Genomic DNA, 72,089 nt, shown 5'->3' with positions numbered 1-72,089 from the left:
AGGGAAGTGGCAGGCACTGAAGGCCCTCTTAGGGTCCATGTCCCTTTCTCGATGGTAGACCTGAGTCAGATTGAGTCTAAGCTAGGCATCTCCCAGTCAGCCCCTGATATTCGCAGGAAGCTTCAGAAACTAGAGAAGGGTCCTCACACCCCCAAACAGATCTTTTAGAATTGGCCTTTAAGGTCTTCAATAATCATGGCAAGAAGAGTAGACAGGCCCATACCCAGTCCTTAAAGATGGTTGCAGCAGTTTCTCGGGCCTTTATGCCGGGCTGGCCCCAAATGAAAGAACCGGAATCCCAATCTCTGTGCTGCCTAGTCAACAAGGCGCCTGCTTTAAATGTGACCTCCTGGGACACTGGAGCTGCCCTAATCCAAGCCCTCCTACTAAGTTTCCCCCCCATGAGGCCATGGTGGCCACTGGAAGTCGGATTGCCCTCAAGCCCCTCAAAGCTCAGGAACATCCACTTCCTGGCCCCGGCCAAACACCACACCTGCCCCGGCAACAGCAGATGGAACTAATCTTTCCCTCCTGGGGATCCTCGGCACTGATGAAGAATGAAGGGGCCGGGTCTCCTCACAGGCTTCCATACCCACGACGGAACCGCAGGTAACTCTCCTAGTTGCCGGTAAGATCATTTTTTTCCTTCTAGACACGGGGGCCACTTACTCGCCATTCCCTGAATTTTCAGGCAAACTCTCTCCCTCTCTCATCTCAATGGATACTTTCCCATCCCATGGCTACCCCACCCCTTTTATGTTCCCTAGAGGGACACCCTTTTAGGATTCTCTTCCCCACTTCTTCCACTTCCATTATATACTGCAGGGGCCACCAAAGGGGCTCTGGCCTTGTGGCCATTGGTAACAACAAGGCTGATAAGGAGGCACGCCAGGCCGCCTTCCTCGGCTCTCGAGAGCCTGTTACCAGTTCGGGAGCCATTTGGGAGGGCCCTTGGCTTACCTCCTCCAGAAAACTACCCCTAGTACTATCCACTTCCCTCCTCCCTATTGCCCTTTCCTGCCTCTGCACTCCCCCCCACCCCCCCAGCCACGTTCCAACTTTCCTCAGCCCATTTTGCTACCCTTACTTAGGTAAGTCTTCCCTCTTTTACCTTCCGACTGGGTCAGATTTGCCATCAGATACAAGACCTAGCTCTAGGCCTGACCGTGTCCCGGGGCCAGGCCCCTGGGTCAGCCGTAGGCAGGGACACCTGCTCTGGTCTGCACCCTTCCCCTCCTGCGGACCTGAGGAAACAGACAGCGGGACACCCTGCCGTGTTCCCTTGTCCTCTGGGTGATTATGAGGGTCTAGGCTTTACCTCCTTTTGCCCCCTATCCTTTACCTCACCCTTCTCTGCTATCTCCCCTTCCCTGGACACGGGGACTGGGAAGACATTTTTTTTTAAATTAACGCCTCTTGCATTTTAGCTGATTAATCACTTTCTAATCCAAGTTCTGAACTCCTCCCTCCAGGACAAGGCCCCCCTTTTCCTTGAGGTTTGTTTGAGAATGTAACTTACCCCTTTGCTTCTGACTAACACCTTTATAGGCTCCAAAACCTCTCTTCCAACCTAGATATCTCTCCTCCATCCTATATCCTCCTGACTTCTGAGGCCCTCTAGGTTACTCCCACTCATAGGCCCCTTGATCACCTTGTTGCTCCTCTTACTTTTTTACCCCTTCTTGCTCCATCTGCATATTAATTTTATCTCACCATGCTCTTACAAGAGCACCATTACAGCCCCCTTACCCCAAACTCTAATTAGGGACCCTGATCTATGCCCCTGCTCAGCAGGAAGCAGATACAGAAGACTGACCACCACCCCTTTTCCTAAGAATAGTTACCAAACCCAGAGGGGAATTTGCTAATCCACATTTAGGCCAGGAGCAGAAACCTTATCTTAAAAGTCATCCTGTCTTAAACCTGCCTTGCTTTATCTCCTAGGGGCCTGTGATCAGCTGGCCTGGGTGGTCTAGACAGCGACTTGGGGCCTGGGTGTGGAGCTAGAGGGCTTGGTCATGCCCGGAAACCCTTTGTCATTGAAGGGAGAACAGCCTCATTTACCCCGTCCTATAAAAGTCCACACCCCTTTAGCTCAGAGAGATTATGGTCTTTTCCCTCTGCTCTAGCCTGACCTCCGCAGCTCAAACACGCCAAATAAATTCTAATAGACCAATCTTGGTCTCCCGCAACTCATTCCTCCAGCCATGCCTAACACTTTTGTATATTGATTTTATATATTTCAGTCTTGCCAAACTCAGTTAATTTTAGGAGCTAGGGCTGGCCCTGTGGCTCAGATGGTTGGAGCTCTGTGCTCCTAACACCAAGGTCATTGGTTTGATTCCCACATGGGCCAGTGAGCTGTGCCCTCTACAGCTAAGATTGTGAACAATGGCTCTCCCTGGAGCTGGGGAGCTGTGAGCTGCTGGAGGTTATGTGAGCTGTCGCAGGCTGCTCTGTACTGCCAGGAGTGGCCGTGGCCAGTGTGAGGGGCCAGCAGCCATGAGAACTGCAGTGAGCTGCTGTGAGCGGAGGATCGATGCTCGGGGACCGACTGCCTCAAGCCAGGGGGAGCGCAAGGCTCATAATACCAGCATAGGTCAGGGAGCTGTGTCCTACGTACACAACTAGACTAAGAAACAATGGCTTGAATCGGAGTCGGGGCGGGGAGATGCAGAAGAAGGGAAAGGAAAAAAATTAGGAGCTAATATTCTGTCCTGGTAACTCTTTTCACTTTGGTCTCTTTGGACTCTTGGCTATGTAATCTGCTGGGTTCTGCTTTATTTTCTCTGGACCATGGCCTAGAAAGTCTATCTAAGCAATAAACTGCAGCAATCAAGCAATCCTAGGGGCTTACCTTCGTTATATTTTGTCCTTTGTTTAATATCCAGTGTCTTACAATCCATTGTTTTATAAATTGTCTACTTTTTATTTGTTTCAGGCAGGAGAATAACATCTCTGTGGGTCCATCTTGGTTAGAAGCACTCATCTATGACATTTATACTTAATAGGAATATTGATTAATATTTAAGTTTGCCATCTTGCTCTTATTTTCCATTTGTCCAATCTGTTCCCTTTTTCATATGTTTCTGTCTTCTTTTGGATTAAATGAGCATTTATTTCTATAATTCCATTTTATTACCTCTAATTATGTATTAGTTATAACTCTTTCTTTTGTTGTTTAGTATTTATAGTAGTGATCACAAACTTTTTCTGTAAAGAGTCAGATAGTAAATATATTGTGGTTTTCCAGTTATAATTGGCTTTGTCATAACTACTTAGCTATATTGTGGAGGCAGGAAAGCAGCTATAGATAATGAGCAAAAAATGGACATAGCTGTATTTTGATCCAACTTTATTTATAAAATCAGGTGATAGACTGGATATGGCCTTTGGGCCTAGGTTTTCTAATACCTGGATTATAGTATACATCTTAAACTTAACCACAGTCTACTTTCAAGAGATAGTATACCATTTCATACGTATAAAAATCTCAAAAAGTATATTTCCCTTTTCCTGTCTCACCATTTTGTCATACATTTTACAATTATTAGGTTGATGCAAAAATAATTGCTGTTTAAAGGTTAAAAATAATTGCAAAAACTACAATTACTGTTGCACCAACCTAATATATATATATATATATATATATATATATATATATATATATATATATATAGATTAGAAAGTCTAGCTTTTATATATCTGCAAAAATATTTCAGCATAATTTCTGAAAGATTTCTATGGGATATATAATTCAAAATTGACAGATTTTATCTTTTGGTAATTTAAAGATATGCAGTACTGTATTTTCTTTACATTTCTTGTTTTTGACCAAAAATCTATTGTCATGCTTATCTTTTTTTACTCTTTACATACAATATCTTTATTACTCTGGCTACTTTTCTGATTATCTCTTTATCATTATTTTTGGAGAATTTGATTATGATGTGGCTTATTGTAATTTTCTTAATATTTCTTCTGCTTGATTGAGGTTTGCTGAGATTCTTGGATCTGTGGATAATATTGAGTTTTTGTCACATTTGAAAATTTTTCAACCATTATTTCTTTATTAGTCTCACAGCTCTTTGGTACTCTGTTTATTCCCCCCCCCCCCCCGAATTCTTATTTATTTGTATGTTTCATTTTGGATACTGTTTATTGTGGTGACTTAAAAGTCACTAAATTTTTCTTTTGTATTGTGTAGTCTGTCAATAATCCCATGCAATGTAGTTTTCATATTAGACCTTGTGGTTTTCTTCTCTTGAAGTTAGATTTGGTCATTATAATATCCTCCTCTGCTCTAACTAATTTTTTTCTTTGTATTTTTCAATTACAGTTGACATTCAATATTATATTAATTTCAGGTTATAATATATTAGTTACAGCATAGTGTTTAGATATTTGTATAACTTACAAAGTGATCCCCGAGATAAGTCTTGCATCCACCTGACATGATGTATAGTTATTATATATTATTAACTATATTCCCGAAGCTATACTTTACATCTCTGTGACTGTTTTGAAACTGCCAATTTGTAATTCTTAATCTCTTCACCTTTTTCACCCCGCACCCCAACCACTTTCTCATCTGGCAACCATCAGTTTATTCTCTGTATCTATGAGTTGACGTCTGTGTTGCTTGTTTATTTCGTTTTTTAGGTTCCACATATAAGTGAAATCATATGGCATTTGTCTTTCTCTGTCCAACCTATTTCACTTAGCTTGATATCCTCTTGGTCCATCCATGTTGTTGCAAATGGTAAGACTTCTTTCTTTTTTATGACCAAGTAATATTCCATTGCATATATGTACCATATCTTGTTTATCCATTCGACCTTTTGATTGAAGCATTTAATCAATTTACATTTAAAGTGTGGATAGGTATGCAGTTATTTCCATTTTATTAATTATTTTCTTATTGTTTTAATTGTTCTTTGTTCCTTTCTTATTCTCTTGCTCTCTTCTCTTGTTTGCTGATAACTTTTGTAGTGTTGTGTTTAGATTCCTTTCTCTTTATTTCTAGTGTATATCTTGTAGATTTTGGTTTGTGTTTACCATGTGCTCCATATATATGAAGTTTGTTTATAGCAGTCTATTTTAATTTGATGATTGCTTAAGTTCAACACTCTATAATCACTACCATTTTTACTTATTCCCTCCATGCTTATGTTTTTATCATTATTTTTTACTTCTTTTGTGTGTATCCCTTAATTTACTGTTGTAATTACACATGATTTATTTTTGACTTTTAACCTTTGTATTAGCTTTAGTGTTGATTGATCCACTGCTTTTATTATGTTTGCCTTTGTCAGTGAGAATTTTTTTCCTTGCAATATTTTCTTATTCATAATTTTTTTTCTTCTTTTTCTTAAAGAAGTCCCTTTAACATTTCTTGCAATACTCATTTGGTGGTGATTAACTCCTTCAGCTTTTCTTGTCCGGGAATCTCTTTATTTCTCTTTCAATTTTAAATGCAAGCCTCACTGGGTAGAGTAATCTTGGTTGTAGGTCCTTGCTTTTCATCTGTGAATGTTTCATGCTAATCCCTTCTGGCTTGTAAAGTTTCTGTTGAGAAATCAGCTGAAAGTCTTATGGGAGCTCCCTTGTAGGTAACTAACTGCTTTTCCCTTGCTTGTTTTATGATTCTCTTTCTTTAAACTTTGGAATTTTAATTTTGATGTGTCATAGTGTGGGCCTCTTTGGGACGCTGTTCTTCCTGAGCTTGTATGTCTATTTCCTTTCAGTCATGTCTCAAGCTTTCAGTCATTATTTCTTCAAATAGGTTTTCAATTCTTTGCTCGCTCTCTTCTCTTTCTGCTAGCCCTATGATGTGAATATTTTTACACTTGATGTTGTCCCAGAGACCCCTTAAACTATCCTGCTTTAAAAAAAAAAAAAAATTATGGGGGTGGAGGGGGTTAATTCTTTTTTCTTTTGGCTGTCCCAATTGGGTATATTCTGCTACCCCATCTTTCAAATTAATGTTCCGATCCTCTTTCATCTAATCTGCTCTTGTTTGATTTGTTCTAGCATATTCTTCTTTTCAGTTACTGTAGTCTTCATTTCTGACTGGTTCTTTTTTATGGTTTCTTTGTCCATTTTTTATGTTTACTATCTCTTTGTTGAAGTTCTCACTGAGTTAATCTATTCTTCCCCTAACACATTGGACATCTTTATGAGTGTTTTGAACTCTGTATCTAGTAGATTGTTTGCCTCCATTTCACATAGTTCTTTTTTTGGTGTTGTGTCTTTTTCTTTCATTTGGGACATGCTTTTTTGTTTTTGTTTTTGTTTTTTTCTGTCTCTTCATTTTGATATCTCTCTGTTTGTTTCTATGTATTAAGGAAATCTACTACATCTTGGCAGGGTGGCCTTATGTAGTAGGGGTCCTATGGGGCCCAGTGAATGGCACAGTCTGCCTGGCCAGCTGTGCCAGGTTCTCCAGGAATGTCCCTTATGTGGATTGTGTGTGCCCTCCTGTTATAATTGAGCTTTGATTACTGTTTGCATGTTAGTGGGTGGGGTTGACCCTCAGTCTGACTGGCTGTGAAAACTGTCCATGACCACAGTGAACAAGCTGCTGTGCAAGAGCTGACCCCACAGAGCGGGATTTGCCCCAGTGGGGCTCTGGTGCCTACTGAGACCACCTTTTAGATGTGCCATTTGTGGAGGTAATTTGGTGGTATTCTGTTGTGTTCTGAAGCCAGCCACCTGGCGTGTTTGTTCTGGGGCCTCTTAAAAGGGGCTCTGGTAGATGCTAAATTCAGCCAATGCCTGCATTCTGCCTGGTCCCTGATATGAGCTATTATACAAAGTGATCTGCAGTTAGCAGCCACCTGTGCTGGGTTTGGAGGTGCCTGGAAATGGTTATGCTGTGAACCAAGGCTGGCTGCCGCTAGTGCCAGGTTTGGGTCACTTAACAAGAGACACAGGGCATGCTGAGGCCCGCACTGCTTGTTTGGGTTTTGTGGTCTTTGAGACATTTTAAGAAAGTCTGCAGCATGGGCCCAGGCTGGCAGTTTGTGTTGAATAGCCTGTGAAAGAAGTTTGCGCCAGTGAGGTCTCAGGGAATAAACAGGGTGGGGCAAGAGCAGTTTTAGTTTGGTTAATGGAGACTCAGACCAGGGGCCTACCTGTCCCTGCAGAATGGGTAGAGAATATGCTCAATAAAGAAACAATGGCTTCTACCAGCACTTCTGCCTTTACCTGTTGGCTCTGTGTGTGTGGTGTGTGGGTGAGGTAGGGGAGGGGACTGGTGCCTGTAGGCACTTTAGTCCCAGAGAGAGCTGCCCCTCCAGCTCTCTCCCTGAGGCCAGACAATTCAATTCCTCCCTGTATTTGAAAAGCCTCCTAGTGCTTTTCAAGCTATTGGCCTTTCAATGGAGCTTAGGATGAGTGTTAGTGAGCAAGTGAGGTGGGGAGGGGAGGAGACTTGTGCCTGTAGGCACTTTAGTCCCAGAGAGAGCTGCCCCTCCAGCTCTCTGCCTGAGGCTAAACAATTCAGTTCCTCCCTGTATGTCCCTAGTGCTTTTCAAGTTATTGGCCCTTCAATGGAGCTTAGGATGAGTGTTAGTGAGCGAGTGAGTGTGCTGGGATCCTTTAAAAAGACTCCTGCGTCTCTAGCAGCCCTCATTCTCACCCTGACTGAGTGCCTGCTGATTTTCACAACCAGCTGGAACTCTTCTTCCTGGCACTGGTGCTCTAGGCTGGGGAGCCTGGTGTGGGGCTTGGACCCCTCAGGCCTCAGGGGGTACATCCACAGCTGAGATAGCCCTCCGGTTTCTTAACTACCACATGTAGTTGTAGGAACAGCCCATTGCATGTCTGTGCCTCTCCTACCAGTCTCAATATATCTTCTTTATATATCTGCTCTGCCTAAATTTCTGAATATAAGTAATATAGTCACAATAGCTGTTTTAATGTCCTTCTCTGCTATCATGTCTGTTCTGGATTGTTTTTGGTTGATTTATTTCTCTCCTCTATTTTAGTCATGGTTCCCTAATCCTTATATGTTTGGTAATTTTACTTTGTGTCATAGGCAGATCTTAAGATGACCATCAAAGATCCCTGCCTCCATTTTTCAGATCATTGTATAATCTCCTCCCCTGCCCTGAGTATGTGGTGGCTTAATGACTTTCTGTTACAAACAAAAAAATGATAAACTATCACTTCTTTGATTAAGTTACAAGAGATTCTAACTTCTGTCTTGCTAGTACACTCTTTTTCTATTGCCTTCTTTTCCTGCATTCTTTGAAGAAGTAAGCTGCATTGTTGTAGTCACCTATGTGGCAAGAAACTGATGGCAGTTTCTGGCCAACAGACAGTGAGAAACTGAGGTTACCAGTTCAACAGATGCCTGCAAGGTATTGTACTGGATCCTGCCAATAATCATGTGAGCTTGTAGATGTAGCTGAGCCTTACGATAACTAGAGCCTAGCAGAAACTTTCTTAGCCTGTGCAGGAACCTGAAATAGAGTCCCGAACTAAACCTTGCTCAGATTACTAATGCACAGCAAACTGTACTGCAGTTTGTTACGTAATAGATAACTAATTGTTTCCATGGTGCACATTGTGAAAGTTACCTTTTTTATTATGTTATATTCCTGTGAATATTCTTGAGCTTTGTTTCTGAGATGCTGTTAAGTTTCTTAGAAATAGCTTGACCCTTATGCGTCTTGCATTCAAGATTTGTTTGATGGGTCCTTAGTCTAGAACTACATAGTCCCCAGCACTGAGTCAAGACCCTTCTTTAGCATTCTACCAAGTGAATTGTGAGAGTTTTCAATCTGGCTAGTGGTAATAAGCATTCATCCTATCACTCTGTGACCACTTTTTGAATAGTTCTTCTCCACCTCAAGGATTCTCCTCACATGTATGAGTACATCAGTAGTCAGCTAAATACTTGAGGGTGATTCTCAAGTATTAAATAAATGCTACATTTATATTATACCTTTAGTACACAGACTTTGAGTCATGCTTTATGGAATCTCCCAAAGTTCCCCAGAAGGGACTTACCAATTAGCATACCAAATAACAACTTTATATCCTGTACTCTCTTAGTTCCCCATTCAACTACCAGCATTTCCTGAGATTGCCTTCCAAACAATTTCCACTCAAATCACATTCAGTGTCTTTTTATGAGATGATCCAACCTAAGACAAACCCTTATGTTAGTATTATGTTATTAGTTTTTTTTATCCCTAGAAATAATCATTGTTTTACTCAATCACCATATGTTTAAATTTGTCACATGCAAAATATTTTATTTGCTCACAATTCCTTTATATACTTAAGGCCTTTCTTCTGCAATCTCTTTCCTTTCCCACTTTCCCATAGAGTACATTCCTTAGATGTATTAGTCAATTCTGTTTATAATCAGCTTTCACACTTTTTTAGACTGTATTCCTAAAATACAGTTTACTTGATTATACAACTTTTAGTTAGTAGTTAAGTTCTCTCAGTCTTTGAAGCCCTGATTCTACTCTTTGGTGTCCAATTTTGCTGTTAATAAGTGAGTGGTCAGTCTAATTGTTGTTCCCTTATATGTTGTCTGCCTTCTCTTTCTGGCAGCTTCTATCTATCTTTGGTATCCTTTAGTTTCACAATAATATCATTAGGTGATAGTTTCTCTCTTTCCTCCTTCCTTATTTTTAAAAAATTCTGCTTGGGAAATATTGGGCTTCCTGAATCTGAGAATAGATATTTCTTGCCAATTCTGGAACATCTTTTGAGTCATCTCTTGGATATTGCTTTTCCTTTGCTTCTTCTCTTAACTCTTTCTGAAACTTCAATGATATAAATGTAAATCTCACTCTTTCACATCTCCCAATTGCTCTTTCATATACTCCATATCTTTGTCTCTCTGTGACAGATTCTGGAACATTTCTTCATGTATCTGTATCTATCTTTCCTTTGATTCATCATTTGTGTTTTTAATTTTTATAATTATACACTGTGTTTCCCTGAAAATAAGACCTAGCTGGATAATCAGCTCTAATGAATCTTTTGGAGCAAAAATTACTATAAGACCCATTCTTATTTTACTATAATGTAAGACCAGGTCTTTAATATAATATAATATAATATACCCATTCTTATATTAATTTTTGCTCCAAAAGACGCATTAGAATTAATGGTCCAGCTAGGTCTTAATTTGGGGGAAATACCGTCGCCCCTATCTAGTAGTTAATTTTCAAATATGCATTTTTAATTTTATAGTTACCTGTTTTTATATTATATTTTCAATATTCCATATTATTTTTTAATCATATTAAACATTTATTTTATATTTGGTTTTTAATAATGACAGTATTTTCATTTTTACAAAAGCATTCTATTTTGAGATGTTTCTGTTGACTTCTGATGTTGGTATCTTGCCTCTTCATATTGAAAATCTATATTCCTTAAAGATTTATAAGAAAAAACTCTCTGAGACTTGTTTTAAAGTATACTTCTCTAGAGAGTGTTTCAATTTGCTTCTGCTATGTGTCTGGAGTACCATCAACCTGAAACCACTTTCAGCAGTATACTCAGCCTGGAGATTTGGGGATTATATTTGTAGGATGATTGCAGTTCCAAAACTACATGAGAGGTAGCTGGTGGTTATGAATTCAAGAGAAGATAAACTTTTTAGACAGCAACAAAACTAAGTCAGGCAAGTAAACTTAGAGTCTTCTTTTTGAGCTCCTATATTTTGTTCCGATTCAACTTTTCACTAAACATGTGTCCTTTATGTCTCTGACATTCTCTATGGTTTATAAACCATCCATGTCCACAGTGCTTGCCTTGCATGATTAATTAAAATTAAATACCTGGATTATTGCTTATCAAATTTTACTTTTGTTTGCATGCTCCCTAAAGGAATTTTGGTAAGTTGTAAAGCTATGGTACCTAAAAAAAAATTTAACCCAAATTTTAAATGGTTACAAAACACCCAATCTCTTGTGTTTTAATATTAAAATTTCAGAATGAAACTGTTACTTCATTCTTTTAAATGTGTTCCATAAAATTTCAGTGAGTTAATACTTACCATTATTCATTTAAAAGTATATTGCAATGTTATATTTTAACATTCATAAATATTACATTGTTTTCCATACTAAGGTGTTCTCATGTGTAGCCCTAACTGTTGTCCAAAGATTCTGCAATCTGTGGTGTGTGTTAGCAGTATATTTTATTTGGGGCAAGCTGACAAGGCCAGAGTCGGCAACAGGGAAGGCAGGAGCTCTTATCTTCCCATTGTCCCACAGGGAAGAGAGGACAGGGTGCTCTGCTTGACATGCAGAATGGATTATATTCCAGTGGATGGACATTGTCTCCCATTTTTCTACTTATAGGGAAAATGTGAGAGTAGCCTTATCAGTGAAGAGTCACGTGAATAACTTGCACACCTGCAAGTCTGGGTTTGCATAACAGCATTTTACAAAAAAAAGAAAGAAAGAAAGAAGGAAGGAAGGAAGGAAGGAAGGAAGGAAGGAAGGAAGGAAGGAAGGAAGGAAGGAAGGAAAGAAAGAAAGAAAGAAAGAAAGAAAGAAAGAAAGAAAGAAAGAAAGAAAGAAAGAGATCTGGAATACCAGCTGCTCATCATCTATAGAATTCTTAAGGCCAATGGGAAATTATAGACCCCTCTAAGGGGTGGAAAAACACCAGTTCTATTGGAAACTCATTTTTTTTTTTTAATAAAAAGAGAATTTTGTTTTATTTTTTAATTAACATTTTTTTATTAGTTTCAGGTGTACAAACAATGTAATAGTTAAACATTTATCATTTATATCCTTCACAAAGTGATAACACCCCACCCCCCATCTACTACCCCTCTGACATCACATACAGCCATTACATTTCCAGTGCCTCTATGCCTAATGCTATACTCCACTTCTTGTAAATTATATTATATATAAATTATATATATATACGTATATATATATATATATATATACATATATATACGTATATATATATAATTTATATATAATATATATAATGAATGTTATAATAATTTATATTATATATATATATATATATATATATATATAATTGTAGTTGACATTCATTATTGTTCAGCTTCAGCTTCAGGTGTACAGTGCAGTGATCAGGCATCTACATCATCCCTGAGGTGGTCTCCCTAATAACACAAGTGTCCATTGGATACCCTACAAAATCTTTACAGCATTATTGGACACACTCCCCAAATTGACTTTCATATCCCCATGATAATCTTGTGGTTACTGACTGTGCTTTCTAATCCCCCACCTTCCCACTTATCCCCACCCTTCCCTCCCATCTAGCAATCCTCAGTTTTTCCTCTATGTATCTGAGACTGTTACTGTTTGGTTCATTCATTTATTCTTTTCTTTAGATTCCACATATAAGTGAGATCATATGGTATTTGTCTTTGTCTGACTTATTTCACTTAACATAATGTTCTCTAGGTCCATCCATATTGCTTCAAATAGTGAGATTTCATTCTTTTTTATGGCTGTGTAATACTCCATTGTACAAATGTACCATTTTCTTAATCCTGTCATCTACCAATCGGCATTTTGGTTGTTTCCATGTCTTGCTACTATGAATAGTGCTGCAATAAACATAGGGGTGCATAATTTTTTTCGAATTAGAGTTTTGGATTTCTCCAGATACCTAGGAGTGGAATCACTGGGTCATAAGGTAGTTCCATTTTCAGATTTTTGAGATACCTCTATACTGTTTTCCATAGTGGCTGCACCAATCTGCAATCCCACCAACAGTGCACAAGTGTTCCCTTTTCTCCACATCCTCACCAGCACTTGTTGTTTGTTGATTTATTGATGATAGCCATTTTGACTGGGGTGAGATGGTATCTCATTGTGGTTTTTATTTGCATTTCTCTAATGATCAGTGAGGTTGAGCATTTTTTCATATGTCTGTTTGCCATCTGTATGTCCTCTTTAGAAAAATGTTTCTTCATGTCCTCTGCCCATTTTTTAATTGGGTTGTTTGTTTTTTTGGAGTTGAGTGAGTTTTTTATAAATTTGGGATATTAACCCCTTATCGGCTATATCATCGGCGAATGTCTTCTCCCATTCAGTAGGATCCCTTTTTGTTTTATTGATGATTTCCATTGCTGTGAAAAAATTTGTTAGTTTGATGTAATCCCACATGTTTATTTTTTCTCTTACTTCCCTTGCCCGAGGGTATATATCAGTAAAAATCTTACTCCATGTAATGTCTGTAAACTGTCTTCCTATATTTTCTTCTAGGAGTTTTATGGTCTCAGATCTTACATTTAAGTCTTTAATACATTTTGAATTTATTCTTGCATATGGTGTAAGGAGCTGATCCAGCTTCATTTGTTCACCTGTGTCTGTCCAGGTTTCCCAGCACCATTTATTGAATAGACTGTCTTTACCCCACCATAAATTCTTGCTTCCATTGTCGTAGATTAAATGACCATATAGGCATGGATTTTTTTCTGGGCTCTCTATTCTGTTCCATTGATCTATGTGTCTGTTTTTATGCCAGTACCATGCTACTTTGATTACTGTAGCCTTGTAGTATAATTTGATGTCAGACATCATTATACCTCCTACTTTGCTCTTATTTCTCAAGATTGCGGAGGTTATCCGGGGTCTTTTATGGTTCCATATAAATTTTAGGATCATATGTTCTATTTCTGTGAAAAAATGTCCTTGGTAGTTTGATAGGAATTGCGTTGAATCCATATATTGCCTTAGGCAGTATGGACATTTTAACCACATTAATTCTTCCTATTCGTGGGCATGGTATGTGTTTCCATCTATTTGTATCTTCTTTCATTTCTTTCTTCAGTGTCTTATAATTTTCTGAGTACAGATCTTTTACTTCTTTGGTTAACACATTGCGTACGGTGGGGTTTAAATCCCTCGTGAAGATTCTCGTGATCCGTACGTAATGTGTTAAATTTATTCCCAAGTATTTTATAGTCTTTGAAGCAACTGTAAATGGGATTGTTTTCTTAACTTCTCCTTCTGATATTTTAGTATTGGTATATACAAATGCAACTGATTTCTGAATGTTAATTTTGTATCCTGCTACTTTACTAAATTCATCTATCAGCTCTAATAGTTTCTTGGTGGAGTCTTTAGGGTTCTCTATATATAGTATCATATCATCTGCATATAATGACAATTTTACTTCCTCCTTACCAATTTGGATGCCTTTCATTTCTTTTTCTTGTCTGATTGGTGTGGCTAGAACTTCCAGCACTATGTTAAATAGAAGTGGAGAAAGTGGCAACCTTGCCTTGTTCATGATGTTAAGGGGAATGGTTTCAGCTTTTCTTCATTGAGTATGATGTCGGCTATGGGTTTATCATATATAGCCTTTATTATGTTGAGATATGGTCCTTCTATTCCTACTTTCTTAAGAGTTTTTATCACAAATGGCTGCTGAATTTTGTCATGTTTTTTTCTGCATCTATTGATATGATCATATGATTTTTATTTTTCATTTTGTTAATGTGGTGTATCACATTAATTGATTTGCGGATGTTGAACCACCGTTGCATACCAGGAATGAATCCCACTTGATCATGTTGTATGATCTTTTCAATGTATTGCTGAATTCTGTTCGCTAATATTTTGTTGAGGATTTTTGCATCTATGTTCATTAGGGATATCAGCCTGTAGTTTTCTTTTTTTTTTTTTATTTTGTAATGCCTTTGTCTAATTTGGGGATCAGGGTGATAGTGGCCTCGTAAAAAGTGTTTGGGAGCTTTCCCTCCTTCTGGATTTTTTGGAATAATTTGAGGAGAATAGGTAATAATTCTTTTTTGAATGTTTTGTAAAATTCACTTGTATAGCCAGCTAGTCCAGGGCTTTTGTTTGTTGGGAGCTTGTTGATTACTGATTCGATTTCCCTGGTGGTGATCAGTCTATTAAGATTTTCCATTTCTTCTTGAGGTAGCCTTGGAAGGTTGTACGCTTCTAGAAAATTGTCCATTTCTTCCATGTTGTCTAATTTGTTGGCGTCTAGTTGCTCATAGTAATTTCTTAATTTTTTTTTTGTATTTCTGCAGTGTCTGTTGTCACTTCTCCTCTTTCATTTCTCATTTTATTAATTCGGGTCCTCTCTCTCTCTCTCTTTTTTGATGAGTCTGGCTAAAGGTTTGTCAATTTTGTTTATCTTCTATAAGAACCAACTCTTGGATTCATTGATCTTTTGTATTGTTTTTCTGGTCTCTATTTCATTTATTTCCACTTTGATCTTTGTTATCTCCTTCCTTGTACTCCCTTTGGGCTTATTTTGCTGTTCTTTTTCCAGATCCCTTAAGTGTGAAGATAAACTGTTGATTAATGATTTTTCTTGTTTCTTTAGGCCTGTATTGCCATGAATTTCCCTCTTAGGACTGCTTTCATTGCATCCCATAGATTTTGGGTCGTTGTGTTTTCATTTTCATTTGTCTCGAGATATCTTGTGATTCCTTCCTTGATCTCATGGTCGACCCATTCATTATTTATTTAGTAACATGTTATTCAGTCTCCATGTGTTTGTGTGTCTTCCAGTTTTTTTTCCTGTAGTTGATTTCTAATTTCATGGTCTATCTTGGAAAATGTTCCATGTGCGCTTGAGAAGAATGTGTATTCTGCAGTTTTGGGGTGAAATGCACTGAAAATATCGATTAAATCCAACTGGTTAAAATGTGTCATTTAAGGCCGCTGTTTCCATATTGATTTTCTGTCTGGAAAACCTGTCCCTTGTTGTCAGAGGTGTGTTGAAGTCCCCTACCATGATAGTGTTACTGTTGATCTCTGTCTTTATGTCAGTCAATATCTGTTTTATATATTTAGATGCTCCTATGTTGGCTGCATAGATATTTACTAGGGTTATGTCCTCTTGTCAGGTCGACCCCTTTATTATTATGTAGTGCCCATCTTTGTCTTTTAATATTTTCTTCATTTTGAAGTCTATTTTGTCAGATATAAGTATTGCAAGTCCAGCTTTTTTCTCATTTCCATTTGCATAAAATATCTTACTCCAACCCTTCATTTTCAGCCTGTGTGTGTCTTTTGATCTGAGGTGAGTCTCTTGTATACAGCATGCAAGGGTCTTGCCTTCTTATCCACTCAGCCACCCTATGACTTTTGATTGGAACATTTAATCCATTTACATTTAAAGTGATTATTGATAGGCACATAGATATTGCCATTTTTTAATTTGTAGTTAGATTGTTTTCATCTTTCTTCTGTTTACAGAAGCCCTTTTAATGTTTCCTGAAATTCTGGCCTGGTGGTAATAAACTCCTTTAGCTTATTCTTTTCTGGGAAGCTCTTTATCTCTCCTTGCTGGATAAAGCAATCTAGGCTGTAGGCCTTTGTTTTTCATCACTTTGAGTATCTCCTGCCACTCCCTCCTGGCCTGCAAAGTTTCTGTAGAAAAGTCATTTGATAGCCTTATAGGAGTTTCCTTGTATGTAACCTGCTGTCCTTCTCTTGCTGCTTTTAGGTTTCTCTTTGTCTTTAACCTTTGCCATTTTAACTATAATGTGTCTTGTTGTGGATCTGTTTGGGTTTATCCTGGTTGGAACTCTCTGCACTTCCTGGGCTTGTAAGTCTGTTTCCTCACCAGGTTATGGAAGTTTTCGGTCATTATTACTTCAAATATGTTCTTGTTCCCTTGTTCCCTCTCTTCACCTTCTGGTATTCCTATGATGCGAATGTTGTTATGCTTGATATTATCCCAGAGGTCTCTTAAACCATTTTCATTGTTTTTTATTCTTTTTGCTTTTTGTTGTTCCGTTTGTGTGATATCTGCTAACTTGTCTTCTAAGTCACTGATTCGATCCTCTGCTTCATCTAACCTGCTGGTAATTCTTTCAAGTATGTTCTTTTTTTCATTTATTGTATTCTTTAGTTCTAACTGGTTGATCATCATGATTTCTCTATCCTTCTTTATGATGTCACTAAGCTCCTTAAACATTCTTATCATTGCTGTTCTGAACTCTGTGTCTGATAGGTTGGTTACCTCTATTTTATTTTGTTCCAATTCTGGAGGTTTCTCTTGTTCTTTTATTTGGGACATGTTTTTTGTTTCCCCATTCTGGCTGACTCTCTGTGTTTGTTTCGATGTATTAGGCAGATCCTCTAGGGTTCTTAGTTTTTGCTGGGTGATCTTATGTAGTATGTGTCCTTTATATTTGACTTGCACTACTTCCCTATTCTCCTCTGCACATGCTCCAAAGGTGACCCTTGTGTTGTGTATATTGTCCTGTTAAAGTTGAAATTTAATTGCTTTTGGCTTGTCAGTAGGTGGGTTTGACTCCTAGGTTGACTAGTGAGACATGACTCTGCCCACAGTGGATGATCTTCTGTGTGAAGGTTGATTGCTCAAATGAGGTTTAGCCCCTATGGGCTCTTGTGCCTGCAGAGAATTCCCTCTGGGTGTATCCCTTGTAGGCCAAACCTGGTAATATTCTGGTTTGGTCTGGAGTTGGCCTCTGGGTGTGTTGAATCTTGTGCCTCTTGGGCTGGGCCCTGGTGTTGGGCAATTTCAGAACAAAGCAAGTCACCAAGCACAACAACAACAAAGAAAAAACCAAATACACTCACATGTAAAAACAACCGATAACCCATACTCAATACAGGCAAAAATATCAAAAATACAAAAACAAAACAAAACAGTGCCAGTCTTGGCTTAAGCCCACCAAGTAATCTCCAGGTTGTCCTCTGATGTACCAAATCCTCTGATGTACTAAAGAGTCCTCTGCGTATTGTGCAGGCAGAGCCGGTCACCTGGTGCCCAGTGACCTGGGGACTACAGTTCTAGATGAGTGGGGCTATGGGGTCTGGATGGTAGTTTTTACAAAGTCAGTGCAGTTCCTGTTCTTGCCTGCACATAGGTGCACTGAGAGTAACCCAACAAGTCCTGTGCCCAGGTCTCCTGAGTCTTAGGGCGCTTCATCTGTGGGCGGGGGGGCGGGGGGGGGGGGGGTGTGGAGGGTGCAAGATTTCTGAGCTGCTGAAAGCCCCAGTTGCCTCTGCCACCTGCTGCTGACCCCTGGGAGTGTCTCCACAGTTGTAATTGCCCTGCCCTAGGGAGGCCAGAAAAAGCAGGGGCTGGGGATGGAGGAGTCCTCTGTCTGGCAGCCCAGCAGTGTCACAGAGGCAGACCCAGCCTCTTCCCGGGTCACAGCTGCAAACTGGGCCTTCCCAGATCCTGAGCGCTATGGCTCCTCTGTAATCTGACACTACTCTTCTGTTCAGGGGCCAGCTTGAGTCTCTGGAAGGGTGGGGTTATGATTGTGATCGTGGGGGGAGGGGACCAGGTAAGGTAATTATGTCCTTTGTCCTGCCTACGGCCCAGCTGAGTTTACTGCTTCAAATGCTGGATATGCTGCTCTCTCGGCAGGAGAGATCAGCTGTGGCATGCAGGGAAAGAGTCCGCCTGGTTCTTGTGGTCTCTGTTTTGTTCTGGGACCCCCTGCATCTGTGCACCCACGGATGTGGGCCACATCTCCACTCCACCCTTCCCACTTCCCCTGCTTGCCCAGTTTGCCCACCTTCAAATTATCCTTGTAAGAGTCTCTTAGCTATTCTGTGTGATGAGCAGAGTCCTTTGATGGGTTATAGATGTTGAATTTGTGGTAAGTTCCAGAGGAGAACTCAAGAAGACCACTTCGCTGCTGCCATTCCTATGACATCACTTTGGAAACTCATTTCTGACATAACCTCTGCTTTTAAGAGAAAAAATCCCACTTAGCTCATTATTCAAGCAATTCTGTGTGAATACCTTGAATCATTTTCAGTCAACCCGCTGCCTCAACCCTGAACCTTCTTTCACTAATTCATAGTTACATGGCATTTTCTACACAGAAATTCATCGTATTATGTTATATTTTATACATGCATTTTTTGTGGCTCTTTCTATTATATTTCTCTTCAAGTAAATTATATTTATAAATTGAAATTGATTTTTCAATTCCTATAAAGCTGTAAATGTTAAAGAAGTTCCTTTGTATTAAATTACTATAAAATTATTAATAGTACACAATTGATTAAGACATAACAAATACAATTTTACTGGAAATTTATTACTTAATGAGATGGATAGGTCTCTTAAAATTAATTCATGTACTTATAGATGAGTATGATATATTGCTAGAATAAAGCAACGTCCAGTGGAAAGTAACAACAAATGGCAAGAGTATATGGGCCACCAATAAATTCAGGGCTTACAAAACATGAATTAACACTTGCTGTTACATACATTATCTACAGTGGAATCCTCAACATATTCCAACTAGATAAATATAAAACAAATAAGTACATGAATGAGGAAGTAAGTGAGCCTTTAATTGACTAGAGATAGTGAGCAAACTTTCACCCTAATTTAAAAAAAAAGCATAAGAATTTTTCAGTGTCCAATAATCTATTGCCAAATTTAAATGTAATGAAAATTCCTCCTATAAGTATCAGTCTCAATGCATGTTGAAAATAATCTCTGATACACATTTTTTGAATCAAAGATATAATTTTGATATCTCAGGAAAAAATGGAAATATTTTTATTTTCTCTTATTTGAAATCATGCAAAAGTAGGAGCTGAGGCAGTTCTTTGATTATAAAGACTGGTACAACAAGTTTATTTTGGATATTTCTAGGTATTTGTTTTGTTTTAGGTATTTGTTTTGGATCTTTTTATTTTTTATTTTTTTTAGATCTTATCCTTTGTTTCTTTCCTTTTTGCTTTTCCTTTCCTTCTTATGTTTTTAAGTCTCCTTAGAAGTTTTGTTTACATCACTGAAAAAATGTAATGCAGTCTGTCTAATTCTGGTGGGTTAAATTTTTGACTTTGTTAAATTTTATTTTATTTTTGGAAAGTGGGAGAATTATATAAGAAAGGGCAGGAGGGAAAGTTAGAAATGGCTGGGAACTTTGACAACAGACCATTCCCAAGCAGATGAATTTTAGAAAAACATACAGATGGAAGTTTATGTTGAAACTGATTTGCTTAAATCTGCTGTTTGTGCCCACATCCCCGGGAAAGCTTTGGTGTATGTAATCTGGAAGCATAAACTGCAGTTTGAAGATTTCTGCTCCGAGACACCAGGATCACATGGACAAAAGGCAACCGTGAACTTCAAACTTCATTTAATGATATGCATTGGTACTTTCTTGTCATTTTTTTGGTCTTTTAAGGATTTTCCTTATTTTCCTGCTATGTCAACATGCTACTATCCATTAAGTAAGTTAATAAAAAATATGAGTATATATATATATATATTTTAATTTGAGTGATTTTTTTAACTGAAAGTTGTTGTTTTTTTAAGGGAGCGAGAATAGCTAATATGTCAACATACATAAAAAATGCATTTCCATGTTATTGAAAAAAGAAGCTAAATATATGTTAATTTTTATATTATTATTTATTTAGGTTTTCCTAAAATCCTTAGATTAATTGCCCATTCAGATATATCTAGTATTCATAAGAAAAAGAATGTGGTTACTCAACTAGTCAATCGGTAAGTTATTGCTGTATGTCCAGCACTTGTTTAGTTTTAAATGGGAGAAAGAATAGTGTCAAAATATATAAGTGATTCTTATACATAATAAGGATCTTCAGGCAAATGGCTTACTAGTATAATGGAAATTTATTTTTTAAGGTCACCTGTGCACTGCATCTTCCTTGTTTTTCCTTGTAATGATGATGTGAGCCCAATGTTTTCATACATTCCCTCAAATGGAAGGTGGATAGTGGAAGATATTTTCACTATCCACTTTCATTTCAAGATGTTGATGTAACATCTGGCTATAAAACAGCAGTAACATATTAGAATTAGTTTTCAGCTGTGTGATCTTGTCAGAGATTCTAGGGACCAAGAAAGCTATTTTAAGATACCATGAATATGTTCTTGTCTTGTATAGCTACCACACTTCTGATAAGATGTTCTATTTCATGCTAATCGGATGAAGTACTCAAAATCAAGGAATGTGACTATTGCCTCTGCTTATTAATCTACAACTATCTGATGTGCGTCAGGTTAGGTATCAGAAATGGGTTTGGCATGACAACCATGACTCATATGGTTAGGTTTTAAGAGATCAGGAAACCATATGAGAGAATGGTGAGCTCAGTACTTCTTAGAAGCCAGAGGACAAAGGCATTTATGACACTGAGTTTTTGAGGAAGGTTTTGTGGGGGAATTGTATTTAGTGCAATTTGGGACCATTCACCTGACATATTTGATTCAAGGACAATTAACCCAATTGCTGGGCTCTCCCTAAGCTCTAAGTCCTATCAAGTATCTCTACAGAGAATTGAAAATTCAAGGGTATGGGTGGCCCTTCACATATAACGTAGAAATTGAATCAATTTGAAGGTTTTAAATGTGACAAGGACTATGTATAGCTGAGAAAATTTTGCCCTCTTATTGAGTCAATTGTCCTTGTGTGAATCTGCATCAAAGAAGAGCCTGTTCTAGTGCAGTGTGTTAATTTGTTTTACTTAGAATAACACTGTTTTAAAATATTTGTGCTAAATTTCCCCTCACAGAATTCTGTACTTGAGAATTTGCAATATAGAAAGGTTGGGTTTGTTAAAATCAAACACAGAGACTAGAACTGAAAATTCTCTTAGCAGACAAAACCAATTTAGTCATACAAGCAAAGCTTAATCTAGTTTATTTTGCAAGATAAGCAAAACCAACTCAACTTGGATCACTTCTTGTTTTTGCCTCTGAAAATTGTAAGTGAAAGTTCAATTGGTCTCCCAAATTAACATGTGGTAACCAATAACCAATTCCCTTTCACTTAAGATAATGCTAATATTATAACCAATCACTATGAAGAATGAACAGTCACTGCCTCCTTGCTATATAAGCTGCTTTGTAACAATATACCTCTTAGACTCATTCCATGTTTTGGTTTGAGTGCTGCTGGCTTGCAAACTGCCTTTTTGGTATGTGCACAATAAATTTTATTAATTACTACCTCAGTGATTCATTGTTTCTACTTTTTTTTTTCCTTAACTTTTGACAGGTTAAAATTAGTGTTCAGTCAGAGTTTATTTATATGACTTGTGAAATAATAGAATTATATTATACACACACACACACACACACAGAGCCATTGTAATTTCCTAAGTGATAAGAGCAGTAAAAGTACCTCTTATTCTAATATTTGTCTTTGACCATATATACCTGACACAAGGCTCCTAAAACCCTGATAGATTCTTAAATGCTAAGATCATCAGGAGCATCTTTTGTTCTATTGTGGAGACCCTGGGTAGGTTCCTGGGTGGCTCCTGGATGGGAGCTGGTAACCAGAAAGACAAAGGTGTGATTAGAAACTTGGAATGTTCAGGCGCCAGCCTGGTGTCTCTGGTGGTTGGAGCTCCATGCTCCTAACACTGATGGCTCTGGTTCGATTCCCACATGGAGTGGGGTGGGGTGGGGTGGGGTGGGGGGGGTGGGGGGGTGGGGGGGGTGGGGTTTGGGAGGGGTGGTGGAGTGCAAGGCTCATAATACCAGCATGGGCCAGGAGCTGTGTCCTACACAACTAGACTGAGAAACAACGGCTTGAACCAGAGTGGGGCGGGGGTGGGGGTAGGGGAGGGAGTGGAGACGGAAGAAGGGGGAAACAAAAAGTTTGGAATTTTCAGCCTCAACCACCCATCCTCCAAAGGGGAGAGGAGCTGGACACAGAGTTAATAATGATGGTACCTACATGAGGAAGCTTCCATAAAATTTCAATAGTGTGGGGTTTGGAGAGCTTCCAGGTTCTCCCAGGTTGGTGAACACATCCACACTGAGAGGGTGATATGCCTGCAACTCCATAGGGATAGAATCTCCTCTGCTCATGACCCTGCCAGCCCATGCCCTATTTTTCTCTTTATCTGGCTGTTCATTTATATCCTTTATCATATCCTTTAATAAACTGGTAAACACAAGTAAGTGTTTCACTATGTTCTGCAGCCACTCTAGCAAATTAAACCCAAGAAGGGGGTCATTGGAACCTCCAACTTATAGCCAGTTGATCAGAAAAACAGGTGATAACCTGGGCTTCTGACTGGACTAACATGAAGTAGGGAAGAGAGGAGAGGGTCGGGGAACAGTCTTGTGGGACAGCCTTTAGCCTGTGGGATATGTAACTATCTTCAGGTAGATAGTGTCAGAATTAAGGTACATTGTAGGGCACCCAGTTGGTGTCACAGAGAATTACTTGGTTTGGGGGGAAAGCTCTACATTTGGAGACCAGAAGTGCCAGAAATGAAGTGTTCTGTGTGAGTAGTAAAGGAGACACACAGGAGAGAGAAAGGAAGAACTGGGTGTTCCCTACTCAGGTGGAAAACAGTTTTTCTATATTACAGGAACACACAGGGCAAAAAAGAAACTCATTAATTTTCCAAAGTCTATCCGCTGTCCACCAGATAAAGGCCATCAGAACCATAACTATAGTCAAATAGAGTTAGGTTTATGACTTCTTACAATGAGGATGGCTGCATACCACATGAACCTGGGACATGTAAACAAGAATTTTTTTATTTTTTTATTTTTTTTTTAAGAAGGGTCTTGTAGGGTTCAGGTTTGTATTAGGTGTTTTGGAAGAGGGTTCAGTGAAAAATGTTTTCCTGTGGTTTGGGTAGTGTTAGAAAGAGAGAACTTCTATGGTTTCTGTTTTTTCTTTTTTTTTCATATATATATATATATATATATATATATATATATATATATATATACATATATATATATATATATATATATATTTGCTTATTTTTATTATTATTTTTTAATCTTGGAGGTGGAAGGAATAGAGTGAGGCTAAAAAAAGCATTTCATGAGAGAAGTCTCTCCTATAAGCCAAGTGAAAAATATGATTGGTTATCTTTGTAGTATGAATCATGTTCTTGTTTTTGTCTATGCTCAAACATGTTCATATAGTGATTTTATTTTTTAAGTTGCTCCATCATGGTCAGAAAGTGATCTTTGATGATGGTATATACTGAAATTGTTGATATTCAATAGAAAAAAAATCACATGATGGCAGAAAGAGATCTATAATACAAAAGGTGTTAGAGAAGTCATTACTACTGATCTCCATGAATAATTCTCAATTAAAAAGAATTTAACTGTGTCATAAAATGCATGTCATTATTGTCCCCATTTTATAGAGTGGTAAGTTTTGCCTGAAGCTATACAGCTTTAAGGGGTAGAACCAAACTCACTTACACGTTTGTGAACTTATAGGCCATGATGTCCTATTTCCCCCAGGATCTAGGATACCTTATGACTAACCAAGTTTCAAAGGAATAGACATTTATTGAGATAAAATATAGTATAAGAACCATTACAATTCGAGGGTGTTATAGCAGAGTTGAGGACTGAACTAAAGGAAGATATAATTTCCACAATGCACGAAAGCTGAAGGATGATATATTATTCAGTAAATCTGGGAAAATCCATTATTTGATCTTGCTGGTACTTACTTTCATTCAAAAAATTAAAATAACCCTTGAATGATGTAAGCTTAATGTGTTCACAGCATAACTGAAATTTCCAATTCTGATATGACCTACATTAGATGAATAATGTCACCAAAAGTTGTACATTTCTGTGTGAGTCTTAAGTGTAAAGGAGAATAGGATCCATTTGTGCTGAATCTGCCCCCTGGTACCTCTCTAATTCTGATAAAATGATATACCCTATGTTGATAAATCAAAGAGTAACTAATGTTTTAAGGATTGTGTCTTGGCAGGGAAATGGGGCATGTCATGTTCTCTTTTCTCAACTGTAATCCATCTGATAAGAATCAGGAGCCAATAGCCATTCCTAAAAAAATGAAGTGGGTTGATTAATATGGCATTCTAGGGATAGGTATGTGGAAATAAATTGCAGCCTGCATTGAATAATTAGAGAGATTAAGTTGGGAAAAAATAAGGAATTTGCTGTTATGGGGTATGCACATTGATTAAAAGTAGGCAGTGAGAATGGAAAAGTATTGCAAATGAAATGCAGTAGATTTAATCATGAATTCACCCTGGCAAAGAAAAAGGAGAAAGAAAATCCTGGAGTAAAGTCCAAACAATTAAGTGTTATAGAATCTTCATAGTAAAGGAGATGAAGAAGGAAAAGAGGGAGCTACCGTGTTTCCCCGAAAACAAGACCTAGCCGGAAGACACATTAAAGCTATTTGTTCATCTAGGTCTTATTTTTGGGGAAACGGTGTCATGTTTGGTGTCATGGGGGTCTCTGGTCCCACTCCCCACATAAGAACACAGGATATGGCGAGGCCGAAAAACAACACCAACGGAACCAGAGATAGGGGAGTCATACCGCGATATTCTCACTGACTGCTGGGTTGGAGACACAGGAAGCAGGAGCCACACGATCTGCAATCTGCCATCCGCTTCTGTGCCAACTGACCCCACTTGCTAACTGCAATCCGCTGTGCTAACTGCAATCGCACTTGCTACTTTAGCCACGGAAGTTATATCAGTGGCTAGTAGCTAATCGGTAGCAGCTGATGGCCAACTAGTCACAGCTGATGGCCATCTACTACCTGAGCCAGCACCTTTCCACGTGAGGCCAAGAGCCTGGAAACTGCTCTCTAGGACTCTGTCCCCATACTCCACCCCTACAGGGTCTTGCCTCACAATCTATGTGACAAGCGTCTTCCGCAAGGGGCCCTGTGCCATATTAGTCTATAGGCAACAATGGGCGGAAATAAATAGTAGTCTTAGGAACCAACAATGGCAAATTCCTTCCATTGGGAGGATACATGCTAGCTTTTTGTCCTGGGAAAGGAGGGTCGCTGCCACTGGCACCTTTCCTGGTTTGTGGTTCCAGACCTTTATAGCAGGGCTTGGGGTCCCTTGCGTAGTTTCAACATGTAACAGAACAGGGGACCCCATAATAGGCCATAGCGAGAGAATATAGGTTTCCCACAAAATCATCCTGGCATTGAGACTTCCATATGCTACAGCTTTTTGCCAGGTCCCATCTGGCTTCCTGACAGGCCATACTGGGGAGTTAAAGGGACTATGCGTTGGCCTCACAATATGTGCCTTCTCCAATTCCAAAATTGTACGGCTAGTCTCCTCCTGTCCTTTTGGCAGGCTGTACTGTCACACGGTAACCACGCGCTGGGGCTGCAGCAACACTTGAGGAGGGTGGTGAGCATGCCCACATGTCACCACTTTCACCACCCGGATCTGGAGATGGAACTCTCCAACCAACATCACCCCTAGAATATATTCTGGAATGGGGCAGGCATACACCTTGTAGGTACGGGGGTCGGGGGAAGCCTTCCTATACCCAGTGGTAAGGAAACAGCTTTAACCATCACAGTCTTTCCCCCGTAGCCATCAATGCAGATTGCTGATCCGGGAAACAGTTCTGGGTTCCCATAAACAAGACTGCAGTCTGTGCCATTGTCAATGAGGGCAAAAAAGCTCTACACTTTAGAAGGGGACCAATGTATGGACAGTTCCACATGGGGCCTCCGGTCCCCACTTGTCCCCTCTGACTGGGTACCTTGCCCCGCCACCCCTCCCCCCCCAATTGAGCTGAAAGAGTCAGCCTCAAGCAGCCGCATGAACTGCTGGAGGGACACAGGTTGCACTTTCCCAGACTTCCTCTTTGGGTTTTACTGCAATTGCTGTTCCGGACACAATTGTTTCCAAAGTTCCAACAAGAGTGCATTGGGATATCGATCTATTTCTCCCCAGTCAACCCTGCTGCCCCGAGATCACGCCACATCTGCGTGCGTGTTACTCTCCGTGGCCCGTGACCTCGCCCCCTTACTTTTGATTTGGGCTTCCAGGTGTCGACTTCTCGGACCTCCTGTCTTAACTTCCCTTACCACTGGCTTTCAATATCCCCCAGGGTGGCCATGGCAATGGTAACTTCATGGATCCACCGCCCCACATAGGGCATAAGAATGGCAACCAAGGATCCAAAAGCACTTGCAGGGGCAGTATCCAAAACCAGATCTCTCATGCTGGTTGTAAAATGCTCGCCATACGGCCACCGCATATTAGGGTTGAACATATCATGTCTCATACCCATTTCATGGATGATTTGAGTAAGTTCAGTATACAATTGCCATTTACTCACAGTGTCCATCAGCTCGCCAGCCTGTCCCCATACTATGCATACCACAGCAGTCAGTCACTCCATCAGAGTGTGTTTGCCCTGGTCTTGGGCCAATCTATGGCAATTCTGTAACCTTTGTTGCAGGGACGGATGCACCCTCATGGAGGCTAGCTTTTCCATTTTGCCTGGGGAGCAGAGAATGCTGTCTGCCCCCTCATCCCATAAACGTAATAGCCGAGCAGAGACTGGCTTTCCCAGGTGCTGTCGGTACCGCCTCCCCAGCTCCTGCAACTCAGTGGGAGTGTAAGAGGTGTAGGTTGTGAGCTCAGTCACAGCTGGGTTACTGGTAGCAATGCCCCCGGGGCTCAAATGTTGCTCATGCTTTACCTTTTACTTCTTGATGGGCCAGGCATGGGAGTTGGGAGCTACATTGTCTCCACTTGTGTCATTGGCCTCTGTCTCAGAGTCTCCACCGGGACACCTGGTCCTGCACCTGGGCTATTCCAGCAAGCGCTTCCTCTGAGTTGATGCACTGCTGTGAGAACCTCCTCCAACCAGCAATCCCAAGCTTCTAGCTCCTTCCCCGGAGCTCCCAGCACGTGCCCCCTGGGCTGCTGGTCCTGCACCTGAGCTATTTCATTAAGTGTGTCCTCCATGTTTTGACACAATGCAGTGAGGAACATCCATCCCACACGCCCGACTTTACCCTTCGCCTCCTCCGGCAACCGTTCAGCTAGAACCTGAAGGGCCCTCTCCACGCTGGCCAGAGAGCCGTCCATGTCCTTCCACCCCTCCTCGGGGGTCCATCTTCTGAGAACAGTGGCTACCAGACACCACACACTGTGTGGGGGCCACATGTCCTTCTATTCAGAGTCAGACGCCATTTCTACCTGGCCGGAATCCTGCTTGCCATGCCAGGCATCTGATTGGGTGGAGGCCTCAGTGCAAGATGTCTGCAACCCTCGGAGCCCATAGCAGCAGCAGATTACCAAAAGGAGGGTGACACCTTCTGTGGCAAAGAGGATGGTGTGCCATCTGGAGGCTGGAGTCTCCCAGGAAGACTGTGCCTCCTGTTCCAGGCACCGCTCCTCACAGGCCTCCTGAAGCTGAGTTTTCATACAGATAAACTGCTCCTTTACCCCTCTGGGCATTCTGGCCGGCACTGTACCCTGCTCGCTGCACCATTTGTCACGCAGGGTGTCGTGCAGGATCTCTGGTCCCACTCCCCAAGCAGGTTGCAGATCGTGTGGCTCCTGCTTCCTGTGTCTCCAACCCAGCCACCAGCGAGAATATAGTCGTATGACTCCCCTATCTATGGCTCCGTGGGTGTTCCTTTTTGGCCTCCCCATATCCTGCATTCTTATGTGGGGAGCCGGACCAGAGACCCCGCATGACACCCTGCATGACACAGGATAGTAAAAGAGATAGAGGAAATCGTAATTCAACCATTTATGTACTCACTAATAAATTATAGAAATATTTAATGCATTCCTACTTCATATCAAGAATATCTCTATGTGCCAAGACTACAGCAGTGATTGAAAAGATAAAAAGACAAATTTCTTACATTTATGGTGTTTATATCATGGTTGAAGAAAAATAATAGATAATCATAAATAAGTCAGATGGTGAAAAGTGCAATGAAGTAGGAGGGATAGTGATGAAAAAAGATAGCATAAGTGTCTCAGAAACTAAGAGTTTCTTAAACTGATTTATTTCCAATAATTTGGTTTAAAGTTCTGAAAGAAATTGGAATAGGTTTAAATTTAAGAAAAATCAAAGACAATTAAGCATTGCAATTTTTTAATGAATTAACATGGAAAATAAAAATCATAACAATAGTATTACTTCAGGCTATGAATGTTCCTCTCTGTTATATCTGATCCTCTGGGCCACTAATCCCAATATTTTGTCTTGGCGATTTGTGTTTTCTCTCTTGCGTTTAGTATAGTGTCCTCAATCATCTCCTTTTTGCTTGGCTCTTCAAAGAGTTTTCATTTGCACTGAATACAGGTCTGTGATTCTGACAGTCTTCATTTCATTTTATATCTCAGCTGCCATGCATTTGCCAAATCTGGGTGTAAGTTACGATCCTGCCCAAGTTTTGCCAGTTACCTATTTGTAAGCTTGAACATATCATGTAAACACTTTGAATCTACCTTATCATGCACAAAATGGATCTAACAACTATTGAAAGAATCAAATGAGAACCTATGTAGAAAAGTGTTTTGTAAACACAAAATTCAATGACATTTAATAGGTTATTGTTTTTTTTTACTATATTACCTTGCAGTGGCATGTCAGCACTTAACATTAATTCAATTGAGTAAGATTCATTCACTGCATCCTCAGACTACTGCTTTCTTTTAAATTTTTCAGTATTGCAGATTAAAGGAGATACAGTGATATATATAAAGTGCCATAACTTATATTAACACTTCACTTTAATAACTTTTTAAAAAATTCTACAACTTTTAACAAAAATTTTGGAGTTCCTGTCTTCTCCTATCAAACTAGTTCTGCCTCACGGAAATCCGAACACTATATACAGCCAGCCCTGGGCCACTCTCGTTGCAGCTATGATTTTCTAATGCTGTTCAACTGTAAGTGGCTGACTCTGCAGTCTTATTATTTGTGCCAGTTTTCAGTATCTCTTTCACATTTTTTCCACCAACAGCATATGGCTCTGCATGGTCTATTCAGTAAATACTCATAATTATCCCACTGAGCTTTGGTGACGGTGAATGTGTGTGTTATTGGAGATAAATTGTGCAATCTGCAAGGAAAACAAAGATGAGTTTTTGCTTGGATATTTTTACTCATTTTGTGCTGGAGGCAAATGCTCTGCTCCATACCAAAGCCAGCACTGCTTTGGGGAGAGGTCTGCTGAGTGGATCACTGCTTTGTCTCTGTGTGCTTCATGGCTGATTAGCATGCTTCCACAAACACTGCTGATGTATGGATGTAACTACTGTCCATCCAAAGTTATAAGGATAAGGTAATGCATACAGAGGTGTATTCCTCACCATAAGCAAAAACTAGACTAAGGCTTCATGTAAATATCGCATGATACAAAATCAAATTATTTTAACATCTCTTCATTAAGTATGAAAAGTTGCTTTGTTTCTTGTGTTCCAATACAATGAACATTTAGTCAGATAAAGGCAGTAACTGAAGTGGTATCAGCAACCAATAAAGGGATTTTGTTTGTTTATTTTTACTTTTTCTCTGCTGACCATTACCTCTGAAACAGAGAAAAGCACAAAACTTCTCCTTCCTAAGTTTTACAGTGGAATTAAATAGTAGCCAATAGTTCCCAGGGAGCTAGAATTACTACTGTCAAAGAAAACCATATCCCCAATTACTAGTATTTCATATTTCTGAACACAAATAATTATAAAGTGTGACCTAAATTCATCTGTGCATCAGAGCTGGAAATACACTGAGATTTTCTTTTCTATGAAAAAATGATTCTTTACCAGAAAAAGGGTGAACCGGCTTTAATGTGGATTTACTACTGTCATTGCTGTCCCGGGTAAATCTTCACATTTTTCTTTTGAACTAAAGAGAACCATAAAATCACAGAAGGAGTGAGTGAGCCCTTTTATACAAGCTTGAGGTCTGATTCAGTAGAAACATAGCCACAAATTCTACGAACAAGGACATAAAGGTCTGTGTACACTGGATCTGTAGGTTCATAAGTAGCTAATAAAAAGCAAAAGGGAAAGAAAGAAAGAAGTATGCCTCCTCTTTTGAAAAATATTCTTTGGATTAGAGCAAAGTCATTACAAAACACCAAGAGTACCTTCAAGCACAATGTGATAATGCCCAATCTTTACAACTTGGGTTAGTTCATAAAAAATGACTGCAACCTCATTTTGTTCCTGAAACTTCCAGAAAGCAGTACAACTTTTACCTTATTTTAATACTCACCAGCCACCCAGCTAAATGATGTCAGTTAATCCAAGTTAAAATATACAGAATATTAGTATTTTGAAGGAGGTTGGAAGACAATTCTGAACTAAACAATATTTTTATATAAAGAGCCCAGTATAATTATATTTTTATAAAGGCCTCTAAGTAAGACAATAAATAATTTTTCTTAGCAAGCTCATTTACATAGCCCTTTATGTTCCTTTGGAATCATTTTTTGCTAGGTCAAAGGGCAGAAAATGTGGGTATCTTTGGGAGTGTATGAAGGCAATGCAGAAGAAGGAAATGATGAGGCGGGAACATGGCCTTATTTCCATTTACGGGGGTCTTGGCCATTACCCTTTGCTCATGATTCTGCTGGAGGCATTCTAACTGTTTCTAGGCACACTGGCCTGACTTCTAATGGACTGGTGAGGTCCTACCCAAATAAAGTAGTGATGGCTGTGGGCCACAGGGATGCCACTGCCATTTATCCTTCTGCATTTTGTCCTTTGTTTTTGACTTTAGAATTATCAGTCCTCAGAGAACTATTATCTGCATTGACAAATGAAACTCCATGAGCTCTGCTGTGCCCAAGGGATGCACTATCAGTTCACTCATTAAGCACTGACGACCTCTCTTTTAAATTAGGGGATTTTGTTGCTTCCTGAAAGAACTCACAGACAATTAAAATTTTTTGTTTGTTTCTATGTTTGCTTGCATACATGTAGGAGACGAAAGCCTCCTTCATCTCCAAGATACGATACACTAGGAGATATCTTCTTGGTTCTTACGGACTGCATTTAGAGATATTTTCTATGGCAGAAGAAGAAACAAAGCATAAATATTTTGTTAAAAAGACCAAAATTAATACATTTTGTGTGAGCAGAAATATCTAATGATATATGGGGGAAAGTTTGTTCTTTCTCATTTTTCACTTATTCATTATTACCCAACTTCTGTCAAAGTTGATTTATGTTAATTTGTAAAAAGACCCAAATAGAGTGAAACATGTCTTAAGGTGGGCTCCTCAGAAACAGATTTTGAGATGAATATTCAAATAAAAGTGATATATTAGAATGTGTTCTTAAGAAAAAAAAAAATAACTGTAGGAAAGAGGGGAATTGAGAATTGGAAAAAGAATGAGGTCAAATAAGAGTGTAATATCAAGCAAAGTCTATAAAATGTAGACTTATCTATTCCACATGAATTCAAACTACTTCTAATTCTTTTTCCTAATGAATATTAAAGAGAACACTCATTTGAAAAACAATTTACATACCAAGTGCCAAAGGTCCTGCTGATCTGTTTATAGCAAAGATACCAAATCTAATACAGCAATGTGGTAAATGGCCATAGAACACATAGGGGAAGATTGGAGGAATCCCCCCCGTATACACTAGCCATTGTTATAGGGCCCTTTCTAATGTACATTCATATTGTCTTTTAACGTATGGGCTCTGTTTCTTGGAACTACTTAAGTGACCTGTGTTTGTATTTCAGTAATTCAGTGTTACTGTTCTCTAAAAGTTTAATGCTGTCACCTTAGTGTTTCCTATTCTGGAATCTTATTATAGTCGTTATCACTGAAGAGCCCAGTTTCATAAATGCAATGTTTATCATTATCCCTAATCTATAGAGAACAGCTCATGCTGAGCTTCTTTACAATACCAATGTAAAGAACCTTATATACATATATACCTCTCTCCTATAACCTTAGAGAAGGTAGTGTCTTCTGAGCCTTATTAGAGAAAAAAGACAACCAGGGGAGGCAGTTGAGGTTATTGGGTCTTTTCTAATTGGTCCATCTAGAATACCCACACCTAAACCCCATCATGATAGCCCTTCCATAACGTTCTGCCAGGACATTTCTGGTAAAACTGTTTCCCTTAATATGAACCATTACTTTTGCTAAGCTTTGAAGAGTCATCCTCATTATAGTTAATTATTATAACCAGATCAATAATCTTAAGCGTAGGCTTGGTGGTTAGAGTAACAGAACTACAAAAAGGCCTAAAGTCAGAGCCTCAGAAAGTCTCCTATGCTAGAGTCACAGCCAGGGAGAGGAGGACTCTGAGACTTAGAATAAGGACACCTGAGTAGATTCCCTAAAGTACAATGGATCTCTTGGTCTGCTAGAATTACTTGCTAAAACATAGCAAAGATAGGGTAAGTTTTAGGACCCTGCAGAAAATTCAGTTGTGGTGGATGCCTTGAAAACTAATTTCCTTTGTCATGATCTGAAATCCACATCTCCTGGCTACTAAACTTATAACTAGGTCAAGTTGCAGCATGACCAGTTGGGAAAGATAGGCCTTGTTAAAGGAATAAAGGAATTATCGACTGAAAGAGCTAGAGGACCAGACTAATACATGACAGAAAAAAATACAAAGTATGCCTGAGGATGGATGTTTCTCACAGAGGAATAGGGAAGTAGGACCAGGTGGGGCAGGGGTCTAGCAAAGCCGCAGTATCAAGCAAAGTCCAGTTAAAATTAACTGGCTCAATTTGAGAGAAGAGCTGTGGAAACAGTACGGATCCCATCTCCAGATTGTCTGCTCAGAGGGAAAAGGTATGAATAATTTATATGCCTGTGTCCCATAGGTATTGGTTAAAAGTTGCCCCTTTTAATTAAAAGGAATATGTAAATTTCCAGGCAAATTTGGCTCTCTATGGGCAAAGGTAAAGTGGTTTCTAGCAGGCTGATGAAAAAAATACTGATGTTGGCTTTTAAAATGAAAGCCCTATTGTGCAGTATGCATCAAATGATTTAGGAATTCAAGGGTATATCTGCAGAGCAATGACAGTATCAGCCTCAAAGTCCTTTTTATTATGCTCCACGGTTCATATAGAAAATTACTCCTACATTCAGAGTGAGGTGAATTTACATTACAAGTGTTACCTTAGACTCAAAGCATCCGCTTGCTTGCAACACATCCAAGCTAAAAGAAAACATGGGCAGGAGTTTGCAGCAAATAAAGTAAAGGTTTATTTAAGGTGCCAAGTCCAGAGACACAGGTAAACTCATGTTCAAACACCTGGCTACCCCATGGCCTCTAGCAGCCGTGTTACATAAGGGAATGATTGTTACCATGGTTGCTATGGGAGCTGGGGCTGGGGGCTCTACTGATAGGTTGAGGGAAAGACAGGGAGCAATGGATCATGGTTTCAGGTCCTGATGTCCGTCATAGCTTTGTTCGGTCCAGTTTCCAGGGAATGTCGTCCGTGGTGCTGTTCTGCTCTCATGAGGCTGGAGCTGAAATGTAACTGAGGCCAAGGTGTTAGCTTTGTTGTATTAAGTAAACCCTTACTCACTGTTTGAGGTTTAGTTATTATATCCTAGTCATAGCTGATAGACCTGAAGTTTCATTCTTAAGCGAATTTGGGGTTGAACAGAACCCAATGTCCTAAGGGCTCAATGATTAAAAGGAGAGGACCTACAGAGTAAGCACAGAGTTATCGTTCTATCAAGATAAACAAAGCTGAATTGGGTTAAAGCAAAATGCATGCTAAAAAAAATGAAGTTCATGTATGGTGACACACTTTGCAAGGGATGATCATAGGAATAATAGATACATTGTCCATTGGTTCCACAGGTGACAATTTAATCCATTTTCAGTGGAATGTTTGCTTTTCTAGTTGTTTGGATGGATTTGTGTTAAGATTGAGCCATTCATGATTTACAGGCAAAAGCGTGGGTGATTACTGCAAAGCTGGGTCTTGGTATGCAAACTGCAGCTATGGAATAGAGTTTTTGTTTTTCATTGTGAAGCATTAATACAATTAAGTCCTGATTAATTCTATGCAATAACCCATTTAGTAAGTGGTTTTCTGAGAAAACTAGATGAGAGATGAGGGTAGACAAAGCTAAAGGTAGGTTTCTTCCAGAGAAAAAAAGGTAAATAAAGTAATCAAATTGGAAGAAACAAGGGCCTACAGAATAGGTACTCTTCCTTGTTAATTTTGAACAAAAGACACATTTAGTAGAAAATTAAAATATTCTTTCAACATAATATAAAAATTTTTGTAGATTCCCTAAAATTTATACCTAGTCACTAGTCTTTTAGTAGACAACATGATAAGCATGCATTTTCCAAAATTACAGTATAGATCCTTTTATTTTAGATATAAAATTAACTTAAATTGCATAATTGGGGAAATGAAGAAAATTTTGAATGAAATAAGGAATATTACCATAGGAACACTATGTACCTCATAACTTCTGGTCCAAAGAGATTGAAGTGACGCATGGAATAGAGCAGTATATCTCACAAAAAGTCCAACTGGGCCCTCCAGGCTGAAGCAGATTTGCTCCAATTGACCCACAGATGTAATGTAATAAAAATAAATGGTTTGGCGTGGCCGGATGGCTCAGTTGATTAGAGCGGGAGCTCTCAACAAGATCACTGGTTCAATTCCCACATGGGATGGTGGGCTGCGCCCCTTGCGACTAAAGATTGAAAACGGCGAATGGACTTGGAGCTGAGCTGTGCCCTCGACAACTGATTGAAGGACAACAACTTGGAGCTGATGGGTCCTGGAGAAGCACACTGTTCCCCAATAATCCCCAGTAAAAATTTAAAAAATAAAAATAAAAAATAAAATAAATTGTTGTTGTGGCAAGCCACTGAGATTTGGGATGGTTTGTTATTCCAACAGCAGATTGATACAATAGACTAGTCCTTTAAATCCGAATATTCTACCTCCTTAAATATCCATTATATATCCTGATACTACAGAAATATATCCAATCTTTCCAGAAACAGCTTTATTGATCTTCAGAGCAGATAGGTTAGGGTCAGCAAAAATGAAGTTTGCATGGAAATAAACAATTGTTTTTCAGTTCTACCTTTTAAGAACCCTTATCATCACTGACCTTGAACGTCATTCCTTATCTCTGAGTCTCAAATGAAGTGCTGAAGAAGACGATCTCGGAAATACCTCTAATTCCAACATTCTATCATTGTTTGCATTATGATCTTTAAGACCTGCTGCTTGGCTGTGTGAGTAACGCAAATTCCAAGCCTCAGGGCAGGATGCTAATTATAAAAGCCCCAATCCCCTCACCACCTACTCCATTCCCTCAATTTTACTTTAGTGAAATATAGGTGTATATATACCAGTTACTCAGAGATGAGTTGCAGAAGTTATTGCTACAATTTAACAGAATAACACAGGCAAGTTGGTAAAAAGAGCAAATTGCCATTCTATATAAACATGAAGGGAAAAAAAAAAAAAGATAGCTAATGAAAATTGGTTCCGCTGACACCTGCAGAGCAAACCACACCAAGGATGGGTGGTGCAGTGTGCTTACAGAATTTATGGTGGGCTTTCCATTCCTCTGGAAGTAGAGCCTGATCAACTCAACGTGTGTGAATACTCACATGTACGGGACTAAGTGCAGAGATGAACTGCAAGGGATGGTGGGGGCTGAGCTATACTCTGAGATGAATGCCATGCTTCCTGTCTGTCACTATCGGAATTCTGTCATTTCTTCATCTGGGACATGACTTGAGGAATGTCAGAAAGCTGCTTTCTCAAACTATCTCTCTCACACTCGCTCATAAAAATAGCTCAAATATTGCCACTAGTCCATTTCCAAGATTTTCTGTAAATCACTTCTAGAAGGATGACATTACATCATTTTATAGCTATTGATATATTAATAGAGATTTTCCTAAAGTAGCACGTTAGTGGAAGTTTCCTGCTTTCTATCTGTCCTCCAACAATAGTTCTGCCCTACTGACTACTAAATTAAATCAAATCCTTTTGGCTTCCCTTAAATTTAATTCCCCTTTTTAAATTTATATTCAACTACCTCCCATGTCCCACCATCTTCATCTATGTAGTAATACTAGACTCAAGTCAGCTATAGTTTTGGAATTATAATTTATATTCGAAAATATACATTTTCTTCTTTTATATACAAAAGTTTGCTCACATAATTTTCATTTACTATAGCATAGATCATCTTAATTACTATCAAGGAAAATAACACCAGGAAAGAAAAAAGAAAGTGAAAGTCTGCAATTTTAATTATAGTGGTAAGGGGGAAATCTTGGAGTAAATGGCATTTGAATACAAATTTGAGATTGTGAGAGAGTGGGCCATATGTTTATTTGGGAAAAGAACATGCCAGGGAGAACTACTGCAAACTGGAGAGGCTCTGAAGTGGGCACCCGCCTCCTGTGTTCATGATTTGAGATGGAATGAGCACAGGGGAGAATGCAGGGCCTTGAAGGACACTGTGAAGACTTTGCATTCCCTCCAAATGAGATGGAAAGCCTTAGAGGGTTCTGAGCAGAAGAGTGACATCATCTGATTCCAGTTCTAACAAGGTTATTCTGGCCATTGCCCTGATCATTGATCTGTAAGGGCAAGAGCAGAAGGTAGAGAAGTTAGGAGGCTATTGCACCAATCCAAGTGAGAGAACGGCGACATGGATAGCAGAGTCATTGAGAGCTAATCAGGTTCTACATAGGTGGTGAAGCTAAAACCGATAAGTTTCCAGTCGTAGTGAATATGACTAGTATCTTTACTCACATTATGAAAAGTGAAAACTGAGGATTTTGGCCTCAGAGCTGGGAGCATGGAATTTCCTTTAACTATGATGAGAAAACAGGGAATAGAACAGGCATGAAGAAAGAACTCAATTTTGAGTAAGTTACATTTGAGCTGCCTAATAGACTTCTAGATAAAAATAGAAGAGAAAATTAAAATGCACATCTGTAATTCAGTGTAAAAATACAGACTAGAGGTATGAATTTCGGAGATGCGACTACATAAATGATATTCATAGCCTTAGACTGGATGAGAGCACCAAGAAAATGAGTATGTAAACGAAGAAGAATAAAATATTGATCTAAGGCAAAAGTTGCTGAAAGATAAACAAGATGAGGAATGACTAATAACTGTAGGATTTAGCAATCTGAAGGTCATCAGTAACCTTATTAAACAGTTTTTATTAAGAGTAAAGTAGAGTAACCTAAAGCCTGATTTCAGTAGGTAGAAAACACAATTGTATGATTGAATGTAAAGAGGGCAAGTCCATATGAAACTCAGTGAAATAGTGTATATTTCATGGAAACTTCCTCCCACCATATTCACCAAACCGAGTTAACCTCAGGCATGTGATTCTCATAGAAATATATTTGTCTTTCTTTGTTACTCTGATCACATCTTTTCTTCTATTGTGGTTATCCATGCTTATTGAGAAGAGGACTGTGCCTCCTATTTTATTTCTGCAAACTCCATGGCATTTGACCATCTAATAGATGCATATTTTTAAAGTGGTTATGTACCCATGGACAGCTTAAGAAAGAACCATGTAAATTTTTATATAAAAAAGGTAGAGGTAAATGCGACAACATTGAAAAAGCAAGTCAGTTGGAAACCAGGGGTGGCCATTAGGACTTTAGGAAAGTAAGAGAGAAAATACTGCTCCTGTGTTCCTAAGAAATGGAGACTAGGGCTGAGTTGTGAAGCAAAAATAGAGAACAGGTTACAGTATCAGGTAAAGGATGTCACAAAGCCACTTAAATTTTACCAAAATGTCCTCTTGTTCTTCAGAGGATTCAGCCTGCCTGAAGCCCTAGACCTGTAAAGTATAGATCTTTACACTGACTAAGGCCCTATCGAGGCTGAGCTAGTAATTCATGATGTTTAATTCCAAGAATGAAAAATTATGTGACTTCTATTCCTGCTTGCATAGCTTCACAGAGATAGTTCTCTTCTATACATTTTTCATGTAATATATCATAATTAGTATAATCTACAATTATCAAAGCAGGATACACAGTGAAATCATAATCCTTTTGAAGTATATACATTTCACACATCCACTATAAACCCTGTGTGTGAGTGTGCATAGGTTTGTATATATTTGTGTGTATGTTAAAAAATTTGTTCAACAATAAAAATGGTTTTCTCTGGGTAGGAAAATTACAAATTATTTTATCTTTTTCTTTGTTGAGACAGAGAACTACTAAATTTATTACAATGAATATGTTTTACTGTTAAAATCAGAAAAATGGTTATAAAGTGAACATTTAATAAAAACTGTAATTCATGACAGAGAATATTTGTTTCAGATAGCTCACTCTGTAGGAAATAACACAGTTTAGATATTCACTGATTTGCTCTGTAATGTCAAATTTGATTACGAGGATAAGATATACCTGGAAAGGTTACTGGTGAATTGTATAATTTTCTTGGTTGAACACAGTTGTTTTAATTAATAACGAATGTGAGGAAATTTCATACTATTTTCTGAAAAAAATTTTTCCACGGTATAAGTTAAGAAAAATAAGACTAAGACAACACTTAGTAACTTCCTTAGACATATATAGAGTCCTTCTGCCCTTTATTCTGTAAATCACAGAAAAGTGAAAATTAGGTACAATTTGCATGATAAATAGTGAAGGAAAGGGAATATCTGTTGGAATATTAAGATTTTCCTTTCCTTCTTTATCTTTTGCATAGTCCCCTTAAATTGTAATGCAGCTCCCAATTAAGTAACAGCTAAGGTTGGATTTTAATCAGTAAGAAGATGGTAGAGATCAGAGTGTCCAAGATCAATAAGATTTCATCATACAAAAGACCTGTTCTTCCTATAGCATATGAAGATGTCTTCTCTAGTTCATTGGTGACATGAAAATTATAACTATGTTCCTTAAAGAAACGAACAAAAGAGACTAAAGTTTAATTAAATGGTTTTACTTCCCTTGCAGCTGTGTCCCATTAGCTACTGAGCAATGTGAAAGTTCTCTGTAATCTTTGACCCTCCTACCAATACAGTCCTGTGCAAGCTGATAATTACAGTCAATTACAGGCCACAGAGTTGTAAAAGAGACGCTTCTTTTTTTCTTTTTTTTTTTTCCTCTTGCAGAGGCCTATGAATTAATTTTATGGTCAAACCATAACTCTTCAATTTCTGGGCCTAAAGCTACTAATAAATTTAAGATATATGGTTGTGTTTAATATTGTAATAAGCTGCTAAGAATTGTGATGTTTCCTGACTCTAATTCTTATCATTGGAGGCTGACTTTTTACGGGTAGACATATTTTCACATGTTCTTGACATCAAGAGCATACAAAGCTCCGATTTGAAATCTCCACAACAGAGAGAATAATAAGAGCAGATAAAACTTAACTAGACTTTTTAAATGCAGTTAATGTATGAATACACATTCAATTCTCACAACACCCTTATGAAGTAAGTAATGATATTTACTCTCTTAGATAGCTGGGGAAACTCAGGCACAGGGAAGAGTTTTTTCCCAAAGTTACAGAGTTAGGAAGTGCTGGCTCAAGGAATTGTACTAACATCATCTAGCTTCGAGTTATCTTCTTAACCCATGTGCTATACTGCCTCATTGCCTATTGAGATCTTTATGGAACTATAAAACATTAATGGGAGAGCGGCCACAGTAAAAAGAAGAATAAACAGGTAGAGATAGCACTTACTACACTACTGAACACCCCATGGGGATCAATAATTTCTTATTGACTGCCTCTTCTCTCATTTAGCTTTAAAAGGAATGTGATTTGCCACTGAGGGTGTTGTGATTTATCAGATTCTTGTCACACTCTCACTGCAATGTGATAAAGAAAAGACTAACGGCTTAGGTCCTAAAGTTTAATTTAAGTGCCTAAAGATTATATCTTCTGATATATTCTGGTCAATGTGGCACTAAGTAGATGCTGGAGCTCTGAGTAAAGTATGGAGGAAAGAGACATGAGTAGGTGTTTTGGACCACAGTCTTCCAATTTTCTGGGGTTCAAAGCAGCTTGTTTATGAGAGGAGGAAGGAATGACCTCCTAAACAGTTGGTGATGGTTAGGGTATGATAAACTAACAAAACCACATAACCCCTCCCTCACAAGACCTGACTCATAATTTGCTGAGCCAAGTGCAAAATGAAAATGCACGGGCCTCTTGTTGAAAAAGCATTACACATTTCAAAACAGCAAAGGAGAACATTAACAAGCATAGGAACCTTCTGAGCATGGGACCTTGTGTGACTGTACAGGTCATATTCCCATGAGGCTGGCCTAGCTCCCTGCCATTTCTAAATATTGATTTTCCCTAATCTGAGAGCACAGAGCAGTCTCACTCACTCAACATTAATGCAACTTTTCCTGACGTCTTGTCTGTTCCTTCAATCTAATAGCGGAGGACTTCCTATGGAACTGATACTTCCAAGACTTGTGATCAGAGAAATGTTCTCCAATCCCATACAAGTCTCCTGAACACCGAGCTAGACTTTGATTGTCCCTATCAGGTGTATACAGATGAGACAGGCCAGCATCCTGTTCCTTCCTAGTCTCAGGCTTGGCTTGTCCTGCAGTATCCCAACCCTCAGCTGACCCACCCTCTTGTCATTCTCTGTGGCTTCATAAAAACTTGTTTCCCAAGTACAGTATGGACAATTGTTCTCATTATTCCCTCCTTCACAAAAGACTGAAGGATTAAGATAGCTCTATTAATGATCTTTCATTCTTCAGTTTGCCAAAAACTAGATATAAACTCTGTAAAGTTCAGTTCTAATAAATGCATTTTCAAAGGCAGAAAATTGTATGATGGTTGAAGATATCTTCATTCAAATCTTTTCTCTGTATTGCTCTAAAAAGAGACTTGCCCAAGGTTTCTTGCTTAAGGCTGTCTTTTCTTAGTCACCTTTATTTTTTTTTTTTTTTTCTTTTTCCTTTTTGACAGTACTTTTGTAGAAAGTTTATCTTTTATTAGCTTTTAGGTCTCCAGTCATCATGCACTGCAGAATCCTTTGGGTGCATGTTGAACTTTTATTCTACTGTTGTCTCTCTCTCAAAGCCTTATCACTACCATTTCTTTGAAAACCTGTCCCCAGTTTAATATCTGAAGGTTAGTCTCTGAGCGAACCTTTTAATCACAACAGCAAAGAATTCAACCATCAGTATTACTATTCCAGTCTCATACTTACGAATTTAATTAGCTTGGTTATATATACGTATAGCAGACAAACTTTGCCCGTTAAAAAGACTTTGTTGATAATTATTTAAATTCTTGCTTACATTTTAGCAATATACCTGAATGTGCTCATAAATAAATAATATAGTGCTAAGAGAATAATTTGAAAAACCCACCTTGATTATTTGTATGTACATATTAAGAAAATAAACTTGTGTTATGTGTTATATATTATATGTTAATTTCTCTGCAACTTCACACTTGACTTTTACTGAGGAGCTGAGTATCAATAGCATGTTTTTATTTTCTTTAGTAAATGGGTGCCACTTAGATAAGAAAACACATTGAAAAATCACGTTAAGGTCATGTTCTCAGAAATATTGTATGCTTTATGCAGACTAAGCAACTTAATTAATAATTAAATTAAACATTTATGTTATTACCCTGAGGGTAGTCGTAGTCTTTGAAGCTCATTAGCAGAACACACAAAACTGGAAAGATAGAAAGGAAGGTTTATTGTCTTTTGGGCTCCAACAAATTGCAGTAAAATAAACCTAGTACTTTTGTCAATTAAGTTTCATGGAAAAGCAAGCAATCTGAACTCCTGTCTTTTGATGTGGTCATATATCTATTGCTAAGTTTCTTTTTAAAGTCCCCCAAACAAATATGTCTGCCTAAGTCATACAAAAAAGGGAGGAGCGTCTTGTGCCTTCATGCCATTTTCTCATGGAAATGACTTTTGGACTTTTTCCCATTATTGCCCAATAGATTAAATGACATCTTCCCCCAAGTGACTCAGCTAAAAGTGCCAGGTTTACTTTCATCTTGGACTCTGTACTCTTAGAATGAAGAACAGACCAAACAGTGCCCTTTGAGGCTGAAGATGCCTTTCTTCATAATGTCATCTATTAGAGAAAGGTTTGATGAAAGGTCAGTTTTACCCTAGTGTAAAAGAAATGCTGGCAATTCATAGAAAGCCACTTCTTGCTCCTTAGAAGTTATCTTTATTTCAAGATTTGCTGCAATAATTTCCCCATAAAATAGGTTTGAAATACCAACTAATAGAATAGAGGTATATTCATAATTCAATACCACATGTTCTTATATTAAAATATTTTATTTAAAATACTGTAGTTTTGAAGTATAGAGGAAGAAATCATTAAACAGAGTGAAGGTAGTCTAGAATCAACAGGAAACAGCACACTCAAAGAACATAAAGAAAGAACAATTTACCATGATATGGCCAAGAATAAGAAAATGGTTAGATACAATGAAGTACTCAATGACTAAGAATAGTGGGGGAACCATGAACATCTTTAGGTTTGTAGGGATAAGGGCACACAGTGATATGACTAGAACTGGGTAAAAGCTGTAGCCCTGGAAGAGAGGCTTCATGATAGGAGTTCTGACTACAAGCAAGGAACACAAGCACTGCCAGACCATGGCTAGTGAACAGGTTGGGGAGAGAATAAGGACCAAATGTTCTTTCCTTTCTCCCTATTATCTCCTAATGGCACCTTCCATTTACTAACCCAAATGGGAAACAAGCGTGAAGAGTGCCCTTAAAGATTAAGATTTCTGACCTCACAGAGGGTGGAAAAGAATAGAAAATTTATCTGTGAGAAAGTGGAGCAAAACCAGTACCCACGTTTTACATACTATCATCTTTGAAACTGAACACTGTATTTCAATACTCTTACCTTTTTTTCCCAGCATCTTTGACACTTTTCAAATAGAAGTCTGGAAACAGAAGTCTGTCAAATTGAGAATAGTTTGAAGAAAAAAAATCATTTTATGGGAAAAGACATTAAACATTTAAGTTGTTCTCTCTAATTAAATGAAATAATTATGTTAATAATTACATTATTTTATTTCCTGTTTACATCACTGATACTAAGATGTCCTCTGATAATTATAAACAGAGACTGTCATTTTGATTTTAGCCTTGGCACATTAATTACATATTCTTATTTCTTAGAGATATTGGGATAACAGAAATTGGTCTCACATCAAAGAACTAGACCGGAACTCGTATTTACTTTATAATCCCTTGCTATGATACACATAAAAATGCATAATTCAATTGATAGTTTAATTTTCTTTTGTCCTTAAGTGTTATAGCAATAAAAATGGGAAACAACTGCATGGATCCCTATGTAGAAAATTCCCACATTATAGTGATCTCAACATAAGAAACACATTGAATTCCCCTCAGATGTTTCAGAAAGGGCATCTCACCTTTATTTAGTTTTAATAAATTTATTGCTATATACAGTGTATCTAATTGTGTTGTTGGAAATAGAAATGTAATGCATAATTCCTGTTCTCAAATTAATTAAAATTAAGATAAGAATCAAGACTTAGACAAATGAAATGTTCCACATTAGTACAATTGAGTAATCAATATAATACAACATAAAATAAACCCTACCACAGGAACAAAACTCACATTTTGCTATTTTGACATGTCCCAATCAGCTCTTTAAATGACGCTTATTAAGCATGCATCCCTTCAAAAAAAAAAAAGAAAATCATTGAATATGCTTCATAGCTTTGATAAGGAGGAATCAGTACCAGGCTACAAATTAATAGAATCAAATTGTGAAATCTATTGATAATACAACTATAAATCATAGCTTCAGGCTTATAAGGCAGGATATGGGGACAAAAGACACCAAAAAAGGCAGCAATCCAGAATCTTCTTTCTCTAGGAATGATCAAATATTAGTATTATCTTTGAATAATAATTTGAGATTTGTCTGCAATAATTTCAATAATGATCTCATGTAGAATATGTGCCTGTTTATGTGGAACAACAGAAAATTCACCTCTTTTATTTGTACCTTAAGTCCTGAAAAATCTATAGTAGCTCTAAAATAACTGGTTTTTTTCTTCAAAAAATTGTTTCTAGTTTGTAGAAACTTGCAGGCACTGCTTTTATTTTAATTTTATATTTTTAATTTCATATAGTGAAAGTAACACTTATTTTAGTATAATTCCAAAATCAGGATGCCAAGTGGTACCATAACCTCCCCCTACTACCTTGTATTATGCATTTATAGTCAAACACACACTCCTCCTTACCCCACTGAAATACTCTCCATCACTATAGTTGTATCTATTTAAGACTGTAATGAAAATCAAATCAAATGAAATCAAAATCATTGATTGTGTAAACATCGGAGACTGACTTTTTCCAATCTGTGTAATGTCTTTCAGATTCAACTTGCTGCATGTATTGATAGTTTGTTGAGTTTTGTTGTGGTGATAGTTCTTAATTGCTGAATTGTATTCCTTTGTAGAGATTTACACCTTTTGTTTATTCATTTACCCATTAAAAGACAGGTAGACATGTTTCCGATTTGCTGTAATTATGGATAGAGCAGCTATAGACACATACGCATAGTTTTGTTTTGTTTTTTCGGTGATCATAAGTTGTTATTCCTCTAGTATAAATATGAGTGGTATGATTGAGTCATATTGCAAACATATGTTTAAGCAACTGCAAACCTGTTTTCCATAGTGGCTGTACCAGTTTGCATTCTTACCCGTAATTGGTGATAAATCTGCTCAACATCCTCTCCAGTATTTGGTATGGTCAGTATTTTTTATTTTATCTATTCTAGTGGATATGTAGTATATTTCATCATGGTTTTAATTCATATTCCCCTAGTAAATAATGATGCTGTGTAGAAACGGTGTCTTCTTTAAGTAGTTGGTTGATTTTGCTGGTTAAACCATCTGATTGGTGATTTAGTTTTAGGAATATTTTACAAATTACTTTTCTCTAATAGTTATAGAACTTTTGTTTTATTTTGGGTGAGTTTTATTCAATTATACTTGACAAGAAATAGACCCAGTTCATCTGAGTTGCCAAACGCATATGCCCAGAGTCATACATAGTCCCTATAACCCTTTAAATATATTCACAATCTATTGTGGCACTCCTGTCATTGCTGATATTGGTGATTTGTGTCTTCATTTTTTTCTTTGTTAATCTTGCTATAGGTTTATCAATTATATTGATATTTTCAAAACAGCAGCTTTTGGTTTCATTGCTTTTTCATTAATATAGGAATAAGTCTGTTTTAAATTTTATTGATCTCTGTATTATTTCCTCTCCTCTGTTTAATTTGAATTTATGTTTTTCTTCTTTTTCTCCTTTAATCTAAGTAGAAGCTTAGATTATTGATTTGAAATCTTCTCTTATAATGTAAGCAGTCAATACTATACATTTCCCTTTATGCATTGTTTTAGTTGTTTTGCACAAATTTTGATAGTTGCATTTTCATTTTTGTTTTGTTCAAAATGTTTTATTTCCCTTGAGATTTTTCTCTTTAACCATATGGGTTATGTAGAAGTGCGCTGTTTAATTTCCAAATTATTGACTATTTTCCTGTTATTTCCCCTGCTTTTTTGTTATATTGTTATAAGCAAATAAAAAGATAATTAAATGACAAATTTTAATTTATAATTTTTAATCTCATTTTGTAAAGTTTTAAATATATGGTGTTTGTTAAAATAAACTTTGTTTACTAAGACAAGGAAAACATTAGATAATTTTCTACTATAATTCCTCTTATGGAGGATCTACATATAAGAAGCAAGAGATTTTCACTTTTTTTTTAATGAGCTCTGGTTTTGTTTTGTTTTATTTTATTTATTTATTTATTTGTTTGTTTGTTTGTTTGTTTAAAGTTGAAGAATACTGAATGCAGTAGTAGAACTTTCAGGCAATTAGTCTGGATGTCATAATACTGTTTCTTTTCTGAATATATCTGTTCTGAATTTTCTCTACTTGTAATAAAAACATATAAAATAAAAAAGAAATTGTAAGATTAATCTAAAAAAATCCTTCTTTCATAAGAGAACTTAAATCAATGAATTTGACCTTAGAGATTTAGGTGATCATATTTATTGTCTACCATTTACGTAAAAATTGGATAATTCATATTTCGACATATCCATATATAAAGAAAAATTTAAATTTGTTGACTTAATTTGACAAATTATGGAAATAAAGTCAAGAAATTCTTAAAATGTAAGCACTCAGCTTTTTATATTTTATTAAAATGTCTCCAGATTTCTAAAAGTAAAATATTTTTAAATAGGTTAGCTACAGTTTGTTCAGAATTTGCTCAGATTTATTTTGAGGACTTTCTAAACTGCTTTTTTCCACCACTGCTCTTTTATGCCAATAAGTAAACCCTTACTAAATCTGTATCTTTAGGGTAATAAAAAGAAAATACTATAAAATTATTTTAAGATTTCCATTGATATTTTTATGATTTTTTTTATTTTTTTTATTTCAAGGACATAATATCCTCAAAGAACCAATAGAGGTATAATGTTGGATCAGCTTAATATCAATGAAGGAGTTAGTAGATATATAATTTTAGTTCTGCTCATAGATTTTTTTGAAGAGTGTGGACCTACTTTATTTCTTAGTACAATTCTATATTGTTAGGTAAAATACTTGATTGCAGGTGAAAATGAGTTAGGAAAGGAATCTTTTATTTTGAAGTGTTCTATAATACAAGATTGAATAATGTTCAGTTTAATATATTTATTGAGAAAAAATAACTAAACATTTTTAGGTGGTTAATAATTATCAGTTAAAGTCAGTCAAAAATGTGGCACATTCTACCAGGCTTAAAAAAAAAATAAAATGAATCTCTATTATTAATAACACATTTTGGGTCTGCCAGATAATGCAGGAGATCACATGAGATCTTACTGGTATATTAGAAAAGAAGGGACACGTGACACTATGGTAACCCCCAACTTTCTGCCTGCTTTTGCTTACTCTTAATGAACAGAAAATGCTCAAGATTCATACTTTTGGTTTCATAGTTTTAAAGAAGTAATCAGAAAAGTTCAAAAGATGTTTTAGTCCTGGAATTGCAGTTGTTGAAAAAGCTTGACCTCCATAATACACAAAGAAATGAATTTCAATACCAAGTCTGTTAGTTTTTTGTGACCTCAGATAAATCTGAGTCTCAGATCTTTCAAACCAAATTCTAGTATAATTTTATTTACACCATATGATCATTACACTGCTTTAAAAAGTGGTTGAAAACACTAGGACAGACTCTAGAATAGAGCAAATAATATTTTTAAAAGCATCAGGTTAATTTTTAACATTCGTATTTTGTGTAATAGTAATTAACAAAATAGTCATTAAAATGCAATGAGTGTTATGATAAAATGCAATGAGTGCTATGATTCAGGCTCATAACAGATTCATCAAAACAAAAGGCTAGCAGTGTTCAAAAAGAAAGGTAGTAATAGCAGGAGTAATAAAACACAAAGATAAAGAAACTAATAAACCTTAACCTGACTCGTCAGTGAGTTCCAAATTGAACTTGGCATAGTCCACTTCTTGAGTGAACATAATAGCATAGAGACAACAGGTATGTAAAGCATCAGAAAGTCCTTAAACCTTTTTTCTATTATAATACATATATCAAATATTTACACACATGAATAAAACAGTCCTATGAATTCACCAGATTACAAGATGTTGAAGAAGTAAAAAGGATCAGTTTATATCATTCTCTTGTTCTCTCGCTCTTCTTTACCCAGCAAAGAAAATTCATAAAAATGTGCATGAGAACAAGAGGGATTATTATATGCATCACCTTAAAAGTATTCTAAACTAAAAAACAAAACAAAACAAAACAAAACAAAAAACTATTTATACAGTTCAATAACTTAATCATTGCAGCATTATTTGATCAAACCCACAAAGGGGTGTGATGCCACAGTTAAGCACCACCACTTAAGAGACAGAAGGCAGATTAAGTTTTCATATAATTTAAAATCTTACTCTTTGTATTATTTCATTTTATCATTATTGTTTATTGTAGAATATAAACAGCAATGTTTTATAGCTTATGGAATCATCACTTTGATTTTATTACATCTTATTTATTTGAAGCCACTCAACCTGCTGACTTAAACTACCTAGTGAAAAGAGTGGTGTCTAGTGACAACTCCTTTAAATTATATTTACAATTAGATCCGAGGTACTTGTATGTTACCCAGTTTGTACTGTATTTTTAAAGTTTGCATTTAGCTCCTTTAATCTACCTCCTCAGGATGAATGCTGAATTCCAGAACAAATTAAATAAAAAAGTGAATACCCCACCACATACAGGCACAGTCTATGAACAATGTGGGTCCTACGTCCCTGACTATGAGCTCTCAGTGGACTTCGATAACATTGTTTCCCATAGTGACTAGCTCTTAGCTGAAAAAGTCTCCCAGTAAAGGTGAAGGGGAACAGCTTCACTGGACCTCTTTTATCCCTATCATCAACACCATTATGGTGTGCTGAATCAGTTTCAATTTTGTCCTCCTTTAAAAGTCACTGACACCACCAAAAAAATAAAAAATAAAACGATGTTTTGACAAGCATATCACATCAGAGCTACCAAAGAGAAGAAGACACTCCTAACACCATTTTTGTCAAATGAAGAAACGTTAAAAAGAATCTTAAATCATTGTCCAAGAGAACCCTGTCAATCATTTGTTTAACCAATGCCATGTTTGAACATGGATGCCTGCATTTCAAGTTAAGCAGTACTCACACATTTAATATTCTCTCAACAAATATTTACTTGTGCCTGCTGTGGTTCAGATACTCTGCTATCTTTGAGCTGAAGAAAATTTCTCAAGTCAAAGGATATTCAGGCAGTTAGGGAAAATACTCTCTTTGAATGCAAGAAAGAAAGAAATACACCTGAAAGTTTTAATCCATTACTTTCCATCAAATACTTTTTCATGTGATTTTGCATACATTCTTTTTTGGGCAAACACTTAAAAATCACATCCAAAGCTGGATGACCATGCAAGTGGACACTTGCCAGCCTCAGTGTGACATAGTCATACCATGCAACTTCTTTAGCATTTTAATGCTTTTTTATTTTCTTTGTCGACAAACAGTTGCTCCAGAATATGTTTTTAATGACTTGTCTGCTTTTTGATTGGCTCACTTTTTTTTTGAGGGAAGTGATAGCCGTGTACACTTCAGGTGTTTTGCTTCAGGGAAGTGCTGGCTGGCTAACTGCTGTTCTGGGAAGTCGCTCCCTCTCAAACCCTATGTTTTGCACGTAGTGAGCTGGACCAAGCGTAATTCTTACTACAGCAATTTTCAGCAAATTGTCCTGCTAAATAGAAATATATTACTTGAAGGCTGGAAAAGTGATGATAAACCTGACCCTTCAGCTCTGCTTTTAAAGGTCATTTTGGTTAAATGTAAGCAAATTGTGGTACAAAGTACATTTTATGTGCTGTTTCTCACTTATTATCTCCCCTCATACCTCATTATGCTAATGTAATGACTTATTTGACAGAGTAGTTTCATCCATAATCTTGGAAATATATAATGGATTTAATTTCCAAGGTTATATTTTCAGAAAACTATTAATGTCCCTTTCAAAGTCATTGAGACTGAATTATGTTTCAGCAAAATATTAGGTACATTAAAGGTCCCTTTTAGATTTGAGTAAAGTCAATTGGCAATCCAGTTGCAATTATTTAATAGCTTTGAGCCCTGAATTGTTAAACTTATTATGACTTATCCATGCTAACCATTATCCTAAAAAATTAAACTCTCTGCCACATTCAAATTTCATTAGAGACTGTCACCAAAATAAATATGGATTTTTTTTTAAAACTGTCAGAGCTTTTTATTTTTAAATGTTCATTAGATAACAATCTTTAAGTAGTCAGGAAATCTTCTTACCTAGATTAAATAAGATTGCCTCTTATTAAAAAGTGATTTTTCATTTCTAGAATGCAAATATTTTTGTATACCATCTCCTCCATCTGCATGCACATAGCCACACCACTGAAGTGTATGTACATAATATTAAAAAAATCACCAGCACCAGATTATTGTAATAATGATTGGGTTTTATAATCAAGCACTAAACCTCTTCAGTCTGGAGATGGTTCTGGTTAATAATCTGATCAAAAGCTTAGGACAGAACATATGTCATCTGGGGGAAGTATCTATTAATGGTCCTAAGAAGACAGTATTGGTAATTCTTAGCTAGTTAGGATTCTATTTGAATCATCATTGGTCCACATCCTCTACTTGCACAGAGATTTAGATTTCTCTCATTATAATTACCATGCTGCTCATCCTAGGAGCTTAAATACTTAGGATATGTCAAAATATATAGTTGATATTGGTGGGAGTAAATAATGTCAGACATACATGTATATTTGTCATAACTTTTTAGCTCCTGTGCCATTCTTGAAACCGTACAAATTGTACACCTCTTCCATTTAGAGCCTTATTGTCTAAAATGTAGTATTAAACAAAAACACACAAAAAATATATACTAATGCCCAGAAATGGCATTTAACCCAGAGAGGAGGGTCAAAAGTCTGTATCAGAGCTGAGTGGTGGTGAAGTAAATATTGGTGAGGCGGTGTATCACTTATTATGTATCCTTCTAACTCAAAGAGATTAAAAAGTTGAGTATGTACAGGAACTTTGTTCTGCTAAGTCAACAGGGCCTAGGCTAGCTGCACTTGCTGCCTTGTTATCCCTAGTATGCTAGGCACGCACATATTTTCAAGATCACTCATTACCATACATGCATACAAGTGGGAAAAAGGGTGAGATGGAGTGAAGGCAGTCCTTCCATATTACGGGGAGGAACAAGATGTTGTACACATCACTCTATTCATATCTTACTGGCCACCCCTTAGACATATGATGAATGTGTATATATATATATATATATATATATATATTCCTTATATACATATACATATACATATATACATATATACATATATTCCTTAGACTGAGGGAACTAGGAAATGAGTTTATGCTCTTGCCCTATTATTGCATATTCCAAAGTTTGTAGAAAATTCACATAACTCCGTAACACCTTAGATTTTGTATTTCTTAAATGAGTATGGTGGCATAGCTATTCTTATTCTACTCTGCCACCCAACATCGAGGCAAGACCCAGTTGCAGAAACATCATCCCACTTTTTGTCAATGAAACTTGACTATATTGATTGTGTTGGATACTTTAAATGGCAAGTAACCAAAAATCACATAGTCAACCTAAAATAGTGGAAGGTTTTAAAAGACACTTAAAGAAGACATTATCTCATTGGTGTCCAAGGAATTGAGATATAGTTTGGAAGCTAGCAGATATATAGTACAGTTAACTGGATATATATCTATTATCATACTAGGGATCTATCATCTGAACTATGGGTCTTGGCATTAGATTTGCTGCACAAAATATAGCCCATCGTAATGGGGTAAGTATATTGAGTGCTCACATATTCATGATATTATGGCCTCACCGCCAGTCCCTGCAATGAAGAATGTTCTCCGGGGAATGTTCTCTGGCCATTTGGTTATCACCAGCAGATTGAACTGGGTCCTGACAATTACCATCACAAACTACTTAACTCACAGATCTGGAACCAAGCTCATTTTATTTTTTTCCCAGATTGGGGTGCCTGTACACTACCAATAATCCGTTTTCCTACCACAAATCTGATAAAGAATAAGCACAAAGTTGGCTAGGCATATAAGACTCAAGTATTTTTCAATCAAATGTATGCAGATAATGTATGTATAACCCCAAATAGTGTACATTCCAAATACACAGACACACACAGACACACACACACACACACACACACACACACACACACACACACAGAACAAAACAGATATGCTGTATAATTAGAGCATCTGGCACAGGCAATTAAAACAGCAAGACAGGGATTGAAATAAGATAGCCAAGCCACCCCATGAGAGAGAAGAGAGGAGCATTCAGAAGTTATTATATTCACATGTTTAAGGAGAAGAGTAATAGGATTACTAGTCAGAACTTTTTGATTGGAAGGCAACCATAATCAACTCTGGCTATCCAAGTAGAAAGGGATTTATTACAAGGCACTGGGTAGTTCACAGAACCAACAAAAGGGCTGAAGAAAATGGCTAGGAGTTCTGGGCAGTTTAGAATACAACAGATCGTAACGCAGGATCAGTGCAGTTATAATGCGGCCACCACCACCACGGGCACCTTCACCGTCAAACATAAGCTGCTAGGCTGCTGGACTCTCACTTCTATTGCCACTGATATGGCAAAAACCTCTTACCTTTTATTTTTGTCTATATTCCTCTGAACAGGAGCATACGATTGACTGAGCATCTGAACACACTGAGCATCTGATCATGCTTACATGCCTGGGTACTGAGAATTATAAGCCTCCTTTCAGGTTTGTCAGTGTGTTAGACTCTAACTCAGCATATGATCACACACACATAAACACGCATGTACTCTTTCTCTCTCTCTTTTGGTAATGCTAGTTCCTGGGTAATATTTCACTTTTCTAGTGCAATGTTGAGTTTCCTTGATCCAATTCAGGGATCTCCCACCTACCACTTCTTATTGAGTTACCCGTGGAAAGCAAAATAAATTGGGAATTTCTACCTTGCTTAATTCTGCACCTATAACAAATAGAATTTAGTTCTACTCTACCTTCTCTCTGGTGCTTCTAGTGTCTGCCAATGGACCAGAATCTACTTCTACATTGCCATTTTGAGCTTTCCTTAAGTTCAAAGCCTAAGGTTATAAACAATGACTGTACTAACATTCCTTAAGTTACACATCCTCTGAGCAAGGTGTAGTAGTCTACCTGTTCGGGACAAGGTAACTAACACAGAAGCAATAGAACACCAAAGCTTGCTGCATACCCACTTCTTCACACACCACACACACACACACACACACACACACACACTCACATTCTAAAGAGCCATTAATTCAGGTATTTTCCTCTATTTTCTCAAAATTCTAATGATGATTTAATGAGGGAGAAATTATGCTACCTGCTGTGATTCTTTTGGAAAAATTTCTTCATAATTTAGTAGTAGATACCATTGGATAATACCATTTAAAATATATATGTAATACAATAAATGTATGACTCTGTTTCCTTAATATTTGTTACATAAAAGCAAATGCAATTTCATAGAAAAATCCACAAATTTCTCTTCAACAACTTCCAAAATCACTTTCCTAAACACCAATGTGTCAGATGAGGATTTAAAATATATTAACAGATTTACCAAATAATTTCTATTTTTCTCCCAACAATTTTTATACAATTAAAGCAAGAAAAAATATAAAACAAAAATTATAAGTAATAAAAATTATCTGAATGATAATTTAAAACCATTTGAGGAACATCTTGAAACAGACACAAAAATAATGGTTTAGGGAAATCTTACTTCTAGAATTAGTCTGTCAAATCCCGTACAGGGTATAACTTAAACTAAAATGAAGGAAAAATCAGTGAAGTAGATAAATGGAGTTGAGTCATTCAATCAGCTGACAGCATTATGATTGAATTTGACATACAGTAATCTAGAAATCAAAACTGTAAACTAGTTAGCACCAACACAAATCTTGTAACTTTAGAAAGGTCAACTTGGAAGACAAAATCAAGTGTTGATAAATTGAGCATATACACAGAAAAGAATAAAAAGGTGTTTCAATGTAAAAGGAAAAAGCTGTTTCTTTCAATAAGACTTAAGATGCATGAGAAAACTATAGCATAATCTGCATGTGTGTTATCATATTTGTGTATATATATACTGGATACTGGCTTAACTATAAAAGTGGAGAAGTAAAATTAAATAAAATAAAGAGTTCTATGTAAATAAAAAGACAAAAGTATAAGAGCTTATTTTGAGTTCAGAATGGAAAAAGGTTAAAATTGTAAAATAGTTAATAAACAACAATTGAAATGTATAAAATCTGTCTCACAGTGAAGTTAAATCCATTTTCTTTAAGAACAAAAGATCAATGAAGAAAGAAATTAAACCAGTCCAAGTTAGAATAGGAAATTAAGTTGCTAAGGGTGGCAAGTGAGAGTAAGTGATGGATTACTACTGTCATTACCTTCAAGAAAGGGGGTATTAAAGTCATATCATCGATGCAGTTTTGTACTCATGATGCCTAATGTGACTCAAAAGAATGTCTAATGAGGTAAAAGTATATTTGCCAAAATATCCTGTCATATATGAGCAAATTATCACAATCTTTGAAAAATTTTTCTAAAGCATCCTTATTAGTTGGGGAAAAACATGGAAAGTAATGAGAAAGAATTGATTTTGAACAGAAAGCTAAAACTGTAAATATTTTAACTTACTTTCAACAAGCATGTGGTATAGAATCTAAAAAAGTAAAAATCCAATAACCATTTTTCCTCAAGATTTTGTTGTTACCATTGAAGTAAAGTATGCAAAGCAGTAAAGTACTGATCCTGAAACATGACAAATCTCCATAAATGCAATAATAATAATAATAATAACAACAATAACAACACAAATAACAGAAACTTGAAAGAGGACGGCTGATATAATACAATGACTGAGGGAACTAGGAAATGGGTTTATGCTCTTGTCCTACTATTGCATATTCCAAATTTTGTGGATAATTCACATAACTCCATAAAACCTTAGACTTTTTATTTCTTAAATGAATATGGTGCCATAACTATTCTTATTCTACTCTGCCACCCTACATCGAGGCAAGACCCAGTTGCAGAAACATCATCGCACTTTTCATCAATGAAACTTGACTATATTGATTGTGTTGGATACTTTAAATGGCAAGTAACCAAAAATCACATAGTCAACCTAAAATAGTGGAAGGTTTTAAAAGACACTTAAAGAAGACATTATCTCATTGGTGTCCAAGGAATTGAGATATAGTTTGGAAGCTAGCAGATATATAGTACAGTTAACTGGATATATATCTATTATCATACTAGGGATCTATCATCTGAACTATGGGTCTTGGCATTAGATTTGCTGCACAAAATATAGCCCATTGTAATGGGGTAAGTATATTAGGTGCTCACATATTCATGATATTATGGCCTCACCGCCAGCCCCTGCAATGAAGAATGTTCTCCGGGGAATGTTCTCTGGCCATTTGGTTATCACCAGCAGATTGAACTGGGTCCTGACAATTACCTTCACAAACTACTTAACTCACAGGTCTGGAACCAAGCTCATTTTATTTTTTTCCCAGATTGGGGTGCCTGTACACTCCCAATAATCCCTTTTCCTACCACAAATCTGATAGAGCATAAGCACAAAGTTGACTGGGCAAATAAGACTCTAGTATTTTTCAATCAATTTTATACAGGTAATGTACTTATAACCTCAAATAGTGTACTTTCCAAATATTACAGTGGATAATATAGACTAACAATGAAGCCAAATTTCACTTTCACACTCTCACCAGAAATTACTCTTTCATTCTATAAACCCAGGAAGCTGTATAACAAGCATCATGGGATCACATCTTGAATAACATTGACTAGTGCTAATGAATTTCATGTCGTCCCTTGAGATACCATGTTTTCTCATGCCCCTGTACCTTCCTATATTATTTTATCTCTGCCTGGAATGTACTCTCCACCAGTTCACCTGCCAAATCATGCTTCATCCCTCAATTTTCAATTAAAGGTCCACCTATGCTGTGAGATTTCCCTGCTCTTCTAACAAATACAGATGTTCTTATTGACCAGACTGACATCATGTAGATTCACTTAATTAATTAAACTGGTTATTTCTCCTCAATCTATATCCCATGTCGTTGACGTCAGGAATATAGCCTTTTAATCTTTCTATACTTCTGCAACCACCGCAGTGAATAGCTCAGAGTAGATGTTTTAAAAATAAGTGTTTGTTGCTTAGGAAATATTTGCTCTGTAAAAATATTTCTATTTCCTGATCCAGAGGGGAGATTACTGAATGCATGAAAGGAGATAACTTATTTGTGTATGTTTCCATCTAATACCAACAAGTGAGATTAATACTAGAATAAAAAGATTTAAGTTGCATACTTATCACTTTATATAATTTAAAAAGTAGCTTTATTATTGATCCTCTTCTATTTTTAAAAATCATGCAAGTAAGAGAAATTTGTGTATTTTGATGCAGGGTTTCACTAGTTAGTGAAAAAAAAATTAATGAATTGGTCAATCAGCCACTGGGTATTGAGGACCAACATTGTTCATGGCCAGAGTAGATTAAAATAAAAAAAGTTACATGATATAATCAACATCTTCTAAATTTCATGTATATTTAAGTCACTGATATCTGAAATATTAGAAAATGTGAGATTATTAATATGGTTTAAAATGCAATAAGAAGAATTGGCAACCAAAGAAGACTGCAGAACTTTAAAAATAAAGTCTAATACTCCATCTGGAGAAACAAAAGGAGGCATACTTGGTACTTTCATTATTATGATAGATACCTGTACCTTAAGCCAAACAGACAATACAGTATTTTTTCCAATGAATTAGGATTGCTTACCTCAATGGAAAGTATGGATCACTTTTTTGAAAAAGGAAATATTCCCTTTTCTAACTGGATTTAAAATATACAACTATGCCAAAAGTAATGCTTGTTTGTGAACTGCACATGCTTAATTTAATAGAAGAGCAACCATTTACAAAATCAATTCAAGTAAAGTACATACTAATGGTACTTCCAACAATGAAGTTCAACAAGATATCTATCACTCGATCATTGACCCAAGACTCAATCTCAGGCACCTGGATACCATACGGCCCTCCCTGGCATTACTCATCACTGGCTCTCCAGGTGGTTTCTAAAAAAACAGTCTTTCCGACTGGATGAATCACAAATGCACAAGATATCAGGGTGCTCGAATGGATCCAGCAAGTGAGCCCTTCCTTACAGGTAAGGTTGTATTTAGTTGAAAGTTGTGTTGTTTTTCTATAGGGTAAACATTTTCAGGAAAAGAACTTATGAAGCAAGGAGGTTTCAACAAGGAAGAAGACAGGAAACTGAGGATTGGCATGTCTCAATAGTAGGGAAGAAACCTCTCTTGATGAAGGATTAACCTTCAGTTGCATTTTCCTGTTAAACTGGAATTGCAGTCGGGGGAATCTGAGGCACACTGCGGTAAAATTACTTACCCAAGGTTGACTGTGGTTTCAATCCCAAGTAGTCGGAATTAGACCCTACTTCCCTAACTCCTTTGTATCTAGCCTTTCTTCTTCAAATTATGTTTCCTGTGTACTTCGGGATTTCTCTCTGAAATTGACCTACCTGTTGCTGGTAGAAAAACTTCATTTGTTGTTGGAGTTGCCTGGAGAAACAGGGTAGTAGGGTAAGGGGCCTTAACCAAATTTTCTTCTCACAAGTTCCAGTGCAGAGGTGGTAGCAACTTAAAGTGCCCAGTATTCACTGGCCAGAAGTGAGCACTGGAGTAGGAGTGCAGCCTGTGAAGATACAGGGAGTAATGAGGAGACTATCTCATTGCTAAGGAATCATTCCAAGAGACACACACTCAAGTTGGATGAAATGTTCAATCCCAGAAAGCAAGAGAAAACTGTTTTTGAAAGAGGAAGAAAGTCAAAATCTCTGGATAAAGAAACATTACCCAGCAATTTTCAAATGCAAAATCAACAGTTTTCAGATCAAACCTTTAATTCCAGATGATTGTTTGTTTGTTTGTTGTTGTTGTTTAAGAAAGAGTTTGAAAAAAGGCAGCCATAGTGAAGTGGTTGGTGAGTTGGTCCTGAACTACATGCATTGATATATATAATCAGCACCAGATCTGATTGGCATCCTACAAGGTGGTACTGAATTGTTTAGCTACTCAAAATGTTTGAAAAGATCTATCTAGAGCTGAAACATAAGATTCTAGCTTATGTGAAAATAATGAAAATGTATTCACAGGCACATAGATTTAAAACCTGAGTAAAAGAGATGGTCATCAGGAGTAGATGGATAAATTATAGAATATTCACATGATGGACAATAGTTGCATCATGTGTACTTGTAATGAGAATGAACAAGCTCCAACTACATGCAAGAACGTGGATGACCGGGACAAACATATTATTGAGGGAAATAAGCCAGACACTAAGAAGTATGTACTATATGGCTGCATTTATATAACAACAAACCGGACAAAACTAACCTACGATGTTTACACAGGGAGTGTGGCAAATTGTGTTTAACTGTGGGGAGTGGGGCAAATTGTGTCTAAAAGAGGTCAGTAGGAGGGTTAGAGGGTTAGAGGAGTTAATATTCTACTTATGATCTAGGTTGTCATTACATGTATGCTCAATTTGCAAAAAACAACAAGTTGTATACCAACAATTGTGTGTGTGTGTGTGTGTGTGTGTGTGTGTTATGCTTCAATAAAACAATTTTAAACATTTGGAATAAAACCTTGAACCCAGACAAGTCCAGCCTAAATGTGTATCCATTATTTCAAAAAGTTCTAATTGTTTCCTCCTTGGCAAACTTTAAACTGATAATGGAGGGGGAAACAGACTTAGAGAGAGGAAAAGAAAGAGATACCGCAGCAATTAGAAATCTAATTAGCTCTGTGTTTTAATACAATTGTCTGTGCCCTCAGACACAAACATTATTCTTTTCTGATAACTAACATTTTAAAATGCTAAACTTCTGTGGAAGGAAAAGATACACTAATTCAAAATTTCTACTTTTTACTTATTCATTAATATAGATTCTTGTTAGAGGAATTCGGATTCCTATGAAAAATTCTGTTCTATATCCTTTTCTAATATCAGAAGGAAGTTAATAGTATTATTCACACATTAACTAGGAAGCACATATGTACATAAAATGAAACCCTCATGAACAAAATTTGAAATAACACGTTTTATGTTTCTTTTATCTTAATCTGGAGATGTTTCTTCTTATACAAATGTCTTCACGTATTGTGATACGCTTTTCCTGGAAAATGTGTGAGTATAATATTCACTTCAAGATTGCTAATTAGGCATGCATGCTATTGTGGTTTATATATCCAATTTGATTGATCCACTCAGGCAAATGTAAGAGCATTAATGCACTTGAGAAAGCTTTCCTTCTGTTTAAATATCCTGTAGTCGATAACTTTTTAATCTATTTGCATTAGGTAAAAGAGTTTCCTCCTGAAATTGGCTCAAGAAAAGGGTGGCAAGCATTTTAAGAAAATCTGTGGACTGGAATTATGATTAAAAATAGGATAAAATGAAGCAGTGCTCAGGATCAGTCATTGTTTCTCTTTGGTTCCATAGGATTTATCGTAGCATTTCTGCTTCTGGGTGCAAGCTCTCCATTATAATGCTGATAACTTTCTATTTCTTTCTGGTGTTTATCTCCTAGTTTTTCTTATTTAAAGCCTATGCTTCCTGCAAATTGTGATTTTTATATTAGGATTTCTGAATGCGTATAAGAAAAGCCAACTAAAGACAGCTTAATTTTAAGGGGGTGCGGGATATTAAAGGTATACCCTGGTAAAACCCCTAAGGGCAGATTTGCAGGTAGTTTTCAAGAAGTGAACTAGGAGTATTTTGCTTTGAACATTCATCTGTGTTTCTCATTGCATATTTTTTTAAAAATGTCCTTCTCTATAGAACAATTTTCTCTGTTCCCTTTTCTATATGATGAAACACGTCCATCCAAAATTCTTAAGCCCACATTTACAATGTAATAATATGAAGAACCTGCCTTTCTCTTAATTCTAATTCTATTTCAGGAGAAAGTGACCAATTGTAAATATGGCCACAGAGCAGGGCTTACCAGTAAAACATGGCTGCTAGAAACTTACCACTGAGGAAGGGTAGGCAAATCCAAGGGGGAAGGACTAAGGAGAAAAGCCAGTAGTTGCAGACTTCAACATGTAGTAATCCAATGACTGAACTCGTTCCCAAGGTATCTTCAGCTTTGACTCTCCTAGTTTACAATAATTAAGTCTGTTCTTTCTAATTCAAATTCCAGAAAGAGTGGATGCCATTTAAAAACACTTATTTCTTAGAGCCTGCTAGACAGTGTATCACTGCAACACTAAACCATCTATGATTTGACAGCCCTTTTGCTGGAATCTTGAGGCACAACACATTATTGCTTAGGCATCAAAGGATGGGTTGGAGTTAGATCTTCCCAGAAGGCATGGCAGACATTCTAAGACTTGGTCTATCTAGTACTGTTAACATAGCTCTCTCAATTATGTCAAAGAGAAATTTCACACATACATTCTTTATATAGCAATGGTAACCAAAGTCATGCCAAGGACCATTATCCCTTTGGAGATACTCTTTAAAGGGGAAAATACAATTCCATGGACAATTATGTTTGGGATAAGCAGCAAAGCTAATTCTTTTTTTTTTTTTTTGAGATTTGTAAAATATGTTAGATTACTAAATGCTCAGACAAAAACATTTATACCTTTATTTAACCCACGTTTCTACCCTTATTGGATGATGTAACATAGTTAGAGCTCTTATTTTGCATATTGCAGGAACCTATTCTTCAAGTCATATTACGTGGAGAAAAAATGAGGAAAAATATGCATCCTAACTTCACATATTAGATAGGAACCAGTACATTAATCCTCCTTAAAATTTCAGGGAATTTCTTCTCTTGCTTTCCTTGTCTATTCTCCCTGAATAACCACAGCAGTCTTCGCTCTCAACAAGGCTGACTCTGTACTCGATCAGTACACATGGCAAAAGATTACTCCATTAACTATCCTTTTTAAATATCCTTTCAAAATACCATTTCAGACTTAAGCTAGAATATTTTATTTCTGATTATATTTTTAAAGGAAACAGACTTGGGAGTAGTGATGGAAGCAGGCATGCAATTGGGTGTGTGCCAAATTATTGACATCACTGTTGGGAGTCAACACCTGTAAATTAAAGAGAAGGGAACACAAATTCCAGTCAAAAAGGAGGGCTGTTAGTTCCCTGTCCAGGAAATTTGAATGAAGTATGTTCTAAATTATGGAAAATTTACCATAGAACCAGTGTCAGTTAACATTTATAGCATACATATTATGAAACAGGTCTAAGTACTCTATGTATTTGAATTCATTTCATTTGCATAGTTAATCTATATGTAATACAAATTTCATTCCTATTTTCTAGATTAGGAAACTGAGGCACAGAAAATTTAGGTAAATTGTTTAAACACACACAGCCTATAATTTATAAAGCCAGGATTTAAACAATGTACCTGACCCTATAGAGTTGTAAATATAAACAGATTTTTTTTATATATAAAGATTTGAAGTAAAATTGCTTTATTCAGCCTTTAACTCAATAATAAATCTTTTAGAGCTCTCAGCATGTTACAGGTCAGCATTTAATATGCATTGTTTCAAGATCTTAAATATTATTCATTTTTCTTCTGACTACAAACTCCAGTCAAACCTACCTCATCTAATCCTCTTCAATTTAATTTAGACTTCTTCCCAAAAAGTGTCAATCTAAGATCTGAGCATCTCAGTTATTTGGAAGGTTCAAATAAGGTACACTTATGTTTATTGTCATTTGTAAATACCAAGACTTTACAGGTCATCAGCTATTTCTAATTGTTGAAGACAGTGTTGCATGTTAAACAGCATGCTTCCTTTGTTGTAGCACGAAGCTATGCACTTAGTGAGCTTTGATTAGTCACAAGCCTAAAAAAGTAAAGTTTATCTCACTTTTTTTGCCAAGTATATCAAGTCACCTTTATAAAAGCAAATTGAGTATGTCTTAGGAGTTAGTTCCATTTGTACTTTAACTTCCTTTGCTAAAGAACTCATGTACAATTTTATGTTTAGCAGAGATTACGAAGCCATTTAGAAGAGGAAAGTAATTTCCTGAGGAGCTAAGGAATGAGAACCCACTGAGTATAGAGAGGAGTTGGCTATTTGCAGAGCATTGGGTCTGATTCCTAGAGAGCTGGGCTAAACACAGGTGGCAGTTTATGCATTTTATATATATATCTTTTAATAACCAAATACACTTGAAACTAAATCTATTTTAGTAAAGTTCACAAAACAGCTCCATTCTATTTTAAACTTGTGAACGGGTTAAATATACTCTTAATTGCATACTTCTTGCCATATAAAAGATTTTAAATCCTTTCTCATAATTCAAAGGTCTATAATAAGGTAGTAACTTGAGAAACTGCTAAAGAAAAAAACAGTACTCTCCGTTTTTTTGTTGTTGTTGTTTTTATTTTGTTTTGCTTTGCAAAAACAAAAAAACAGAAGAATGCATTTACCTTAATACAAGGTTAATGTATTTGCTTCTCTGACTTGTTAAAAAAAATCCTAATATTGGAATAGTTCATTATTCCCAGATATTTAAATATGTATTATTTTAATATAAATTCTGGATGGATGCTATACCAGAGAAAATATTTATCTGTCAAAACTGCAGATTCAATTACTTAAGTGCATTTTTCTTCTGGAAGTGAATGCCCAGGAAGGGACTATATTTCCCAGACCCACTGCAATTAGGTATAGACATGTGACTGAGCCTGGCGTTTGTACGTGAGCAGAATTTCTACACATCACTTCTAGACTTGACCCATAAAAATTTCCTTCAGGTTTTGTTTCCCCATTCTTTTTCTTTTTCCACCAACTACAAGTCAACTCCCAAGGAAAAGTAAGAAATCTTGTGCTGAAAATGGCAATATCCACCACTCCGAATCACTGAAATACTACATGGTGCAAAGCCCTCCCTATTCCAGTTGTAACCCAGATTATGAATAACTGCATTGAAATGTAATGCATGAAAGAAATAAAATGATATTGTTAAATACCTCTAAAATTTAGGAGGTTGTTTGTGTGTTTGTTTGTTTTTTAGCAGCTGACATTAATTATGCCAACAAATGCAGAAGCAATAATTGGAAAATTGTTCAAAATATATTACTCTTTAATGTGCAATGCTATTTACACTCTTTCCTTACAATAGTTTAACTACTGCTTTTCCTAATAATTATATATTTATAAAATATACTTGAGAATCACATTAATGCATAATGCCATAAAACATATTTATTGAGAAAATTATTGTATATAAAGTCCAATGTTCAATACTGGAAAATATAACTAATATTACCAATAGTCCTTGTCTACAAGGAACTTACTCTGCTTGAGTGAAAATAAAGTTATAAAAGTAATTATAATTTAATATAGTACTCGGTAAGTGATACTCAAGTTATGTCTGTTGGCAAGAAAGCATTTTGGGAAGGTAGGTAAGGAAGTAAATCACATATAAATCGTAGGAAAAGTTTGATGCAAGAGGTGAAATGTCAGCTCACTCAAATAGGAAACTGAGAAGAGCGAGCAAGTAAGGAGATATTTCAATGAGTAGGGAATTAAACCAGCTAATAATGCTTAACACCCATTGAGAAAAAGTGAAGGAATTACTGCAGGAGGCAGAAAGTGGAGAAGGGAAGAATTGGATTAATTACATTAATAATGTTTTGAAAAATCTGGACTACTTCTATTGGAAAGAGATTTACTAGTCTATCAGCATCAGATCAACAAAAGAGAGAAAGAAATTCTATCAGGATAGAAAAACTTGAATTTATATTAATGGAAGAGAAAGTTATTGTAGGCTTTTGAGTACGACAGGATATAATACAAATGTTTCTAGTAAAGTTAATCTGTTGGCAGTGTGCAAGTGGAGATAAGTGAGAGTCAGGAAGAAGGGTAAAAGTTATGACAAATGTCTGTGTATACGGTAATCAGATCCTGACTGCGAGCTGTTACAAGGGAAATGAAGAATAGGAAGCAGATTGAGAAAAACAAGATATTTTGAAGAAAGAACAGAATTTCAAGAATGATTAGATTGGTCTGGGGGCAAAAATGCAATCAATCAAATTTGTTTTCCAACTACTCTAAATTAAAGAGATCTTCCAAACAATCAGTGTAATTGCAAATCCTGCCTCCAAATGTTCTGATTCTAGTACATGATTAATGATAAGTTGTCTCATGGATCAAATTATTAAGTTAATGCATGTGCAAATGTTTCCATAATAATTTGGTTTTTAGAGTGTTTTATTTGATGAGGTTGTTATTTACTTATTTACAAAGTATAAATGCCATTAATTCAACACAATTACTTAAGAGGTTTTGGGAACGTACAGAGGGATAGTGGATGGGGGGAGAGGGGTTCACACAGTGTGAGGGATACAAATGATAAACGTCTAAGTTTTGCTTTGTCTTGTGCACCTGAAACTAATTAAAAAAATAAATAAATAAATAAAAATTAAAAAAAAAAAAAAAAAGAACTGACTGTCCAAAACATTCCATTCTGTGTGGACAGTTGTTCTAATTTTGATACAAACATCTGTCCAATGAGGAAAACACATTTTTGGCTAAGCAAGTTAAATTAACGAAGGAAGATTTTTTTATGGCCCCCTTAGTGTTAACCATAGATGTACACTCTACCCTCTCCTTAGTCAACAGTGTGTTGGCTACAATATATTTAAGGATCATTTCAAGTATAAAAGAACATTTTGCAAGTGTTCTAGCAGGAAGCAATATAGTTTACTCACGAAGAAGCCAAATCCAAGTTAATCTGAGACATTTCCTCTGTAACTCTAAGTACTAAAAGAAAGTTTGGAGAGCATTGTAAAGAAACGTATGGTAATTCAAAAATGTTATGATGTGCTGGTTATGTTATTGGCATATAAAGCAAGGAAGGATTCCCAAAAGTATAAGAATTTTGAAATTTAAAGAAAATTACTCAGGAAAATATTCATCTGTTCCAAGAGCAAGTCAAAATTAGAAAATCAGAAAGATAAAACTGAATATATAATAAGATCAGAAATATGCAATAAAATCAATTAGACTGAAAATTCCACGGAGGTAAGTATTGCGTCCTTTTTGCTGAGTGGCCTTTCCTCAGTAGGGACACAATGGCTGGCACACAGGAGGTGCTCATAGAACTATGAAATATGTAGCACTATTTAAATAATTGTAAATATGGTTACTAAATGGTATTAAAGCAAAATTACTTGAAATCAGATATCTGTTCCTAACAATGTGCAAAAATAATCTAAGTTTATCAATAGATATTAATTTATCAAAGACGGCAAGATGGAGAGAAAAGACAAGGGCAAGGAACGTATCATAAATTACTTAATGCATTTTGTCGGTCTGATAATAAAACAAATGTAAGCTTAAATATAAATTTCATAAATGTTATAGAACATTCTTTTTATGCAATCAAATTCTATCTCATATTTCTTTTTTAAAAACTGTCTTCAAACAAATAATCCAGAATGTAAAAATGGAAACACAGAAAAGGTATACCCTACAAATATAACAAATTAATTAAGCAAGCAAGCTATGGTGTTAATATAAAAAAAAAAAAAAAAAAAAAAAATCCAAGGCAAATTGCACTGAATTGGGGGCAATTTATATTGGAAATGAAAAGTGTATAAGAGTTCAATCTCCATAAAGGCAGGTATCTATGTCAATTTTGTCCACTGATTATTCCAAGTACATAAAACTGTTCTGGCACAAATGTAATACTTGTGATGAACGCTGCGGTGTAGCTCTCAGACCCTAGAACCCCGCCCCAGACTAAGTCCTCGCCCCCCAGATGCTGGGAGTGCTGGCAATGCAGCTCAGCTATTTCCTCTCCAAGACTCACTGCCAGCTGAAGAGAGCCATTTTGCCCAAGGAAATGGCTCCTTCCCCCGCGCATCTCAGACCAGTGACCTGTTCAGTTGATGATATAATGGTCCTACTGCTTTACCTCAATTCAGGACAACGTTGAAAGGCTATCACAGTCCAGAGCTCTGCATAGGATCAGCTGAGGCCATTGCTGCAACTGCATTCCAGCCAAATTCCTCTCTATGCTATCTTACTTCCTTCATTCCTCAACAGGTACTGAACCTGGGATGATTGCTCAAACACTTTTTACACAGAAATCTCCATCTCAAAGTCTGTTTTCCAGAAATCCCAATCCAAACAGATCGAAAAAAAATTGTTAAATAAATAAATGACGTAAAAGAGTAAAGAGGATTGCTCATGAACTTTATTAACAGCTTCTAACTATAACCAAGTAAAGTTTATGATTTAAAAAGATAAAGGTAAGTATTTAAAAGCAGACTGGGTGATATCCACTGATCTGATATGGCAGGTCAGGAATATTAACACAATAACACTAAATAAAATAGAATAAAAATGATTCTATTACCTTTGTCTTATACATTTTTTTCATATAATTGCCCCTTATTATGCCTTCAGCCTCTAATTGTACATTTTTCTTTCTTCTTTGAAGATATGTATTTATGTAAGGTTAATTTTCATTTACATTTTTTTTTAATCCATTATGTAGAGACTACCGTCTTGTTCATTTTAGGGTTTTTGAAATTTTTAGTTTCTTTGTGGCTCAGTATAGAATCCCTTTCCTAAATATAAACATTTCTTGATGCTGGAAAAGCTACAACATTTGTGAAACTGACCAAACATGTGAAACTAACCAAAAGACAATTTCAGAGATGTGTGCTTCAGAAATATGCCTCCCCTAAACATGTTAAAAGCACTGGCAACATCACTACACACTTTTATAGAACAAAAATTGGTCTAAGCTAAATTTTTAGAATAACCCATCTATCCACAAACATTGTATTAGCATTACCATGTTGTCTAGATTTCAATTCTTTCCTTTAGAGTTCTAATTATCATGTAATAAAAGAAGCAATGACACAATTCATACCAAAATGACAGGACCTGAACCAACAAGAAACATAGATATTTTTGAAATTAGAAGAAGGGTGTTTTCCTCTGAGGAGCCACTTTGTGTGTTGTGCTCAAAGCCACCATGTTATATATCACATGGGGACATGATTCACATTGCATTCAGCTTGTACTAGTTTGTGATTTCACCTTTCTTACATAATGCAAAAATTTCCCACATCTCTAAATCCATTTTATGTACTTTATGCAACACTTTGCATACAGTTGATTTTATGGAAATCAAATGCTATATATTAGAAGAATTACTATACATGTGTAATGAGATAAAGAAAAATTGCATTATCTTAATGTATTATGATAATAGCAGTCCTTTACTATAAGTATAGAGGAAGTGATAAAGACAAGCATGAAACTAGGGATGATCATTGCAGTGAATTCCTTTTTCTAGCCATTAACAGCACTAATAGTAGATACGCAAAGTGGTTAGAGATTGTATTGTGTTTTAGGTTTCTTTAATTGTTTAAGACTGCATCTGCACCCATTGCTACCATTTTCTACATCAATGAGTGACATATTCCACATTACGTTAAGACTAATCAATCTGCCTATGCTTCACACATCCCTTCACACTTGTTCAAGGCTTCCATTTCAGTAACTATCCACCTTTCTGTATGTCTCTGGGACAAACCATATGTTGAGAAATCCCATCACCTATCCAATTCTCTTGCTTCTTTGTTGCCTCTCTTCTAAAGACTATACAAGCTTTAAAAACTCTTGATTTTCTAGCCTCCCTTTCAATATTGATTGATTATGCGACACATTTCTGGCCAATGAGATACAAAAGGATTTCTAAGGTACCTCTTTCCCCTTCTCTCTTCTTGCTTCCTGAAAGGCGGATGTGAGGCCTAGAATACCATAGGCACATAAATATGAGCCCCCAAATGAGAGCAAAAAGGAAACACATCAGGGATTGTGAAGGGGAAGGCTAGAGAAAATTGGATCTCCAGTGGCATGGTTGAGCTTCTGCAATCCTTACCTCTGGGCATATTATATGAGAAAAACAAAACAAAACAAACAACAATTTTTTTTTAGAAACTGTTAGCTGTATTTTCTGCTATTTGCAGAAAAATATGCTATGCTTCCTCTCCTTTACTTTCCACATGCAGTCCTCGAGTCCTGTCAATTTTACCGCCTCTCAAATTCAGTATTACTCATTATCCGCATGGTAATGCTTTAGTTCAAGCTACCATTATTATTTTTTTATAATTTCTTACGGAGCTTCTTGGTCTCCCCTCAGGTAATCTCACACACCACCCAATCCATACCCACATCACCAATGTTTCTTGATTATTTTCAGTGGGAATCCCAAAACTCTCAAGATGACACATAAGACCATTAAAACTGCCTTTGCCTATGTCTCCAGCTTTATGCTCAGGAAAATGCTCTTTCATCCTACACTTTAGTGCTCTACCCTACCTCCACATACTTGTACGCCTTTATACATGCCACTTGCTCAGCCTAGAATGCCCTGTTAAAACTCTCCTTGCTTTTTTTTACTTCTGAGACTCTAATTCTTTTTCAAGTCAAAGAAGTCTTCCCTGATGCTCTACTTTGATTAGGTAACATTACCAGCATCCAAGACTTAATATTACTATTTCCATTATTGCTGTGTTATGAATATCTGTTTGCTATCTATTTTTACCAGCTAGTTCTTAGATAAATTATTATTAATTCATTTTTATTCTAAATACACAATGCAATGGATAGCGTATATCAGATCCTCAAGAATACTGAAAAAAAATGACTGAATAGAAAAATGAATGGTAACTTAAATTAATTCAATCACATATATTTGCAATTAATTATATCAATAATTTACATTTAAATTCTTCTTATTAAATTCCCAAAGTAAATTTGCATCTGTTTTATTTTCCTATTACTATATCTTCATGAAAAAGTATAGGTAGTTAAAGTGTTGTTTTTCTCTGTAGGCTGCAAGGAGACATGGCTTCCATATTATAACATAGTTAAAGATTATAACCCTGGCTTCAAATTTTACTTTTGCATATTTCCTGTTATATAAATAGATTTTTAAATCTTACAGAAGAATACTCACAGTACTTTCTTAATTAATGTGTTATAGAAACATTCATTATTTGTTCCAATTGTTCCTTGCTAAAAGTTGCGTGTTTAATGTAGTGTCACTCTTTTAATAGCACCAATATACAGTTTCCTTCATTTTAGAAACATTCCTAAGTTCGATTTTTTTTTTTTTCTCTCATCAGTAGAGGTGAGACATGTGAAAATCTGTCATTCAATTACATCTATTACATGGGCTGACAGAAAAAAAAAATAGTGTAGAGCTTGCAAATATTATCTTTGCTGTTGGAAAAATTAATACACAAAGAAAGTGTTCTCAGAACAACAATATTAGAATCTTCCTAAGAGGTCATCCTTGTCTAAATCATTGCAGTAGTGACCTCCTGCATCTACAACAGTCCGTCCTGAAGAGCAGCCAGAGTAATCCTGCTCAAATGTGTATTTGATCATGTCACTATTTAGTTAAAATCCCTCCAATGGCTCTCCATTTTTTCAGTTAATGTCATATATGTGAAAAGATCATATAAGATCTGGCTTCACACTATCATATTCTTTCTTTATTTGTTCACTCTGCTCTAGGTACAGAGGCCACTTTGTTTTTGAACACATCAGATATGTGCCTACCTCAGGACCTTCACACTGGCAGGTACCTAATCCTAGAGTATCGTTCACTGAAGGCCACATGATCATTACCTTAGCTCCTCCCCTTCTCCATCTCTCGCTGATCTCTGGTGGTTTCTTCTGCTTATCCCTTTTGTGATCCCCATGAGGTGAGACTGGGACACTGGGGAAGCTGGATATCCACTGTGGATTGTTTTCTTCCCACTGGAGAAACTGTAGAATCAGAGTCCCTCTAGGTGGGGTACTGTGCCAGCCAAGAGAAGGGGCAATGTGGTGGACAATCTTGGTAGACTGCATTCTTACTGTTAGAGGTGCCAGCAGAGATCTCATCCAAGGGCTCTGCCTATCTGCAGAGCCGAGCCAGTAAGACACAAAATCAACACACAAAAATCAGTTTTGTTTCTATACGCTAACAATGAACTATTCAAAAATGAAATAAATAAAATTATCTGATTCACAATAATGCTAAAACCAATAAAATACCTAGGAATAAATTACAAATTTATCCAAGGGAGTGAAAGATGTCTACACTGAAAAACTTAAGACAGTGATGAAAAGAATTGAAGACACAAATAATGGAAAGATAGCCCAAATTCACGGATTGGAAGAATTAATATTGTTAAAATGTCCATTCTACCCAAAGCAATCTATAGATTCAATACAATCCTTATCAAACTCCAAATAGCTTTTTTTCCTTTTTTCTTTTTCTTTCTCTCTTTTTTTTTTTTCAGAAATAGAAAAAAAGCAATCCTAAAACCCACATGGAGCCACAAAAGATTCCAGACAGCTAACACAATCCTGAGAAAGATGAACAAAGCATCACACTTCCTGATTTCAAACTATAGTACACAGTTATGGTAATTAAAACACTAATGCACTGGCATAAAAACTGGCACATAAACTAATATAACTGAATAGAGAGCCCAGAAATAAACCCATGCATATATGGTCAACTAATATTTCACAAGGTAACCAAGATTACTCTGTGAATAAATGATGGTCTCTTCAATAAGCTGTATTGGGAAAACTGCACACCGTCATGTAAAACAATGAAATTGAACCCCTATTATACCACTAACAAAAAAATAATTTGAAATGGATTAAAAACTTAAATATAGAACCTGAAACCTTTAAAACTCCTAGAAGAAAATACGAGAAAAAGCTCCTTGTCATTAGTCTTGGAAATGATTTTTTTGGATATGACACCAAAGGCATAAACAACAAATGCAAAAATCAACAAGCGGGGCTACAAAAACATAAAAAGCTCTGAAAAGCAAAAGAAATCGTCAACAAAATAAAAAGGCAACCTACAGAATGGGAAAAATATTTGCAAACAATATATCTGAGAAGTGGTTAATATCCAAAATATGTAAGAAACTCACACAACTCAATGGCAAAATAACAATAATAATAATAACAATAATAATAATAATCCTATTAAAAAGTGGGTGGAAGAACTGAGTAGACATTTTTCCAAAAAAGGTGAACAAATGGCCAGCAAGTACATAAAAAGGTGGTAAAAGTCACTAACCATCAGGGAAATGAAAATCAAAACCACAACAAGCTATGACCTCACATCCTCTAGAATGGTTATTACCAAGAGAAAACAAGTGTTGGTGACCATGGAGAAAGGGAACCGTTGAGTGCTGCTGGTGGGAAGGTAGACTGATGCAGCCACTATGAAAAAAAGTATGGAGGTGCCTCAAAACTATAAACAGAATTGCTACATGATCCAGCAATCCACTTGTAGTTATATATCTGAAGGAAAAGAAACCAGGGTCTCAAAGAAATATCTGCATTCCCATGTTCTAGCCATGGCCTGGAAACAACTTAAGAACCTATGTGTGAAATCAAAAAAAGTCGAACTCATAGAAATTGAAGCATAGATCAGTGGTTAACATGGGT

General features: G+C 36.6%; 1 long non-coding RNA gene across 1 annotated transcript; it reads right to left on the bottom strand.

Annotated features, from left to right (window-relative positions):
- Positions 1-33,810: 33,810 nt before the first annotated feature.
- Positions 33,811-66,630, bottom strand: LOC141571704 (uncharacterized). The gene is made up of 4 exons (XR_012496728.2): positions 66,517-66,630; positions 44,357-44,417; positions 43,608-43,661; positions 33,811-34,227 (listed from the first exon to the last, which is right to left on the bottom strand). It is a non-coding gene; the product is annotated as an uncharacterized LOC141571704 (long non-coding RNA).
- Between the last annotated feature and the right edge of the window lie 5,459 nt (positions 66,631-72,089).

The sequence above is a fragment of the Rhinolophus sinicus genome, chromosome 2, assembly GCF_057876585.1.
Source record: "Rhinolophus sinicus isolate RSI-liver-muscle chromosome 2, RSI-T2T, whole genome shotgun sequence".
NCBI classification, from domain to species: domain Eukaryota; kingdom Metazoa; phylum Chordata; class Mammalia; order Chiroptera; family Rhinolophidae; genus Rhinolophus; species Rhinolophus sinicus.
This window is presented reverse-complemented; position numbering and strand designations above follow the sequence as displayed.